Source organism: Aotus nancymaae, unplaced genomic scaffold (assembly GCF_030222135.1).
Source record: "Aotus nancymaae isolate 86718 unplaced genomic scaffold, 86718_ANA_hifiasm-v0.15.2.pri h1tg000173l, whole genome shotgun sequence".
Lineage (NCBI taxonomy): Eukaryota > Metazoa > Chordata > Mammalia > Primates > Aotidae > Aotus > Aotus nancymaae.
Window position 1 is genome coordinate 878,244 of NW_026988588.1, and position 60,948 is coordinate 939,191.

A 60,948-nucleotide genomic window follows, 5' to 3' on the forward strand; every position below is an offset into this window, starting at 1 on the left:
ACTGATGTCCCTGATGTGTTTAGTACAGGGTCTGCCACACAGCTGGAGCTTGGTGTCTGTTGAATTAAACGCTGATGTACTAAACACTCCAAGGTGTACTCCTAGAATTTCTTCTTGTTCTCCCAGCCACCGGCACACAAACCCTGCCTAGATTTTCACATAGAAAGCATTAGGCTTGAAGACATGGAAGAAATGCTGTTTTCTTATGTGCAATCAAGAAATGACTTCCGAAGGACCTCCACTGAGTGACAAATTGTCTGAATGCACACAGATCTCTTGGGGTGGATTTAACAGAATCGAGGGAGTATGAAGTAGGAAAAATAACAGGAATGCAAGCCACGTGGCCTGCGCCAAGCAGAAGGTAGGCCTGTCATTTAATCGTGGAACTTGCTTTCTTGTCTGCAAAAAGAGACACTTGAGGAACAGATCTTTGACGTGTGAGCGCAGGCTACTGCCCATGCACTTCACAGCGAGGAATCAGTCGCATGAGTTTGGTTCAGTGAGTCTACAGGAAGGTATTTAAATAATGCTGAATTTATTTTATTCATTCATTCATTTATCTATTTTTACAGAAAGGGTCTGGCTCTGTTGCCCAGGCTGGAATGCAGTGGTGTGATCATAGCTCACTGTAGCCTCCACTTTCTGGGTTCAAGTGATCCTCCTGCCTCAGCCTCCTGAGTACCTGGGACTGAGGGAACTTGTCACCATCCATAATTATTTTATTATTTTTTTGTAGAGATTGGATCTCACTGTTGCCCAGGCTAGTCTTGAGCTCCTGGGATCAAGAGATCCTCCCAGCTGGGCACTGTGGTGCACACCTGTAGTCCTAGCTACTCATGAGGCTGAGGCACAAGAATCACTTGAGCCTGGGAGGTTGAGGCTGCAGTGAGCCAAGTTTGTGTCACTGCACTCCAGCCTGGATCTGGGCTATAAAGCAAGACCCTATCTCGAAAAAAAAAAAAAAAATCCTCCCAGTTCAGCCTCCCAAGATGCTGAGATTATAGGCATGAGCCAATGTGTTGGCCTAGACTTCTTTTTCTTGTCATTATTCCCTAAACAATATAGTACAACAACTATTTATATAATGTTTACATTGTATTAGGTATTGTTAAGTCACCTAGAGATGACAAAATGCACAGGAGAACTGCATAGGTTCTATGCAAATACTACGACATTTTATACAAGGGACTTGAGCATCCATCGATTCTGGAGTCCACAGGGAGTCCTGGAACCAATGGTCCACCCATACCAAGGGATGACTACATACAAAGACCCTGCTGAAAGGCAAGGGTGGACTGAGGTCACCGAGTGTGGGAGTAGGTGAGGCAGCTCTACCCACACTGCCAAACTTTAAAAGTGAGCCATCCCCTGGGGTGTGCTGGATGAACTACCCTATCCCAGAGGCTATTTCTATAGGGTTACAAACAGATTATGGGGCTGAAGAATGAGGCCACACATTCCGAAGCCGCCTCTAGACTGGAAACAGTATTTTCACTCTTCATTTTTCTTGATTAGTCTTGCCCCAGGTTGACAATTTAGTCTTTTCATTATTAACTTTTGTTTTATGCAGCATTAATTTCTGCTCATTCCTTCATTTTATTTCTTTTACTTTATTTTGCTGTTCTTTTTAAATTTAAAATGGATGTTTACCTTGTCAATGTTCATGTAGTATTTTGTACTCATGTACAGAGAGATGAGTTTCTCTTTGTAAGTCAATTTTTGCATTCTATACTTCAAGGTTATGTTTTTGGTTTACATTAAAGTTGTCTGTATGAATAGTTATTGTAATTATTAACACATTTGGATTTATAGCTGCCATATTATTTGTGATTTTTCCATTTGTTGTTTTTTTTCTTTTCACTTTTTTCTTGCCTTCATTTCAATGAGCTTTTGTTAACCATTTTAGGTTTTTTTCTACTAAGTTGGAAGTTACACATTCTGCTTGTGTAATTATAATCATTAATATGGGAATTATAACAGGGATGCTTAATTTACCATGTCTGAAGTTCATCAGTACTTTTTTACCCTAGTTCTGAAAGTAGGACCTAGAACTCTTACTCTATTCCTTTCTTGATTTATAGGGTTTATTGTATGTTAAAATGCAATAAGATATTATTGTTTTTATGTACACTTTATTTGCTCCTCATTCTGATCACTTTGCTTCTACCTCAAGGATATTATTTAAACTTTCTTTTAGAAAGTGTTGGCTTACGGTAAGATTTCTCAGTGTCCCTTTGTCTGTAAATGTTTTTCTCCTAGTCCTTAAAGGATATTTTCTCTGGGCATTGAAGTCTAGTTTGGCAGCATTGTTCGCGTTTTTTCCTCCCTCATCATATTGAAGATATTCCACTGTCTCCTGTCTCCGAATGTTACTGTTGAGCAGTCAGCGTTGCTCTTCTGATGGCAATCTGGCTTTTACTTTCAGTTGCTTTTAACAAATTGTTCTTGCCTTTGGTATTCTGCAATCTGACTATGATTTTTAATTTATCTTCCTGGTACTTTATCTTTCCTGGAAAAATCTTAGTTGTTGTATCTTCAACTACTGCCTCCTTCCCTTGCTCCTTCTCCTGTCCTTCCGGAATACTTATTGGAAAAACATTGGCTCTCAATCCTACTGGTCTTCTCAATCTATTTCAATCTGCTTGACTTCAGTGTTGTGTGTTTTCCATTTGCTCCCCCCGCAGATTGGGTTTCCCTCTGCCCTGCTCTATGCCCCTGGAAGTTGACTTCTACAGACTAGACGTCCAGGCTCTCTTGCATTCTGGCTGTTGGTTAGTCAAAGGGAGGCCCTAGCAGAAATGAGGTGGTGAGACTGCTCTGGTTATTAACCTCTCTCACTCCCTTTCTGCCAGGCTGAAGCTTGGTGTCATTGTGTTCCTCTAAGGCTGTGACTCCCACCTGGGGGCCCTTCTACATGGCTTTAGCATTTGCTAGGTTCTGTCGCTGCCTTGCCCCTCAGTCCTATGAATTGTGATGGCTTCCCACAGTTGCCAGTTAACTGGGTCCTCTGTCATCCTTTGCTGGTTCTTTTAGCCCAGCTCACATTTCTGTTAACAGTCTCTTCTAAAAAATTATATTCCTTTAAATTCTTTGAGCATGCCATCTATTTCCTGTCTGAAACAGGAACTTAACATAATCTAAATTTATATTGCTCACCACTTTTTTGTGATCTGGACAACTTCTCATCTACATTTCAGTTCTCTACTTTTCTTTTCTTTTTTTTTTTTTTGAGATGGAGTTTTGCTCTCATTGCCCAGGCTGGAGTGCAATGGCACAGTCTCTGCTCACTGTAACCTCTGCCTCCTGGGTTCAAGCAATTGTCCTACCTCAGCCTCCCAAGTAGCTGGGATTACAGGTGTGTGCCACCATGCCTGGCTAATTTTGTGTTTTTTGTAGAGATGGGGTTTCCCCATGTTGGTCAGAGGTCTTGAACTCCCGACATCAGGTGATCTGCCTGCCTTGTCCTTTCAAAGTGCTGGGATTACAGGCATGAGCCACCACGCCCGGCCAGTTCTCTACTTTTCTTCAGTTATCTCTATTCTGCTGTTAAAACCGTCTATTAGGCTGGGCACAATAGCTCATGCCTGTAATCCCAGCACTTTGGGAGATTGAGGCAGATGGATCAAAAGGTTAAGTGTTCGAGACCATCCTGGTCAACATGGTGAAACACCATCTCTACTAAAAATACAAAAAATTAGGTGGGCGTGGTGGCATGTGCTTGTAGTCTCAGCTACTTGGGAGGCTGAGGCAGGAGAATCACTTGAACCCAGGAGGTGGAGGCTGCAGTGAGTTGAGATTGCACCACTGCACTCCAGCCTGGTGACACTGCTAGACTGTCTCAAAAAAAACCAAAATAAAACAAAAAAAAAAATCCTGTCTATTAAGTTTTCATTTTCAGTGATTAGTTGTTTTTTTTTTAATCAGGAAATTTCAGTTTTTTTCCAAGTCTTCTTGGTTGAGTTTTATAGCCTTTCTTTTTTTTCTGAATATATTCAAAGTTTATTACTTCTTTAAACATAAGAAACATTATTTTGTATTTTGTGTCCAATATCCAATATCTGAAGTCTTTGTGATTCCATTTATCTTATTTGTTGTTTATGCTGGTTCTTGTTCTTAATGCCTTGCTTTCGTTCAGATTTAATAATTTTTTACTATGAGTTGTTCATTTTCCATGGAAAATTATTTGTAGGTACTCTTTGGGACCTGGCATGAAAATAAGTTTCTTCAGAAAAGATTGTGTTTGCTTTGCCAAGTTCACTCTAAGACCATCATGAGGCCTAGGTTTTGGCTACAACTTCTCAGGGGCCTTCTTTACCCATTTTCTTAGTGCTGAGTGTGTATCCTTTTGGACCCAGCTTTAGAGTGAATACTCCATTCACTTTCAGTAGCCCTAGGCTTTATTTCCAGTGCCTCACCCCCACAAGGCTAAAAACACCAAAACTGGAGTTCACTCAGTTCAGCAAATGTTCTGAGAGTGAAAACCAATGGAGAGCTCCATCTGAGCATCTGCTTTCACTGACATTTTTTTCCAAGTGTATTAGGCCATTCTTGCATTGCTATAAAGAAATACTTAACACTAGGAAATTTAGAAAGAAAAGAGGCTTAATTGGCTCATGGTTCTTCAGGCTATACAGGAAGCATGGTGCTGACATCTGCTCAGCTTCTAGGGAGGCCTCAGGAAGACTACAATCACAGTGGAAGGTGAAAGAGGAGTAGGCATGTCACATGGTGAAAGCTGGAGCAAGAGGTGGGGGAGGTGCCACGCACTTTTAAATGGCCAGATCTCATGAGAATTCACTCATCGTTGCAAAGACATCACCGAGCTATGAGGGATCCACCCCCATGACCTAAATACCGCCCACCAGGCCCCACTTTCAGTACTGGGGATTACAATTCAACATGATATTTGAGCAGGGACAAATATGCAAACGCTATCACTCTACCCCTAGCCCCCATCCCCCAAATTTCATGTCCCTCTCACATTATAAAACATGATCATGCCTTCCCAATAGTCCCCGAAAGTCTTAACTTATTCCAGCATTAACTCAAAAGTCCAAAGTCTCATCTGAGACAGTAAAGTACCTTTACCAATAAGCCTGTAAAATAAAAGAAAGTTATTTACTTCCAAGACACAGTGGATATATAGGCAGCATTGGGTAAACATTCCCATTCTGAAAGGGATACGTTGGCCAAAAGAAAGATACTACAGACCCAATGCAAGCAAACCTAGCAGGGCAGTCATTAAACCTTAAGTCTCCAAAATAACCTCCTTTGACTCCACATCTCACATCCAGGGCGTGCTGCTGCAAGGGGTGGTCTCCCAAGGCCTTGGGCAGCTCTGCCCCTGTGGCTTTACAGGGTTCAGCCCCCAAGGCTACTCTCACCAGTTGGAGTTGGAATGCCTGTGACTTTTCCAGGTGTAGAGTGCAAGCTGGTGGTGGATCTACCATTCTGGCTTCTGGAGGATGATGGCCCCATTCTCACAGCTTCACTAGGCAGTGTCCCACTGGGGACTCTGTGTGGGGACTCCAACCTTGCATTTCCCTTGGCACTGCCTTGGGAGAGGTTCTCTGTGAGGGCTCTGCCCCTGCAGTAAGCTTTTGTCTGTGCACCTAGACTTTCTCATACATCCTCTGAAATCTAGGTGGAGACCACCAAGAGTTCTTCATTTTTGCATTCTGTGCACCTGCATGCTTAACACCATGTAGGAGCTGCCAAGGCTTCTGTTTTCCAAAGTGGCAGCCTAAGCTGTACCTGGGCCCCTTTAAGCCATGGCTGGAGCTGAGGCAGGTTCAGTGGGAAGCAGTGTCCCAAGGCTGTGCAGGACAATGGATACTCTGGGCCTGACCCGTGAAACCATTCTACCCTCCTAGGCCTCTGGGTCTATAATGGGAGGGGCTCCTGGGAAGGTCTCTGAAATGTCTTTTTCCTCATTGTCTTGGATAGCAGCACTTGGCTCCCTTTTAGTTATGCAAATATCTCTAGCAAGTGGTCATTCTGCAGCCTGCTTAAATTCCTCTCCTTAAAAAGCTTTTTCTTTCTGTGCCACATGGCCAGGCTGCAGATTTTCCAAACTTTTACACTCTGCTTCCTATTGAAATATAAGTTCCAACATTAGTTAATTTCTTTGCTCCCCCATCTGAGGTAGGCTGTTAGAATTCACCAGGCTATCTCTTGAACACTTTGCTGCTTAGAAATTTCTTCTGCCAGATGCCCTAAATCATCACTTTTTAGTTCAGACTTCCACAGATCCCTAGAGCATGACCAGAATGCAGCCAAGCTCTTTGCTAATTGTAACAAGGGTGACTTTTGCTCCACTTCCCAGTAAGTTCCTCATTTCTATCTGAGACCTCAGAATCCTGGGCTTCACTGTCCATATCACTATTAGCATTTTGGTCACAACCACTGCACTATCTCTAAGACATTCTAAGCTTTCCCTCATCATCCTATCTTCTGAGCCCTCCAACATCTTCCAACCTCTGCCTATTACTAAGTTCAGAGTTAATTTTACATTTTCAATATCTTTCTAGCAATGCTCCACTCCTTGGTACCAATTTTCTGTGATCCAAACAACTCGCATGAGGCCCCATCTCCAGCACTGGGGATTACAATTCAATATGAGATTTGGGTGGGGAAAAACATCCAAACTGTATCACTAAGTAATATTTAGACAACTTTAAAGAATTTTAAAAACATATTTTAGGCACTTTGTACTGTTTTCAAGATGAGACTGTCCTTTATCCCTAGCTAATCATGTAAAAGCAATGGTACATCTTTGTTTTAAAATTTGTTATTATGTGTGGAAATGGACTATAAGGAGAAAGAAAACAGGATAGGAGTTACTTGCTGGGGAGGAATTATTCATGAGAGTCCTTTCATGTTTTCTTAAGAGTTTAGAATTTCTACTTTGTCAGTCTTCAGGTATACTGATGCTTTCACAGAGTTTTTAAATGAATGAACATTTATAAAGAAAGACTGTACCTGTATTAGCCAATTTTAGCCTGGGATAGAGAAATGGAAGAGGGTTTATTACGTATCTCTTTATATAAGGGCCATAGGTTCAGATTTTCTAGTTAAATATAAGTATTTTGATATATGTTGTGCCATATTTGGATTATCAATTGAACATAGATTTAAAGACCATCTGCTTTAGATGCCAATGCAGTAGGCATCAGTACTGTTGACAAATAACTGTTATTCTCAACTCACTGTCCAGAAATAGACACATGGGAGCTGAGACTGACATTTCATTGTCAAATTCATTCCCCTTTCTTCAGCATAGCTATTGTCAACAACCTTTACTCCAGGGGTCTGATCCCTAAGTGACCATCCTGAGCAGAGCCCCCTGCTGACCTATGGTGGCTATCTTAACCAGCTTGGGCTGCCATGACAAAATACCACAGACTGAGTGGCTTAAACAACAGAAAATTTTCTTTTCACAGTTTTGGAGACTGGAAGGTCAAGATCAGGGCATCAGCATAGTTGGGTTCTGGTGCAGCCTCTTCCTGGCTTGACGAAAGCCGCCTTCTCTCTGTGCTTACATCATCTCTCCTTGGTGCATGTGTGGGGCCAGGGAAGCCAGGGAACAGCTCTCTGGGTCTTTTCTCACAAGTGTGCTAATTCCATCAGGAGGGCTCCAGCCTTATGACCTTTACAAAACCCAATTACCTCCCAAAGGCTCTATCTCCAAATACCGTAAGGCTGGGAGTAAGGCCTTTAACACATGAATTTGGTGGGGACTCAATTTAGTCCACAGCAGTGAGAATGGAACATCAGAGAGAAATAACTGATGCTGAGATATGGAGACTATTTGTTATCACAGGATAACTTAGGCTATCCAGACAGATACATTCTGATAGTGAATATTATTATTTTTATACCTCTATGCTTTTGTGAGGAAATAATATGTTTTTAATTAAAAATAATAGCAGGAGAAGCACTTGGCTTACTATTATCCTAAATGTTGGTGGCAGGGCTGGAATTGAAATTTTAGGCTTCATCTCCCTGGAAAACTGAAATTGCTAAAACGTCATGGTTTCCTTGTGCAGACCTTCAAAGTCAGTTATTAAACTTGTGACAATAACGTCACATTATCAAAGTAAATTTTCAAAGTAAATTTTTGTTGTTGTTGCTGTTTTTAGCCTGAGGATCAGACATCACAACCACCTGCTTAACCAGCTTCCATAAACACGAAGGATTCACATGTCTGCTGCAACATGAAACTTGTCTTTGCTTATCTTGAGGTTTTTTTTGGGTATAGCACAGAATGCTAATCTTAAGAAATTCCTCCTGCAGATGTTTAGAATCATTTGAAAATTAATCACACAAGAATAAGTACATGCATTCCAAATATGTGTACATTTATTATCACAAATCTTCCCTAGGAAAAGAGACTGCAACATTTCCATGAAACCTAAAAGTCCTTTAGGGAACTGCAGAATGCAAAGAGTGTTTTTAACAGTGTGTCAATGGAATGATTCATAATCAACCCATGAAAACACCCCTTATCAGCAGCTAGGACGTGAGCAAGGACAGAAGCTCATTGGCACAGGTAGCAGTGAAGCCACCTGCTTGTCACGATCCAAGCACAGGAACATGGAATTCTCACGGAAGAAACACGACCTGTCTGCGTATGCAAACAGTGCTTTAGTGAAACACCGATGCTGGGGGATTATTTACAGCCGATGATCCCAAGTGCAATCTATCATGTACCTCCATTTAAACACCAAACAATTCATGACCAGCCTGGACAACATGGCAAAACCTCACCTCTACTAAAAAATACAAAAATTAGCCTGGTGTTGTGGTGTGCACCTGTAGTCCCAGCTACATGGGAGGCTGAGGCACGAGATCTGCTTAAACCTGGGAGATGGAGGTTGCAGTAAGCCAAGATCACACCATTGCACTCCAGCCTGGGCAACAGAGTGAGACCTTGTCTCATAAATAAACAAATAAATACCAAACAAAGTAATAACTCTAACGAGGTCAAGAACAAAGCCACTCTTAGATGGCAGTGCAAAAGGAGAGTGGCTTTGGACTTCCATGGGCCCTGGACCCACCTCCAGTTGGGTCCCTCCAGCTGTGTGACCGTGAGCAAGCACTCCTCTCTGCGAAAGAGACAACCACGCCCCCCTCATTATGCTGTTCTGAGAAGGAAAACAAATTGCCTGGCACATGGTGGAGGCTCCCTACATTGCAGTTGTTAAGGTTCAACGAGAATTTAATGAATAGAACAAAAGTTTAGCAAATATTATGTAACTAAGCAGCTAATAACATAGATAATACATAATGATGCAAAACAGTACAGAATCTCTTTGCTCACTTACTATGTGCTAGGCATGTTAAACGTACTGTATTTCACTAACCCTATTCCACACGCATTATTATTACCTTCAATCTACAGGTGAAGAAACAGAGGCTTGGTGAAGTTGAGAAACTTTCCCAGGATCACATGGGGTGGAGCTACATCTTAGACATGAAGCTCACACTTTTAACTCATTGCGTAATTCTGCAGAGAATGTCAGCTGCACCTTTGCCCCAGAGGGTGGCTCCCATGCCATTGCTGCCTTCCACAAAGGAGGGTGTTTCCTTAGACTTCCCTGTTGACTTCATACCTCGATGAAGTTAAGATAACATCTGTCCCCTAGCCACATTAAGACTCCACAAGACTCACAGGATTGGGTTGACAGACACTGTGTAAATCCAGTGGTTAGAGAAAACCCACTTACTAAGTGCAGGTGAAATTCCCCTTCTCTTGAGTTTCCAGTGTCATATTAAAGGAAAACTTCAATAAGTAAACCTTTCACCTCTTCATCCTTCAATGAATTCTATTTATAACCAATCATTTCAACAACTGGAAGACACACGCAAGCAGACCCATGTCGTGTGAACTCCACGTACGCCCCCTTGCCCTGCAGTGGAAACACTCTCCGTTAGTGCCAGGAGGTGGTGGTTCAGGCAGAACTTGGCTACGGAGGTGTGCATGCCTGGTAGGTTCATGAGGTGTCATCCTGCTGCTCCAAGGGCTCCTCAGCTGCAGCTTTACTCCATCATGAAATATGCTAGACTGGCAGCTGGTTTGCTGGCTGCGGGCTCCTCTGAGGCGTCTGCCCTCACAGAATCCGCAGCCTCAGAATCTGAGGCCCTCAGCACCTCTCATCATTCCAGGGGATCAGAGTCCAAGTGCCTCAGGCTGGAGGAACCTGCCCTGGAGAAGGCCCTGGCTGTCATGAAGCTGGAGGTCTGGGACAGCTTTCCTCTTTATGGCACAGTGTGGAGTTCTGACCCATTTCAGGGTTGTATACAGGGGGTTCAACAGTAGTGTGATTCACTAGGACTACTTGAGTATTGCAGAAGCCAGATTCCAACCGCTACAGCCCCCGCTACATCAGGAACTTACTCAAGCTGACATTCAATCCAGAGTTCCACGGTCACTGCGAATGCTCTTGGCAGTGCTGCCCGAGGTGAGGGATGGCAAAAGAATAAGACATAGTTCCTGTCCACAGCGGCTGGCTACTTCTTCTGAAAACAAAATGTACACAAGGAAGCATCTAGGTACAAAGCAGCATGTGACTCGTTCCGAGTGAGTTCCTGTGGGGATCCAGGGAAGTGGCTGACGGGCCTGATGGAGCACTCCAAGCACCCCCTAAGACCGGATGGCTACGGATGGCCAATCCCCCTGCAAAGTCTCCTTTCAGGCAGGAAGTTCAGTTCTGCAAGATGTACCTTTCACCCATAAGAATTACAGCAACGAGAAGATAAAACAGAAAAGACCAAGCTCACAAAATAAAGAAGTCTGAAAAACAAAGTGTTTTACTAAGAAGTGCCTTGCAGTGAGAAGCTTTGCAGAGTACCCCTGAGAGTATCCTTTACTACAGCTTAGACATACCTTTCTCTGTCACAAAGTACACGGCTCTAAGGCGTCTGGTAGCTGGATACCTCCGTTAACACAGTCAACAACTGGCAATGTGCCTCGTGCTGCAGGCAGAGTTTCCAACTCTTCTCAGAAACGGGCTTTACAGTTTGGATTCCCTAGAGAAGCCCAGAAGTATTTTCATAGAGAAGCTTGCTCCTAGTAGTGTAGAACACACACTTGTCCCCAAGAAGCTACACTCGGCCAGAAAATCACAACAACAGGCAAGGATGCTGATTTTCATCAACACAGACACATATGGTATAGGATGCTTGGTACTTCACAATTGTTGTTACAGCTCTGGGCCCATGATGAGTCATTATGGTTGTGCATTCACAGATATACCTTTGTGGCTGAACAAGTTAAAAGCAGGTGGCTCATGCTTGTAATCCCAGTACTCTGGGAGGCCAAGGCGGGTGGATCACTTGAGGTCAGGGTTCAAGACCAGCCTGGCTAATATGGTGAAACCCCATCTCCACTAAAAATACAAAATATTAGCCAGGAGTGGTGGCCGGTGCCTGTTATCCCAGCTACTCGAGAGGCTGAGGCAGGAGAACTGCTTGAACTTGGGAGGTGGAGGCTGCAGTGAGCCGAGATCGTGCCACTGCACTCCAGCCTGGGCAACAGAGCGAGACTCCGTCTCAAAAAAAAAAAAAAAAAAAAAAAAAAGAATTAAAGAAAGGATGTTTGCCCATCTGAAGCCAAGTATTGACTGGACTTTTTTTTTTTTTTTTTTGAGACAGAGTTTCGCTCTTGTTACTCAGGCTGGAGTGCAATGGCGCGATCTCGGCTCACCGCAACCTCCGCTTCCTGGGTTCAGGCAATTCTCCTGCCTCAGCCTCCTGAGTGGAGCTCAGCACGCGCCACCATGCCCAGCTAATTTTTTGTATTTTTAGTAGAGACGGTGTTTCACCATGTTGACCAGGATGGTCTCGATCTCTTGACCTCATGATCCACCCGCCTCGGCCTCCCAAAGTGTTGGGATTACAGGCGTGAGCCACCGCGCCGGCTTGACTGAACAGTGCTTGACTGAGTCAGCCCTACCTTAGGTTTAACTTACGGGATGTGGCCCTGGGTTCCCTAAGGGAGTGGCCACACTATTCACAAACATGAACGCAGTAAGCACCCAAAGGCTCTATCCTCACCAACCTCCTCAGCTGGACCGCACAGAACTGTCTCCCAACTGCTCCCTGGCTCTCCTGAGGAGCTGTGCGGAACCAGCTGCACCTCTTTTGCCTTAGATCAGGCTTTACCTTCTCCGCCCGTTTTGGGATTTAACAAGCACGAGAAAGGGCTGCAGGGGAGCCGCAAGGGCCTCCTCGACACCACGGGCGCGAGGTCGGGGTAGGGGAGCGGGCGCGTCACCTGCTCCACACCCAGAGCCAGGGCACGCCCCGCACGCACGCTTCCCTCCTCCTCTGCGTGTCTCGCCAAGACCCTGGACCCCTAGACTACTGGATCCTCTAGAGCCTCTGAACCCCTAAACCCTCATGCATCCCCCAAATCCCAAGACCCCGGACTGCCCGACCCTGGCCCAGGGCGGTGGCTGGGGGCCTGAACTCGCGTCCAAAAACCCGCAGGGCAGTCTGTCGAGAGTGTCCGCTTTACACATTAGGAATTTAGTCTCCGCGCGCCCCCTAAAATCCGGGCGTCCTTTCCCCTCACTCACGGGGCCCCCACACGCCCTCCGTGGCTGACCTCCAGGCCGGATGGGTGCGCTGTGCAACGCGGAAAGCGCCATAGGGGACGCAGGACACGTTCGGCTTAGCTCCCGGAAGTGACGCACCGCCAGCGCCCGACGGCGGAAGTTCCGGGAGTGCCCAGTCCCCGCGTGCTTACGGCAGCCGGCATGGCGCACTACAACTTCAAGAAAATTACGGTGGTGCCGTCCGCCAAGGTAGGTGGCTGCGGGAGGGCCACTCCGACTTTCCCCTGCTCCTTAGCGGGGTCGCCGGCGAGTGTCCGGGCCAGTAACCGTGGGAGAGCGCTCCCGGGGCGACCTGCTGGCCGGGTACTCGTGATCATTTCCCCTCCCCCTACAGAATCTGGAGTCCACCAGAGATCGGACCCCCTAGGGACCCGGGTCCACCCAAAGACTGAGGGCCCCCAGAGATCGAGGTCCGCCTACAGAAGGGTTCTCTGGAGGGGCCCCAAAGGTGACGAGGTGGGCGAGTGAAGGGGGACCCCGACATGTAGGGGAGAAGCACTCGGTGGTTGGTGATGAGCCTTCGGGTTCTGGGTTTGGCGTAGCCCCCTCCCCTCTCTGAAAGCCTCGGTTCGTTGCTCTCGTGATTTAACATTTCTTAATTTTTAAATCATTCTCTTTCGCTGTTGGATTTGGGAATCCCTGTTCTTTTTCGGACTATAGCAGGCCCAGACTAAATTTGTACAGCGTTGGTTGGTGTGGCAAGAATGAGTCGAAAAGTGTTCAGCATTAGGACTTTTTATTTTATTTTTTATTTTTTTTATTTTTATTTTTTTAAAGACGGTGTTTCACCCTGTTGGTCAGGCTGGTCTTGAACTCCCGACCTCAGGTGATCCGCCCGCCTTGGCCTCCAAAGTGCTGGGATTACAGGCGTGAGCCACCACGCCTGGCCAGGACTTTTTTTTTTGAGACTAAGTTTTTCCGCTCTTGTTGCCCAGGGTGGAGTGCAATGACCAGATCTCGGCTCACTGCAGCCTCCGCCTCCCGGGTTCAAGTGACTCTCCTGCCTCAGCCTCCCGAGTAGCTGGGATTACAGGCGCACGCCACCAGGTCTGGCTAATTTTTTTGTTTTCAGTAGAGATGGGGTTTCACCATGTTGACCAGGCTGGTCTTGAACTCCTGATCTCAAGTGATCCACTTGCCTCAGCCTCCCAAAGTGCTGGGATTACAGGTGTGAACCACCACTCCCAGCCAGATTGTAGTATTTTCGAGTGCAGGGATCATATCTTATTTGTATTTTTGATCAACCATCTCTCAAGTTTGTCGAAGGAATTTGCTCTTTGGATTATATGAACTTTGGTGATGTAATCGACTTATGTGGAGAACTTTGGAATATATTAGTACACCATCCGTTTTCTGTTTTGTGGAGAGGTTTGTGTTTTTAGAGAACAGATGACTTTACCTATCTGAAAAGGGTGATGGTAATTGTTTGGTAATTGGAAGTTTAAAAAAAAATCACATCAGGAAAGTGTGGGATTCAGTTCGTTCTAGAAGCTGTTAAGTGAACGCATCAGGTACTGTGTTACAAAAATGCATAAAATACCTGCCTCTTTGGAAGTCGTTTTCAAGAGGGGTAAGCAGAATCACTTTTGACCATAATAGAAATAAAACCTGGTTATCCTGGAAGACACACATGGATTGAGAGAAGATAAGAGTTTAAGTAGCTGTGGTTAGTAGAAGGGTCAGGGGCAACCTCGTGAAGTAGGTGACATTTGAACTGGGCCTCCTTAAGGATGTGTGAACACGATTAGATGCAGAAGAATGTAGGGGAGATCTTGTGTAGGCCCAGAGGGGAGAATGTGCGTGCCCCTCATAGTACGATACTTGGCGGACTGTTGTGACCACCAGTTTACTTGTCTCACTTGTACACTCAGAGGGGAGAATGTGTGTGCCCCTCATAGTACTTGGCAGACTGTTGTGACCACCAGTTTACTTGTCTCACTTGTACGCTCAGCGGGGAGAATGTGCGTGCCCCTCATAGTACTTGGCAGACTGTTGTGACCACCAGTTTACTTGTCTCACTTGTACACTCAGAGGGGAGAATGTGCGTGCCCCTCATAGTACTTGGCAGACTGTTGTGACCACCAGTTTACTTGTCTCACTCGTACGCCCAGAGGGGAGAATGTGCGTGCCCCTCATAGTATGATACTTGGCAGACTGTTGTGGCCACCAGTTTACTTGTCTCACTTGTACGCCCAGAGGGGAGAATGTGCGTGCCCCTCATAGTACGATACTTGGCAGACGGTTGTGGCCACCAGTTTACTTCTGTCACTGGACCCTGAATTCCTTGAAGGGACAGTATCTTGTTCATTATGTTCAGCGCCTGAGTATCCCTAACAACCTTTGTATGAAATAATACTGAGTTAATCAAATTGTTGAATTAATCAAAGCGTTCAAGAAAAAAGATCAAGTAATTTTGTGTGCCTAGATAGTGGCTAGATACATCAGATTGAGGAATCCTCGGGATCGGATCCTTATTAAAGAGAAGTGCTGACTCTTTGCACTGGGAAACTCATGCAGAAATCCTTCATCTCCTCAAATAGCCCCCTTCCATGCTCTTAGGAAATTCTAAACAGTGGGTTTTAGTTTTACCTGTTTTTTTATGTGTTTTCAAAGTCAAAGATATGCATAAAGAAATGGGAGGATTGTTTTTTTTTCTCAACCGTTTTTTCTAATTTATGGTTGAGTTCTCTGACTACGTAAGCTTCAAAGGTTCTTAGGTATTTGGAAATTAAGATAGCATCAAGAAAGTATGGGGTAAAATTTATCTTAGCAGCCATGTGTTTCTTAAAGGCCAGAAACTATAAAGATGAACAAGGTTGTATATAAAACATTTAGTAGGGCCAGGCGCGGTGGCTCACGCCTGTAATCCCAACACTTTGGGAGGCCGAGGCGGGTGGATCACGAGGTCAAGAGATCGAGACCATCCTGGTCAACATAGTGAAACCCCGTCTCTACTAAAAATACAAAAACTTAGCTGGGCATGGTGGCGCATGCCTGTAATCCCAGCTACTCAGGAGGCTGAGGCAGGAAAATTGCTTGAACCCAGGCGGCGGAGGTTGCGGTGAGCCGAGATTGCACCATTGCACTCCAGCCTGGGTAACACGAGCGAAACTCTGTCTCAAAAAAAAAAAAAAAACATTTAGTTAGAGTAAAATTTTGTAATTTGAAATACGTAGTACTGTACGGTGTTAGTGTTTTAAGATGGTTTCAAATAAATGAATCAGAAGTAGATACATTTGACTTAATTATGTCTTATTTTCTTTAATTGCAGGACTTTATTGACCTGACGTTGTCGAAGACGCAACGAAAGACTCCAACTGTTATTCATAAACATTACCAAATTCATCGCATTAGACATTTTTACATGAGAAAAGTCAAATTTACTCAACAGAATTACCATGATAGACTTTCACAAATTCTAACAGATTTCCCTAAGTTGGATGTAAGTGACTTGGGGACTTCTCTGTTTATGTAAATATGAGCCTTCAGAGAACCAGTGTTTAACCAGTTTTGTGTACTCATTTGACAGAAAGGGAGACAAGATAATTGACTTAGACTGCTCAGTAAGTTAGTGGCAAAGAACCATCTTGTTGAATTAATAGAAGTGGGAACAGATTGTGGGTTTTTTGATTCTCTAATATTCTCTCTTTTCTCCAACCAAACCCTGTCTAAGGAGGCCCAAAGCTGCTTCGCAGGCTTTCTGTGTAATCCCTGGGCTTGCAGGGGCGAACCCAGGTGGTAATGGCAGCTGTGGGTTAGGAACGCAGAAGCTGGCAGCTCACTGGTGCATCTCCTCCACCCTCTTTTCAAGGATTTTTTCCCCTCTGGGCTCAGCTTGGGTCAGTGGCGTGAAGTCCACCAGTTTGCGAGCTTGTTGCTTCATTAGCGGATGACGGTCAGTTCAGTACTGACTTTTCTTCTCGGGCAAGAAGAGATCACTTGGGGAGCGGTGCCTTTTTCATTAAGCCAGAAACCTTGAGCTCCTTTCTCTGCCACACATTGCAGTTTGCCTGTTTCTTTTTTTTCTTTTGAGACTAAGCCTGTCTTTCTTGCCCAGGCTGGAGTGTAATGGCGTGGTGTCGGCTCGCTGCAGCCTCCACCTCCTGGGTTCCGGTGATTCGTGTGCCTCAGCCTCCTGCGTAGCTGGGATTACAGGTGCACACCACCATGCCTGGCTAATTTTGGGTAATTTTAGTAGAGACAGGGTTTCACCATGTTGGCCAGTCTGGTCTTAAACTCCTGACTTCAAGTGATCCTCCCGTATCTGCCTCTCAAAGTTCTGAGATTACAGGCGTGAGCCACCATACCCAGCCTGCCTGTTTAGCTATAGAAAAGCAAGAGCCGAAACTGCTTGGCAGGCACTGCTGACAAAGCCTTGACTCCGCGTATAGGGCAGTGTGGTTGCGAGGTTACTTGAGGTTGTGAAGGGTGTGAGGATCAGCAGGACAGTCTTAAAGCCTCACTCTGCCATTGCCCTGGAATAGTCCCTGAAGGGAGGTGTAGGCAGAGAGAAACACTTGGCTTCTGTGACAGTACTTTTTATTTAAACAAGTAATAATGGCTTACTAAAAGACACGTGCTTAAAATAAACGGTAAAAATTCCTGCTAGAGGACAGACACTTAGGTTGTATCTCTCCAGGGTTTGACACAGTTGTTCAGTAGATGCTGCTCGAATGGGTGGATGGTTTTTTGGGAAAGGTAGAGAGTCCTGGGGGGTAAAGAAAGTGATTAAGAAAGAGATGATTTAAACTGGTATTTAAATCTGGTATTAGGAAACACTTGATCTTAGCAAACAACATATTTTGATCTATTTAGTATCAGATGTTTGTGGTTCTTTTTAAGAAGTTTTGTCTTAACGCAGTGGCTCACGCCTATAATCCCAGCACTTTGGGAGGCGGAGGCGGGTGGATCACGAGGTCAAGAGATCAAGACCATCCTGGTCAACAAGGTGAAACCCCGTCTCTACTAAAAATACAAAAATTAGCTGGGCATGGTGGCTCACGCCTGTAATCCCAGCTACTCGGGAGGCTGAGGCAGGAGAATTGCTTGAACCCAGGAGGCGGAGGTTGCGGTGAGCCGAGATCGCGCCATTGCACTCCAGTCTGGGTAACAACAGCGAAACTCTGCCTCAAAAAAAAAAAAAAGTTTTTGCTTTTTCATCCTCAGTATTATATGCATCAGAGGTAGGAGAGTTCGGATGTATTAACATTCTGTTATCTCTTTTAAAGCCAGGACTAGTTGTCTGAGGACAGTTTCAGAGTGGAGAGTTAGATTAACTTGTCATTCATTGAATGCTTATTATCTGTCTGGTACATTCTGAGCACTGGGAATAAAAAAGTGGTAAAGGCTCCTGTTCTCATTCTGTGGCGGGGGAAGATAGTGAACGTGAAAATACATAGCATGTCGGATGGATGCAGGGAAGCCCTGGAAGGGGAGCGGGGAATATCTGCTTGGGGAGAGGGAATCAGGCCTGTAGTCAAAGCAGCAGCAGGTGCAGGGGCCTGAGGTCCCAGAGACCCTGGAGGCAGGGGGAGGTGGAGAACACGGGGGATGGGATTGGAGGAGGTGGTAGTCAGGGGTTGCGTTTATATGCACTGGTGAGATACGAGACACTGCTGGCCTTGTGATGTAAAATGCACTAGTCAAATACAGGTAACATTTAAATCTCTCTGAGATGACCTTGGAAGGGAATGTAGGAAGAAGGGTGCTGTGGGGAGCATGGATGTTTCGGGTGGAGCTGTGAGCAGGAGTCAGCACAGGACTTAGAGAGGGCAGACCGTCTCCCTGGAAGCTGTGAGGAAGATGCTGCAGGCAGGACGCGGGGCCAGCCCCCATCGCTTCAAGAGGGCTGTGAGATACAGTGTGAGAGCTGGTCATTGGGAGGTCCTTGTCAGCTTGTAGCCTGTTTAGACGGAGTGGTGGACACAGAATTCTGGTGAGATTGGCTTCAAGATAGGGAGGAGAGGAGAGACACAGTGCCTCTTGGGAACAAAGAGAAGGAATTGGAAGGATTTCGGGGTCACGGGAGTTTAAATTTTTTTTCCTATAGTTTGGGAAATAACGGCAGATTTTTAGGCTGATGGGAATAGTCAGGTGGAGGGAAGGATTTCTGGTGCAGAGTTCCTGAGCAGCAGGAAGGGTGCCTGCAGGGTGGGGGCTGGTCATGCTGGGTCCCACGGCTGCCCTGCCATACTGGGAGGAAGGTGGGTGGCAGCAGCCACCACTGGCGCCCGCATCCCTTCTGATGCTTGTTTTTCCAGAGGGCTAAATAGAGCCCCTGGCCAGGAGAGAGAACTGGGGAGGAGACGCTGCAGGCTTGAAGAGAGAGGGCAGGAAATTGTTCAGGTGTTACTTCTATGAGGGATGAGAAACTGCCGGCCCAAACTGACCGTGGTATGCTTTTGTTACAGGACATTCATCCGTTCTACGCTGATTTGATGAATATTCTGTACGACAAAGATCACTACAAGTTGGCTCTGGGGCAAATAAATATTGCCAAAAATTTAGTGGACAAGTAAGGTACTTTTTTTACTGTGATGTCTTTTAAGTTATTAGCAAAAGTGAAAAGAAACTTAACATTTTTTCCTTTTTTAAGTGTTGCTAAAGATTACGTGCGGTTGATGAAGTACGGCGACTCTCTGTACCGCTGCAAGCAGCTGAAGCGTGCGGCCCTGGGGCGGATGTGTACCGTGATCAAGAGGCAGAGGCAGAGTCTGGAGTATTTGGAGCAAGGTGCTTGTCACGCATGCGCAGGAACCGTGTTAGTGTCCTGCTGACAGGGAGCGTCCTTGTTGGGGACTTACTCTTGAGATGTCTGTTTTGTCATAGTTTGGAGATGACAGGGTCAGTTATTTTTCCTAGCTTTACCTTTGAGAAACAGTAATAGGCTGGTTTTTATTGAAAAAGTGCTAGCACTTATAATACGTACAAATTAATAGCACCCATAAGAAAGTTTATGTATTTCATATTTAATAGGTAAGGGATAGACAACAAATCATGAGAAAATGATGAAAAGTGTAAAAAATAAGATGGCTTAGAAACAATAAAACAAGCAAAAATAAGATGGCTTGTAGTTTATTGTTGACATTTTTATTTTAGAAGATACTTTTATTCAGTAGGACTTCTCTGAATTACTCTAGTAGGGTTCTATTGAAAGCACCACTTGCCTGCTTATTTGTGTGTCTTCTTACATGACAAATCATTTGGACTCATTTGGTTTTGTCCTCCCTCCTGCATCTTGCAAGTAATTTTTAACAAAATATGATATTTGGATGCTTTGCAGGTGCTTTCCTACAGATCTGTGTGGCCTTCATGATGGCCCAGGGATGCCACCTTGGAGCCGTGTTTGTTACAGATGAGGTGGCTGAATGGCAGTAACCCATGTTTCAGCCAGAACATCATGGCATGCAGGCTTCAAAGTACACTGTTTCCCTAATGTCATCTTGCTGATGAGAATTGTCTGGACACTTCCAGACATGCTGTTGGACACCTTTGACCTAATGAGTTAAAATATGGGCTTGGAAGGGCTGTGGACCAGGATTCTTAGTGCAGCCAAACTTGGGAAATAACTATTGAACATACTGTGTATGTATTATACTCTCTGCAACTATTTTCTCCATCACTGTTGCGTTATAAAAATTGGAGTAAGATTAATATCACCACAGGCCTCGACTGTCACTAAGTTGAAAAGAAAATTTAAAGCAAATCTTAAACTTTGAGTGTCTTAATTTTTCCATTTGAACTTTTCATAGTGCGTCAGCATTTATCCCGTTTGCCAACCATTGATCCGAATACCAGGACTCTGCTTTTGTGTGGGTACCCAAATGTTGGCAAGTCCAGCTTCATCAATAAGGTTGGTCTGCTTTTTATTGTAAAGCAAATCCTCTGGCCATTTTACATCATTGCTACTGTATTCTGACTGTGTGGGATTCAGAATGGCCTTGGTCATAGTTTTGGCCTCTGAGTTGGTCCTTTAGTAAATACTGCCCTGGTCTGCAGGAGACCCCAGTGCCTCAGTACATCTGAGTTCCCTTGGAGAGGATTGACTTTGTCTGTATCTAGATTTATGTTACTATTACAGAAACCATTACTTTTGGTTCTTGTGTGTCCTATAATTTCTAAGGAATTTGAGATGTGTAAGTGCATTTTTGTTGACAACTGGAGAGTTTTCGTGGGTGTTGTTGACCTGCCCTGGAATGGTGACGTCAGACGGGCTCCAGCGGCAGAGGACACTCCGAGCCGGGGTCTGCCCATCTGCAGCTGCCTCTGGGTGATCTTGACACACGTCGGTTGCTGTGTCAACTTTCCCATGAAGTAGTATGTGGTCCGGCAGAGGGGCAAGGTGCCTTGGCTCTTTTTCCTTGGGTGTACTCACTGACTAGGATTCAAGTGTCACATTTAAGGGACTCCGTCATTTAGTGCTTCAGGACAATTTGGCTGAGTTTGAGGGACCCAGGAAGAGGCAAAGCAACTTTAAAATGTGAATTTCCAACCAGCCACAGCTCTTGTGCCAAGAAAATTGTCAAATTTTATGGCTTACTCAGTGCCAAGATCACTATATATTTTTTTTTTTTTTTTTTGAGACGGAGTTCTGCTCTTGTTACCCAGGCTGGAGTGCAATGGCGTGATCTCGGCTCACCGCAACCTCCGCCTCCTGGGTTCAGGCAATTCTCCTGCCTCAGCCTCCCGAGTAGCTGGGATTACAGGCACGCGCCACCATGCCCAGCTAATTTTTGTATTTTTAGTAGAGATGGGGTTTCACCATGTTGACCAGGATGGTCTCGATCTCTTGACCTCGTGATCCACCCGCCTCGGCCTCCCAAAGTGCTGGGATTACAAGGATCACTATATTTTTAATTTAAAAAAATTTTTATCTTTCTTGTTTTTTTTCTTTTTTTTGGAGACGGAGTTTCGCTCATTACCCAGGCTGGAGTGCAATGGCGCGATCTCGGCTCGCTGCAACCTCTGCCTCCTGGGTTCAGGCAATTCTCCTGCCTCAGCCTCCTGAGTAGCTGGGATTACAGTCACGCGCCACCATGCCCAGCTAATTTTTTGTATTTTTAGTAGAGACGGAGTTTCACCATGTTGACCAGGATGGTCTCGATCTCTTGACCTCGTGATCCACCCGCCTCGGCCTCCCAACGTGCTGGGATTACAGGCTTGAGCCACCGCGCCCGGCCCATATCTTTCTTTTTGTTTAAATTTTTTCTTTTTTCCTTTCTTTTTGAGATGATGTCTCGCTCTCTTTCCCAGGCTGAAGTGCAGTGGTGCAGTCATGGCTCACTGCAGCCCCAACCTCCTGGGCCCAAACAGTCCTCCCACCCCAGCTACCCAACTAGCTGAGACCATAGGTGCATGCCACCACACTTGTCTAATTTTTTAATTTTTTTGCGGAGGCGGAGTCTCACTATATTCCCCGGGCTGATCTCAAACTCCTGAGCTCAAGCCATCCCTGCCTCAGCCTCCCGAAGTGCTGGGATTACAAGCATGGACCACCACACCCAGCCTCAGGGTCACTTTTACTTTGAAATAGATTTGTAAGTTTATTTTGTCCACAGGTTGCCATGACGTGGTGACCAGCAAAGCTCTCCTTTGATGCTCCTCTCCTGATGTTTCCAGTGCTTGTCAGCTCTGAACCTGCTACAATGAACCAGTGCTATGGGGCTGATGTGGTGGCCACTGGTCCAGGTGGCTTGTTACATTGTAGTTTAATTCAGCAAAATGAAAATTTCAGCTCCTCAGTCACATGAGCAACGTACTGAAAGTCCACGGGCAGCATGTGATGGGTGGGCCCTATTTGGCAGCACAGACAGAACATCTGTCATCACTGAGAACTCTGCGGGCATTGTAGGTGGTGGGGCAGGACATGGGAGTGTGAGGGAGGCAGCGGCCTGAGTGCTGTCCTCATGCCCCAGTCCTGGGCCTGGCAGTGTGAAGGGAGAGGTACCAGGCCATTTATCAAAGTGGGTAGCTCCTGCTTTGGTACAGTTGAATCACATGAGGTTTCTTCTGTGGTTTTTTCCTTTCTATTTTTTTATTTTAGGCCTCAGCCCAGATCAACTGAAACAGAATTTGAATTGTAACTGGTTCTCTAGGTGGTTCTTCTGTGATTTTTTCCTAACAGTTAGTCTTGTTAACACGCAGATGCCATGTTTACACAGAGAGGAAGTGAGGTGATCTGAAAGTCCTCACTGTTGTTTCAGGTGACGAGAGCAGATGTGGATGTCCAGCCCTATGCGTTCACAACCAAGTCTCTGTTCGTTGGGCACATGGATTATAAGTATCTACGTTGGCAGGTGAGAGTCTTTACTTTTTTTTTTTTTTTGAGACGAAGTCTCGCTCTTGTTGCCCAGGCTGAAGTGAAGTAGCACAATCTCGGCTCGCTGCAACCTCCACCTCCTGGGTTCAAGCGATTCTCCTGCCTCAGCCACCCAAGTGGCAAGGATTACAGGTGCCACCACTATGCCGGGCTAATTTTTGTATTTTTTTTAGTAGAGAAGGCATTTCACCATGTTGGCCAGACCCTTCTTGAACTTCTGATCTCAGGTGATCCACCCACCTCGGCCTCCCAAAGTGCCAGGATTACAGGTCTGAGCCACCGTGCCTGACGAGAGTCTTGTCTTTAAACAGAATAAATATCTTGGTTTATCTAGGGTTATCAAGAACTTGAAATTTCTCCGTCATGATAAAGAAAACTCATCTGAGCCCTGGGGATGCATAAGAACAGGTCACATGTCTCTGAAATAATTCAGGGGAAGCAGCCAGCCACCAGTGTGGATTTCTGCATTTTGTTAACGTAAAATGAAATTCTCTTTGTGTCATTTCTAACTCTGTTATCAAAAATGGCATGTATACAGTTTAAAAGCATGAAGCAGGCAGGGCGCAGTGGCTCACACCTGTAATCCCAGCACTTTGGGAGGCTGAGGCAGGTGGATCTCCTGAGGTCAGGAGTTTGAGACCAGCCTGGCCAACATATTGAAACCCCGTCTCTACTAAAAATACATTACCCAGGTGTGGTGGTGGGTGCCTGTAATTCCAGCTACTCGGGAGGCTGAGGCGGAGGAATTGCTTGAACCTGGGAGGCGGAGGTTGCAGTGAGCCAAGATTGCACCATTGAGCTCCAGCCCGGGCCATAGGAATGACACTCTGTCTCAAAAAAAAATAATAATAATCACGAAGCAATGTTTCCACACTGTAGTTTTATAAATCGTGAAGAAAGTAATACCTAAGACATGGGAGGGTTCTCAATTATCCCAGTTTTTATATTTTATGATGTCACTAGTAAAAAGAAGAGTCATTTCTCGTAAGGGTGTGGCTAGTATTTCACTGAGCTCTACAGGGTTCCTCCCCCCTTTTTTGATGTTTAAATAGTGTGTACTTTTCTCTCACTGCTTTGTTTATCTTATCATGCTCAGTTTGGGAGACGACTTCTTTTTTTAATGAATTCTCCCGTTAAGATTATTAGGTCTGGTTGGGTGTGTGAGTGACTTCTGGAATGTGCTGGACAAGAAGCTCGTGGGTGAGTGTGCTTTCAGTGACATGATCTGGCTGTGTTAGGTTGTAGACACTCCTGGAATCCTGGACCACCCTCTGGAGGATAGGAACACCATCGAGATGCAGGCCATCACCGCCCTGGCCCACCTCCGTGCTGCGGTCCTGTATGTGATGGATTTGTCTGAGCAGTGTGGGCACGGGCTGAGGGAGCAGCTAGAACTCTTCCAGAACATCAGACCTCTCTTTATCAACAAGGTGAGTGTGGGCACTCATGTTTTCCTTCATATTCTGCAGTATGAGAATAATGATTTCCTTATTTTTCTTCCTTGCCTAGCCTCTTATAGTCGTAGCCAACAAATGTGATGTGAAGAGAATAGCCGAACTTTCTGAAGATGATCAGGTAAATCATGTTAATATTTTGAATATTTCTTACTTAGCAATTTTGAATTCTTATCTGAGACAGCCAAAGTTTAGAAGAAGGAATTTTAGGAATATTTAGTCCACAATTGTATTTTATAGTTGAGACAGGATCCTCAGTGGTTTAGTGATGTGACATAGTAAAAACCTAGTTAGTGCAAACTAACGTAAAAACAGGTTTCTGGATTCCTACTTTGTTCTTGAGTGTGTGGAAATGTGTATTTGATGGTTGGACTTCTGGAAAATGTGATGACTTGTGAGAGAGCTGTTCGAGAAGGGTGCTCACAGGTGTTACTTCCTAAAACAGGTTCTGTGATTAAGTAAGTTTGGGAAACGAATGACTGAGTGAAGGACAAGTTTCTCGGAATTTGGGGCTTTCTGGATCTCTAAGTGATGAGTGTCTGCTAGCTTTCTCCAACAGGCCGGCTGTGATTGTTGGGCCTAATTTTTCAAACTAATTGAGTTCTACAAACCTTTTCAATAGGCATCCTTCATGATAAATGCTTTTAGAAGCGTGCACTGGTAGAGTGGCTTTCAAATTGTGGTCCTGGACCAGCAATGTCAGCATCACTTTTCCCTTGTTAATTTCTTCCTTAATTTCCTCACTGTCCCATTGGTCATTCTGGGACATGTGTATGATTCCCCCCACCTTTTTATTTTTACAGTTTTGAAAGTTTCTCTTGGTATTGATTTATAGTTTTATTCCATTGTAATCTGAAAAAATACTTGACATGATTTTAAGTTTTAAAAATTGATGGGATTTGTTTTGTGGCCTAACATATGGTCTATCCTGGAGAATGTTCCATGGACTAAGGAGAAGAATGTGTATTATGCAGCAGTTGGATGATATGTTCTGTAGATGTTTGGTCTACAGTCCACTTTGTTTGTTTGTTTGTTTATTTTTGAGACAGAGTCTCGCTCTGTCACCCAGGTTGGAGCACAGTGGCATGATCTCAGCTCACTGCAGCCTCTGCCTCCCGGGTTCAAGTGATTCTCCTGCCTCAGCCTATAGAGTAGGTGAGATTACAGGTGCATGCCACCACACTTGGCTAATTTTTTTGTATTTTTAGTAGAGATGCGGTTTCACCATGTTGGCCAGGCTGGTCTTGAACTTCTGATCTCAAGTCATCCACCTGCCTCGAACTCCCAGAGTGCTGGGATTACAGGCGTGAGCCACCATGCTTGGCCTACGGTGCACTTTAAATCCAGTATTTGTTGATTCTTTTTTGCCTAGGATCTGTCTAATGCTGAGAGTCGGGTGTTGATGTCCCCAAGTATTACTGACCCCCTTATTATTATATAATGACCTTCTTGTCTCTTTTTACCGTTTTTGACTTAAAATCTGCTTTATCTGATACAAGTAGACCTGCTCCTACTTGGCTTTGGTTTCCCGTGTAGAGTATCTTTTTGCGTCTCTTCTTCGTTTTCAGTCTGTGTATGTCTTTACTGGTTAAGTGAATTTCTCGTATGCTTTTTCATGTTTTCATGGTAGTGATTATTGTCTTCACTTCCAGATGTAGGACTTTGTGAAGCATTTCTTGTAAGGCTGGTCTAGTAGTGATGAATTCTCTCAGTTTTTGCTTTTCTGGGAAATAATTTATTTCTCCTTCATTTCTGAAGGATAGCTTTGCTGGATGTAGTATAGTTGGCTGGCAGGCTTCTTCTTTTTTTATTTTTTTCCAACACTTTGAATATGTATCATCCTCTTCTCTCTTGGCCTGTAAGGTTTCTGCAGAGAAATCTGCTGTTAGTCTAATGGGGATCTTATATGTGACTTTAAGCTTTTCTCTTGCTGTTTTTAGAATTTCCTTTGTATTTGACTTTTGACAGTTTGACTACAATGTGCCTTGGGGAAGACATTTCTAGGTTGACTCTATTTGCGAAACTTTGAACTTCCTGGTTTTAGATGTCCATACCTCTCCCCAGTCTTGGAAAGTTTTCACCTATTTCATTAAATAGGTTACTAAACCTTTTCCCTTCTCTTCTCCTTGAACTCCCATAATACTAACATGTATTCACTTATGTTATCCTGTAAATCTCTTAGGCTTCCTTCATCCTTTTTCATTCTTACTCCTTGTTTTCTTTCTGACTAGGTAGTTTCAAATGACAGAGATTTTTTTTCTTGTTTATCCAGTCCGCTGTTAAAACTGTCTATTGGGCCGGGCATGGTGGCCCATGTCTGTAATCCTAGCACTTTGGAAGGCCGAAGCAGGTGGATTGCCTGAGGTCAGGAGTTCGAGACCAGCCTGGTCAGCATGGTGAAACCCTGTCTCTACTAAAAATATAAAAATTAGGCGGGCATGGTGGCAGGCACCTGTAATCCCAGCTACTCGGGAAGCTGAGGCAGGAGAATCACTTGAACCCAGGAGGAGGAGGTTGCAGTGAGCTGAGAGCATGCCATTGTACTCCAGCCTGGGCCACAGGGCGAGACTCTGTCTCAAAAAAAAAAAAAAAAAAAAAGAAATTAAAAAACAAAATCAAAACTGTCTATTGTATTTCTATCTCATTCATTAAATTCTTCAGCTACAGGATTTCTGTTTGGCTCTTTTCTTTACAATTTCTGTCTCAATTTAATTTCTTGTTCATATCATGAAATCATTTTCCTGATTTTGTTGAATTGTCTGTCTATATTTTCTTGTTTCTCATTGAGTTTCCTTCAAAAAACTAATTGTTATTTTGAATTCTCTTTCTGGCAATTCATTGGTTTCCTTTTCATTAGGGTCTGTTCTGGAGCGTTGTATTCCTTTCATGATTCCTTATCTCCTTGCTTTTTCATGTTTCTCGTGTCCCTGCATTGATGTCCCTGCATTTAGTAGAACAATGGCCTATTTTATACTTTCTTCTGGAGTGGTTTTCATGGAGAAAGATTTTCACCTCACTGGGGTTTTAGTGCGCCATTTTGGAAGGGAACCGTGACTCATTCTGGATGGGAGCAGTGACATCATTTCTGTGCAGCTTCCTCACCTCCGACAGCAATAACTGTGGGTGGCTCAGTCGCCTCAGCTCTGGAAGTTTGTGCCAGTGGCGATGTACGTTTTTAATATCCTTGGTGTAAAGGGCTTTTGGGGTCCTGCTATTCTTGTTTTCCCCACAATGGCGGACTTAGCTGAGGGGATCTCTCTTGGTGTCACGTCTGACATGGTCTGCAATTAGCTGCCACAGTACTGGGTTCTAGCTGCAGGAACCCAGATTGCTGAGGGACTGGGGCTCTAGCCTTAGGGCCTTGTGTACCTGTCATGGTACCTGGCCTTGGGGTGCAGGTTTGTTCTCTGTGGCGGATCTGTGACTCTGAAGCACCCCTAGCAGCTTAGGCCCGGGGCCAGGTTGTAGCTGTGACTCTACGCAGAGGGTAAGGAGTCCTAGCCTGACTCCTGGGAAGAAGCACTCTGGAAGTTTGAGCCTGGGAAGCCAGGTACAGCTGCACTTCAGAAACCTGAGCCAGTAGGGAGGGCTTAGTGTCAACTCGAGGGCATAAGGCACTGTGTGGTAGTAACTCTGGACCCTGGGATGGTGGGGCGCAGCAGTATCCCAGACTCTGTGAGGTGGCAGCAAGGACCCCAGAATGGACCAGTCCAGCTGTCACTGGGCCCTGGAGGACAGGGAGGAGAATAGCAGTGACTCCACTTCCTGGAAAGAGTGGTGTCTCCGCAGCTCAGACTGTAGGGTTAGTCCAGCTCCAGGGTTAGAGCAGGTGCTGGAGCTGTTTGCATGGTGGGGCAGGTGCCTCTGCTCAGCCCCTGCTCTGTTTCCCTGGGATGTAGACTATGATGTCAGCTCCTCCCCATGGTGCATGGCTGGGCAGTGTCGGCCTGAGGGGTGTGACTTTTCTGGGCGGCCCAGGCACCGTTTCCCTGGGATACATGGTACCTCTTCAGCGTAGGTGCTGGGATACGTGACCACTCTGGGCATTTCCCAGAAGGCAGGGCACTGCTTCAGCTTAGGCAGCAGGGAGACAGGGATGCTGTGAGAGGCCAGGTGCTGTTTTCCAGGAGGCAGGGTACTGTTGGATCCTGGAGCAACGGGCGGCAGACTGGCTCCGCCTTCACCCGGCCCTGCTGGGAAGGGTGTAGCAGCTGCTTGCAGCTGGCTCAGGGGCGGTGGGCCACCAGGTTTGGGTGGCTTTGAGGCAGCTTAGCCTCTGAGATGAAGGGGATCTGTGGCTACTTTACCCTGAACAAGACACATTCCAACTGTAGTTCCAACCCCAGGATGGCAGAGCATCGTCGCCGCATGGGCCCAGCAGACAGGGCCCAGTGTCAGCTCCTCTGTGGAGGGAGTGCAGCTGTGAGGATGCCAGGGTACGCCAGTGGTGGGGGCTCTGGGTGTCCATAGTGGTGGTGGGGGCTGCTGGCATCCTCTTGCCTACCCCTCGCTGTTGGGAGACCTTCCTCCTGGGTCCCATCGCATCACAGCTGTGGGGTGGGTTGCTGGCGGCCCAGCGTTTTCTTTGGGCTGTATTTCACTGTCTTGTGTTTCTGTGCTCACCAGGGTCTGTGATGCTCTCTGGAGCTCTCTCTCAGTCATTCACATGTAGTTGTTCGTTATTCTGACTACCTTTGTTGTGCGGACAGATGTGAGGGGCTACTAGTTGGCCATCTTGTTGATGTCATTTGTATGTGCTTAATCATTGAAGAATATGAGGAAAATAACTTTTTAGGATATATCTGTTTTTTAAGAGTTTGAAACAGCCACAGATGTTGAACAGTTCACATTTGCAACCGCCATCTGCAGAACTATACAGTTTGTTCTGTAGGGAACTGGAAATCAATAATACATCTCTCATTTTTTCTTTGCATTCCCAGAAAATATTTACAGATTTGCAGGCTGAAGGATTCCCTGTAATAGAGACCAGCACCCTGACTGAGGAAGGTGTTATTAAAGTTAAAACAGAGGTCAGTGCTGCCTTAAGTCGGGTGTCAGTCTTTTTACTGTCTTTCTCTTGTTTGATTAAAGTCAGTCGTCGGGATAAAAGAGTTTTCTTTCTAGACGTTGTTAACACTTGGAGCCCTCACAGTGGTGAGATGAGGGGCATGAAGAGAGACCCCTCCAAGACCCACTTTCCCCAGTGGACAGTGTGGTTTGAGGGGATGCTTTGCTGTTCCTACCCTAGACAATTTTTGCCTAAAGCAGCTGCTGTAGGATGTGTTTGCTTTGTTTTTTACATGATTAGGCTTGCGATAGGCTTTTGGCTCATCGAGTGGAAACCAAAATGAAGGGAAATAAAGTGAATGAGGTGCTGAATAGACTGCACCTGGCTGTCCCATCCAGGAGGGACGATAAGGTAAGACGGCTTACCCTGGGACAGATGCCATCCATGGGCCTTTTCCAGAAGCTTCAGATCCAGTTTCACACGCACACTGGTGGATATTGTGGGTGGGCCTCAGTTTCACCTTCTTGTGTAGAGAATCAAGAAGGTGGAGAAAAGTGCAAAGCTCCATGTGGCACCTGTTTCTCACTGCATGACGCGGTCACTGTTAGTCTAGTTTATCCTTCTAGAAATGTTGCTGATATAGAAGCTTAATTTTTAAAAAGTCTTGAAACACAAGTGGAAATCTGTTTTATTCTTTTTTTTTATTTTTTTTGAGACGGAGTTTCGCTCTTGTTACACAGGCTGGAGTGCAATGGCGCGATCTCGGCTCACCGCAACCTCCGCCTCCTGGGTTCAGGCAATTCTCCTGCTTCAGCCTCCTGAGTAGCTGGGATTACAGGCGTGCGCCACCATGCCCCGCTAATTTTGTGTATTTTTAATAGAGACGGGGTTTCACCATGTTGACCAGGATGGTCTCGATCTCTTGACCTCGTGATCCACCCGCCTCGGCCTCCCAAAGTGCTGGGATTACAGGCATGAGCCACTGCGCCCGGCCGATTTGTTATTTTTATATTAAAAAGGTTGGATGCTTGTCAGATACATTATAAATATTTTTCTCTTTTTGTCACTTGCCTTTTTAACCTCAAATGTGTTGTACATTTTTGAACTATTAACATATATTAATATTTTATTTCTGGCTGTTGAGGTTTGCATCATGCATAGAAAGGCTTATCATTCATTGCAAAGTCATTCTGACCTGAGTATTGAATATTTGTCTTATCTTTCTGTTGAATTCTTATAGGCACTTGAGTTTATATCTAAATTTCTTTAATTTGTTGATCCACCGTTATTTATCACTTTCTTCGATAATTTTTCATGATAATCATGATTTCATTTTTTCCTGAATAAACTTTGGAATCAATTTATGGAGTCCTCCTGGTCTCTGTGCTCAAACTGACCTTGAAACTGACTCCTCTCCCCTAAAATAATCTGTTGGTATTAATTGGTCTGGGTGTGGTTTTCTGTTCCCCTTGCATATAGGAAATTTGCTTCTGCTTTTTTGGTTTTGTAAGTTTCTCATTCAGCAGGCATTCCACGTGAATACTTTACATGATGTCTTCTCAGGAGAGGCCCCCTTTCATCCCTGAAGGAGTGGTGGCACGCAGGAAGAGGATGGAAATGGAGGAGCCCAAGAAGAAGAGGGTATGCGCCGGAGCTCTCACCCAGAGTTCTCATGGGGGCGGGCAGGGCCTGGGGCATCGAAGTGGAGCCGCGGGTGTCCAGGTGTCAGGCTGTGGACACAGCAGTGAGCCCCCCGCAGAAGCCCCTCTGGTGGAGCTCTTTGGCTTGAGGGAAGAACAAAATGAATGAGTAGGACAGACAGCCCACAGATGGCCAGAAACAGCCTCCCTTCCAGACACGGAAGGTGAGCCTACTGATGGGTGGAGAGAGATGGTTTCTTATGACAAGAAGGGGGCAGAGCACTGAAAGGCATGAAGGTGAGCCTACTGATACTGAGAGGGTGGAGAGAGATGGTTTCATAAGACAAGAAGGGGGCAGAGCACTGAAAGGCAAAATGAAGCTGATGGTAATTTCTCTTTCCATTGCAGGAACGAGATCTTGAGCTGGAAATGGGAGATGATTATATTTTGGATCTTCAGAGTAAGGGCCAGAGTGTGATCATTATTTTTAAATGCCGATTACACGTGAAGTATTTCAGAAAAGTGGGAAAAGATTTTAATGAGTAAAAGTGTTTTAGCCTATTTATCAACTTTTAATTTCTTCAAGAGTGAAAGTCGTATCCTGAGGGCCAGGTGCAGTGGCTGATGCCTGTAATCACAGCGCTTTGGATCACCTGTGCCCAGGAGTTTGCGACCAACCTGGGCAACATGGCAAAACTCTGTCTCTAAAAAAATACAAAGATCAGCCGGGCATGGTGGCGTGCGCCTATAGTCCCAGCTACACGGGAGGCTGAGGTGGGAGGATCTCTTGAGCCTAGGGGGTTGAGGCTACAGTGAGCAGAAATCACACCACTGCCCTCTAGCCTGGGTGACAGAGCCGAGACTCTTGTCTCAAAAAAAAAAGTTGACAGTGCTGAGCGTGGTGGCTCACGCCTGTAATCCCAGCACTTTGGGAAGCCGAGGCGGGTGGATCACGAGGTCAAGAGATCGAGACCATCCTGGTCAACATGGTGAAACCCTGTCTCTACTAAAAATACAAAATATTAGCTGTACATGGTGGCGCGTGCCTGTAATCCCAGCTCCTCAGGAGGCTGAGGCAGGAGAATAGCCTGAACCTAGGAGGCGGAGGTTGTGGTGAGCCGAGATCGTGCCATTGCACTCCAGCCTGGGTAACGAGCAAAACTCCGTCTCAAAAAAAAAAAAAAAAAAGTTGACAGTACTCAATGAGAGTTCTGCCATTATTTTCTGTTTTGGGATGGTAGGGTGGTTTTTGTAGCTTTTGTGCTCGTGGGTGTTGAATGAGGGTAACGCTGTTCGTGGCACCGCACGTGGAATTGCATGCAGTGCTCTCGTGCGGTGGAGTCACATGACTTGCCATCAGTCGCAACTCATTTTACGCACATAGTGCTTGAAGACATTAAAAGCTCCTATAAATGTGACCACCTTTTTCTGACTTTAGAGTACTGGGATTTAATGAATTCATCTGAAAAACATGATAAGATACCAGAAATCTGGGAAGGCCATAATATAGCTGATTATATTGATCCAGCCATCATGAAGGTTTGTGTCACTTTTTAAATTGTGGGTTTTTTTTCCTTTTTATTATGTTACTGCTGGAAGATAGCAGCACAGCTTTGGCTCAGCCGGGCCTGTCCCCTTCATTCTCCTACACCTACTGCCTCCACCCTGACTCTGCCCCCGCACCACTCTCCCCACACCGAGACTCTGATGGAGACGCTGTGCCCGTCCCCTTCATTCTCCTGCACCCGCTGCCTCCACCCTGACTCTGCCTCCTGCACCTCTTCCCCAGCCCGAGACTCTGGTGGAGACACTTGGCCCTGGCTGGGCTCTGCCATGCTGGGCCCTCTTCCTCGGGAGCTCTGCTCTGTCACATCTGTTTCCTGCCTCACTCCCCTCCCTACTTGCTTTTTCTTAGCATATAAATGTTCACAAGTTTTACTCATCTTTTTAAACAAAAACATACTTAAACCATGTCCCCCGTTAGTTGCTATCCTGTCTTTTTCTCTCAGTTGTGCTTTCTGGAAAATGCTATGTACAGTACTTGGCGGCTGCGTGTCCTGTTTCCACTCCGTGGTTCCCACAGGCGCTCCATAATCTAGTTCATGTTTTCAGTCTCGTGTCTCTGTGCTCCTTGCACCTCCATAGCAGATTGTGGGGCAGTATCTCAATTCCATTGGTGCCAGAGGAGTGGCCTCAGGGCATCTGCTCTCGCCACTGCTGGGGCCTTCATCCAGCCTGCGCCCTCACTGACCACGCAGCAGCCACCTGCCTTCCCAGCCTCTTCCCTGTGCCTTCCACACTCCTGGGCGAGAGAAGCCTTGGGACTCTCCTCCTATCCAGCTGTGCCCATGCCATCCCCTTCCATGAGGCCTGGTCCCCCAGCCTCGCCCTGTGCGCTCCTGGCCAGAGTCTCCCAGGCACGTCTGCCTGTTGGGCTCCTGACCGGGTTGCTTCATTAGGGTGTGATGAACCTGCATGTATTTAGTTTTCATTTTTGTCGTGTGAAAAAGTAGCCAGTGAGGCAGTATTTGGGGTGACATTAGAATGGATACATGGGACGTGGCACAAATTCCGTTTCTCAGGACTAAGCTCCTTTTGTGTGTCTGCTGGGAGCATTGGAAGTGAGGGGGGTGGCCTCTGCACATTTTACTTTAAAACAATTCATTGTTTTAAAGAAGTAAAATGGTGCACAGCAGTTACTGACTTGCTGGTAGCTGGTGTTCATGTGGTCTCCATTTTCATCATGGAACCCGCCCTGTGAGATACACTGCGCATAGATAGGCAGGGTCAGGTGGGACCGGACCAGGGCATTCGCTCTGCTCTCTGAGGCAGGGAAACACAGCTCTCCTACACACGCTGCCACACTCACTCACTTAGGACTTTGTGCACTGTTAATTTTGCTTAATTACAACTCTATTTTAAAAGAAACTGGAAGAATTAGAAAAAGAAGAAGAGCTGCGAACAGCTGCTGGAGAGTATGACAGTGACTCTGAGAGTGAAGATGAGGACATGCTGGAAATCCGACAGCTGGCAAAGCAGATCAGAGAGAAGAAGAAGCTGAAAATTCTGGAGTCCAAGGAAAAGAATACACAGGGACCCAGGATGCCTCGAACTGCTAAGAAGGCAAGTTTGTGTCTTTCCAAAGAGGTGTGATCTATTTTTTGCAAGTTGGATTCCTGTGTAATCATTGCTAAATAAGATTTATTTAGCATATGGCCATTATTTGCCATTTATGGCCATAAGACTGCACATTCTTCTTTTGTTGGTGTATGTGGATTTGCAGTATTGCTCACGTCCTGATCTTTTATATTCTGGTTACTGTGTCCTCTCTTGGTGACTTTCAGCTTCGAGTTTAGCACTATTATGGATCCAGTCATTTTGCAGTTGTACAGATAAAAAGTGTAACTTACGGTTCATTGATGTTTAAAGCAATCAGTTAACATTTTCATTTTCCTGTTCTAATTTCTTTTGTTTTTTTTTTTTCAAGACAGAGCCTTTCTCTGTTGGCCAGGTTAGAGTGCAGTGGTGCAGTCTTGACACACTGCAACCTCCACCTCCCAGGTTAAAGTGATTCTTCTGTCTCAGCCTCCTGAGTAGCTGGACCTGCCACCATGCCCGGCTAATTTTTGTATTTTTAGTAGAGATGGGGTTTCACCATGTTGGCCAGGCTGGTTTCAAACTCCTGACTTCAAGTGATCTGCCCGCCTTGGCCTCCCAAAGTGCTGGGATTACAGGCGTGATCCACTGCGCCTGGCTGGTTTTCTTGCCCTTTAATTGCTGCATTAAATCTGGACTCTTCAGCAATTTACAGGAACCTGACCCAGTCTACAAAAGGCAGTTTGTTGGCTCTGTAGCAGGGTGGGATGGCGCAAAAGAAAGACCAGGTAGAGGGCAGCTAACATGTAACTGGAGGCAGTAACTTGACATTCAGTATACATTGTTTTCTTATGGTGGCAACTGACTGGTTATGGTGGACTTGGACATTTTTGTACTTTTCTGGGTGGGGCTCAGCCATCCCTGGGAGGAGAGAGGTTGGCACACTGCCTTTGTCTTAGGCCACCTCGCTAACCTCAGCTTTAGTGTGTCACCTGTGATGGAGATGGTCACTCTCCCATGTTGTGAAGAGTAGACAGACGTGGAGGATATGCCGTGTCTTACCACAGCAGTCGCTCCATAAATGTTAGTTTTCATGGGATTTAATTGAGCTATCCAAAAACATGAAAGCAAGGCCCAGTAAAAATTACAACTTCTAAAATAATTGTTGGAATATATATATATATATATATTTTTTTTTTCTGTGAAATTTTTTTCAATATTTAATCAAACTAATTTTGCTTAAAGCAAATATGTCATTCTTTTCTTCTCAGGTTCAGAGGACAGTTTTGGAGAATGAGATGCGTAGTCTTGGTGTTGACATGGACAATAAAGACAACGTGAGTGTAGGGGGCGGTTCCCGTGTTCATGTGGCTGGATACCTTTTTAATAAAACCAGCTGGGCGCCATGGTTCACGCCTGTAATCCCAATACTTTGGGAGGCTGAGGCATATGGATCATCAGGTCGGGAGTTTGAGACTAGCCTGGCCAGTATGGTGAAACCCCATCTCCACTAAAAAAATACAAAAAATTAGCAGGACATGGTGGCGTGCACCTGTAATCCCAGCTACTCAGGAGGCTGAGGCAGGAGAATTGCTTGAACCCGGGCGGTGGAGGTTGCAGTGAGCTGAGATTGTGCCACTGTACTCCAGCCTGCGTGACAGAGCAAGACTCTATCTCAAAAGAAAAAAGAAGAAAAGCAATGTCCTGGAAAACCGTGGGAAATTACAGCAAAAAGCAATGAGAGCTTCCAGTCTCTCTCTTGAGATTTTTGCTGTCTCTGGGTGTGGGTTGAAGTGATGCTTGAGGATTTCCTGACCCTAAGTCTGGGTCGAAGTGGGTGGTGGGTTGAGAATTCACTGGCCCTGGAGTTGGTTTGAAGTGGTGGGTTGAGGATTCCCTGACCCTGGGTCTAGGTTGAAGTGGTGGGTTGAGGCTGCACTCCAGCCTGGGTGACGGAGCAAGACTCTGTCTCAAAAAAAAAAAAAATTCCACAGGCAGCGTGAGGCAGTGCCGTGATGCGCCTGGGTGTGGCTGCAGACCCTGTCCTCTGGATGTGTAGTCTGCAGTTTCTGTCTGATGAGTATCCCTTTGTGTTCATATCAGTAACCCCAAAAATGGGGTGATGAGGGAGAGAGCTTTATTTATGTCTGAAATATAAATTGTGATGTGATACTCATAATCATTTTTAAATGAGAGTTCTGAGTTTCTTTAAGTGGAGTTAAAATCAGCTTTCTTACATAAAGCAGCTTCTGTTAAGTGAATAAGAATATTTGACCAATAACTAATGTGAAATTGTTACTAATGTGAAATTGACATGGAAAATGTGACTAATGTGAAAAAACTGTGTATATTTTCAAGATCTTTAGCCCATATGGTAATGGTTCAAACACTCCTCTCCTCCCCTCTTGCTGGAGTGACCTCGTGTCTGTCGCTGAGCCTGGAGGTGGGGCTGGGGTCCTAAGCACTGAGCGTTGCTTTCCCTGCTTTGCAGGCCCACTACGCAGTCCAGACAAGAAGATCCCGGAGTGTCACTAGGAAAAGAAAGCGGGAAGACTCTGCACCCCCCTCCTCTGTGGCCCAGAGTCGGAGTCGGAGTCACTCTCGAACTCCACGTGATGTTTCTGGTCTTCGGGATGTCAAGGTCAGTTTCTGTGTCATGGAATGGAATAAAATAACAGTCTCTGCTGTTTACTGAACAGGGTTCAGGGCAAACATCAGCAGTTGTCATTTGCAGGGGCTACGGCAGGGGTTGTGTGCCCTGTGTGCCCTCATTTTGTGGCATCCTTTAGAGGAGAGCTTGAGCCAGGGTGCAGGCGGACGCCCCTGGACAGCTGCCCTGGATGGACCAGTCCCTGGTGCTTTCCTTCCTCGGAGTAGGAGCAGAGCATGGTTGACAGGACCTGCAGTCTGGGATCAGGCCCTGCTGTCTGAAGAGGGCCAGCAAGTGGCCACTGCTAAGCACCAGGACGCCTCCAGTCCCAGCAAGCCCATGGGAGGAATAGCTGAAGGGAGCTGCTGGGTCAACGGGTGGATCATGCTCATCCTTAGGTTGCAGGGTTGTTTCCCCCCACATGAAGAGCTTGAGTCACATTTAGCTCATTTGTAGTGTCTTTTGGAAAAGACACTTTAGATGTACAGTCTCTCTTGCTGAAATGTCCTTTTATTAAACACAAAAACTTGTAGTTTCAGCATCGTGGACCTGTAGGTGCCAGAGAAAGTCTCTGTGTAAACTGCCAAGGTCTTCATGGAAGCCTGAGTTTCACTCCCCTGTGCCATTTCCATCGTGAAACCTGGCTTGAGTAACAGGGAGTTAGACAGATGTGTTCTAAACTTCTAGGTCTAAACTGTATCTAGTCCTGGCTCTAAAACCTGTCCTAGGTATGATTTTCATCCAGTCTTTATACAAAAATATTAACTGAGTTCCTGGACATATTGTGCTGGGCCTAAGAGAAAAAAGATGTAACAGGGTTTCTTCACGGAGCAGGCCTGAGTCATTGAAACATTGTCACCAATAGTTAAAATACAGAATGGAACATTGGTTTTAAGTAATGAACATAATTTTTTCTCGTCTTTAGATGGTAAAGAAAGCCAAGACTATGATGAAGAATGCTCAGAAGAAGATGAATCGGTTGGGGAAGAAAGGGGAGGCAGACAGACATGTGTTTGATATGAAGCCCAAGCACTTACTCTCTGGAAAGAGGAAAGCTGGCAAAAAGGACAGGAGATAGGGTCCCTGCCGTTGGCATGGCTTGGCGAGGCTGCGGCTGTTTATTTGCTGGTTTGGTACAGTATGGGTTTATGAAATTGGAGTTATCTATAAACTGAAAAAGACAATCAGTAAAGCACTTGTTGCTTTGCTGAAAACTATGGTTAACCCTGTATAGATGTGGGAAATGTTTGTCACTGCGTAATATTACAAATATTTTGAGTAGACAGTGTTTCTGCGTTTAATGGAGTATCTATCAGTTGTTTCAGATTTTCAGAACTGGGAAGATTTACTGGTGTAACTGGGTTATTTTTGATGGAGAAAAACCTTATTCTCTATAGTAAGAGCTTGGGAGCAAGCACGTTAATGAGTGTATCAGAATCCCATGCTTAAAATACCCCCTTAAATTATTTTCTAGTCTTTTTGTACAATGTCTCACTGTAATCTATCAACTATTTTATCCAAAATAAACCTCCAGAAGAAAGTAGTTTTGATTTATTTAGCTCATTTTTTGGTTTATAGTCACTGTTGATTTGGCCAAATGAAAAAGCAAAAAACATAAGACATTTCTACGTTGTTTTAAAGCAAAAATACTTCTTGGGGAGGCATTAGGCAATTAAATGTGATATTCTCCTAGTTCCGTGGCCCGACCCCGAAATTGTACATTCAGTAAAACATAGAAACACTTCACATACCACCTCAAAAGCACCTCCATGATCTAAGAGATGTCCAAATGAAACAATTTCTAAATAAAAGTATGCTTGAGGGAAGAACTGCCCCTCCCTCAAGGTGGATTAAGTAAAGCTAAGGCATCCCAGCCTCCTTACTCAGAACAGTAGGCTTTCCTGGAATTGATGTTAGGTAGGCCAAACAGTGCAGGAAGAGGGAGTGCGTATTGTTGAAAACCAGTCAGGTAAGGCCAAGGTCAATTACATAGTTAAGTTTTATTGGACGGGGACAGAGTCTGACTCTGTCACCCAGGCTGGAGTACAGTGGTGCAATCTTGGCTCACTGCAACCTCTGCCTCCTGGGTTCAAGTGATTCTCCTGCCTCAGCATCCCGAGAAGCTGGGATTACAGGCACCCACCACCAGGTCCAGCTTAATTCTTTTTTGTATTTTTAGTAGAGACAGGGTTTCACCATGTTGGCCAGGCTGGTGTGAACTCCAAACCTCAAGTAATCTGCTCACCTCAGCCTCCCAAATTGCTGGTCTTACAGATGTGAGCCACCAAGCCTGGCCTAATTACATATTTAAATTAAAACTGAGGCCAGGCATGGTGGCTCACACCTGTAATCCAAGCACTTTTGAGGCCAAGGCGGGTGGATCACCTGAGGTTGGGAGTTCAAGACCAGCCTGACCAACATGGTGAAACCCCGTCTTTAAAAAAAAACAAAAACTGAAACTAGCCCTTGTACACCAACATCTTTCATGACAACAACCAAACAGATACAAGTCAAATCCATCTCAAGGGTAGATTTAATCAAATGGTGACATCTTTACACAACAGTCTCCCTCATTTTTTTTTTTCTTTTTGAGACGGAGTTTCACTCTTCTTACCCAGGCTGGAGTGCAATGGCGCGATCTCTGCTCACCGCAGCCTCCGCCTCCTGGGTTCAGGCAATTCTCCTGCCTCAGTCTCCCGAGTAGCTGGGATCACAGGCACGCGCCACCATGCCCAGCTAATTTTTTGTATTTTTTTTAGTAGAGACGGGGTTTCACACCATGTTGACCAGGATGGTCTTGATCTCGTGATCCACCTGCCTCGGCCTCCCAAAGTGCTGGGATTACAGGCGTGAGCCACCGTGCCCGGCCCCAGTCTCCCTCATTTTTGAGTTGTACATTGATGCTTACCTGAATTTCTATTATAAGGACATGGTTTTAATTATAAAATTAGAACTCTTAAGGATATTAAATATTCCTCTGTAATTTATCAAGATAAAACATTTCATTTTACAATTTTTCTTTGATCAAGGCTTTGCTGACATACAGAAGGATTATTTTAAGGTATTTACATCTACCATTTTTTTGTGTATCTAGAGTTCCAACTTGGTGTGCTGACTATAAAGATTTTTCTTTACAGAATATCATGGAATTATTCATATATGTTTCTAGTACTTGTATGCTTTCATTTTTAAAAATTAAATCTTAAATTCATATGGATGTCTATAATATGACATTAAAGAAAAGGATATAACTTTATTTCTTTCTAACAAAAGATGAGGCCCTTGATCTTACTAGGAAAGTATGGAAGGGATCATTAATTTGGGAGGGCTTCTAGAACAAGTACTCGGTGAGAAGTGTTCAGTAATAGGTAAAATGACACATACGTGATTGATATCTTAAGGCTGATGACAGCAGCCCTCCTAAATGAATCTGTAATTTGCTGCTGAATCCATACAACTCACCTCCAATATTTGGCCAAGCCACGCAATCTTTTAAACTCCCATGTCTGTCCATGATTGTAGGTTTATAATTTGGAACTTCGGTACTCAGCATCTTTACTGCACTTTCCCACAAACACAAAGAGTTGTAAGTAAATGAAAAAAATAAATAAATGCAAGCATGTAAATCATCTCCCATTATTAACCATTTACTTAGCTCATGTTTATTTACACCTGAATGAAAAGTTCAATTTGCATCAAAAATACAATAGTATATTCCTAAGGCAGTAGCCGGTGCAGTGGCTCATGCCTGTAATCCTAGAACTTTGGGAGACTAGGATTACATGTCACCCAGTCTGGTTTCAAACTCCTGACCTCAAGTGATCCGCCCGCCTTGGCCTCCCAAAATGCTGGGATCACAGGTGTAAGGCAGCATGCCCGGCTAATTTTTATATATATTTTTTGTAGAGATGGGTTTCATCATGTCACCCAGGCTGGTCACAGATTCCTCAAGTGATGTGCTAGTCTCGGCCTCCCAAAGTGCTGGGATCAGTATAAGCTTTTAAATTTTTTATTCCAAAGCTATCTAATGCAGTATTTGCCATATTTGAGATACCCATTTTCTTCTGCATATGCTATTGCGAGATAAAGATTTTGGAAAGAAAATATGTAAACAAAAAAAAAAAAGGAAGATGTTAAAAACATACTAAGATTATATGTAGGGAAATGTTACACCACTAAATTTGGTAATTTGCATTAAATCGACAAATTCTTGAAAAGCACAGCTTGATAAATCTAACAAAAGAATAGAAAATGTGGGCCGGGCGCGGTGGCTCAAGCCTGTAATCCCAGCACTTTGGGAGGCCGAGGCGGGTGGATCACGAGGTCGAGAGATCGAGACCATCCTGGTCAACATTGTGAAACCCCGTCTCTATTAATACAAAAAAATTAGCTGGGCACGGTGGCGCATGCCTGTAATCCCAGCTACTCAGGAGGCTGAGGCAGGAGAATTGCCTGAACCCAGGAGGCGGAGGTTGCGATGAGCCGAGATCGCGCCATTGCACTCCAGCCTGGGTAACAAGAGCGAGACTCCGTCTCAAAAAAAAAAAAAAAAAAAAAAAAAAAGAATAGAAAATGTGAAGAGTTGAATATATGTGAAATAAATGTAAGTTCTTTCTTAAAAAGGGCCCCACATCCATGTGAATAGCGGCCTATCTCAGACTTAGCTTTAATTTTCAGCCATGAGAAGACTATTGCTCTTCCTCTAACACTCACTTCTCTATTTTCTCTATCATTTGATCCTCTATTCTGTACAACCGGGTTGTATTTAACCACCTTTATTTAGGCTCAAGCATAACCCAAGCTCTGAAACTGTAATAGAAAATTAATTAAATGAATGGCAAAAAATAAAAGACTCAAAAATAAGGTTTAAGATGTTATTCCTCTTGGAGGCTGAGTAACAATATATATAAATGTTTCTGTTGTATATGTGTATATACATATATCTTTATGAATAGAGTTGTTCCTATGATGCTGTATTTTGCAATAATTATTGACAAAAGTCATAAATGGCTAGATGTTAACTGGCCAAACTTCAGTGACCAGAAGGCCCTTACAATCAATGGGCCCAACCTGTTATGACTCGAGCCCATGGCTCACGGATGGCCAAGGTCAAGGCCCAGTGGTTGTGACGAGATGCCAGGAAACCTTCGTCACGGGATGCCTGTGTTGTGCCATGATGCTGTAAGTAGCATTTTTGGTTATACTGCCATTATGGGCTAATATTTTCAAGCCAACATACTATCCCTGTGTCACTGTTTAATATTCTTCTGCAGCAATTTGGTTTTACTCTTGCCCCAAGTTCAATACTTCGGCTCTTCTCTTCTTGACTTATTCTTAGGCTTTCCCTGTCTTGGTTCCCTGAGAACAATTCCCTTTTCTCTGAATTCGGATCCTATTTCTACCCCCTGCATATATACTCCTCTTAATTTTGCCGGGTAAATTTCTATGCCCATTAACTCTAGACATAAATTTGTAAATTATTGAGACCCTAAATTGAGAATGATGTTTGCCATTACTTTTAAAAGTGTAATCTGCTTTTTGCCTCCTGAAATCACTTATATGTAAATATGCTGCTTGTGAAGTGGGCCACCATGTCACATCTTGGGCTTCCTAGGACAAGAATCAACCACTCCGTGCCTAGCCAGCAGGTTATGTCTCTCAAATCAATCTGCAAATGGTGGTCACAGAGCCAGATTAGAGAGTCTTATGGCTTTCATTGTAGCTTCTCAATGGGATATTTCCAATGACGTGACCTTAGGATGTTCACATGTCATGGTTAAGTTGTAAATTTCAAAAATTCTAAGAATTCATATTGTTAGCCAGAAGTATAAAAATGGCAGATTTTAAATAAAAGCATCTTTCAATCTTACTTCAATAGGTCTACAAAGTCTCCTTCTCTTCCTTCTGAAAGTAACATAAGGACTGTGAAGAACACTGTCCATGATGAAACTGAGAAGGGCTGTTCTCCCTGGGAACAGAAAGGTCACTGTCTTTGCTCAACAAACAGGCTAAAGCCAGGAACACAGGGCTCCCTAGGCCTCTTGGCCGCCTCTCAAGCCTCTTCAATAAAAAATTCATATGCAAGACGTTCTGTTCTATCTTCTCTTCCTACTTTCCTCCCTTTAGCAAAGAATTATTGAGTGCCAACCATGTCCTGGACACAGTTCTAAAATTCCTGTGATAAGATACAGAGACCCCAGCAGTGATTCTCTGCCAGGGCCCGTGGCTCTAAGGGGCATCCTTCAAATGCAGGCCCATTTGGTTCTTTAAATATAAATTTCCATTTCCTCTCAAAATTGTCATGACTTTATCTCCTTGATGTTAAGCTTTGTGTCAGAGGTTTGTGGCTGCTGACAACGTTCTCTGGGCCCTGAAGTCACTGCCGCTGGCTCGTGTGCTGGCCGCTTGGTTGCGCTGGCCTGTGTCTCACTGGCTAGACACCCAGCAGGCTCTGGATGCTGTGTATGACAAAGCCATGGGGGTTTTTCGGAGTCTGCAATGTGCTACTGTTTTCCAGATAATGGTTTCCAGCAAGGAACTAGAGAAATAATTATCTCAGACTTTCCTGATAAAAACAGGTTTTGAGCCAGTTCCAGGCTGGCCCTAAATTCCTCTTCCCAGCACATGAAGCCTGGGGAGCTCTAGTGGGCCTTGCCCTTGGCAGCCCTCACACCTGGTCTCTGTTCCCCAATTCCTGTCCAGTAGAGGCACTATTGGAAGTGCCTGTTTCTCAGCCTCTCCGCTCCTTTACTGGAACTGGGCAAAGTCCCTTGGGAAAAGCAGCATTCTCCTAGGTTTTGTTGTTCTGGTGCTCTTGGGAGGCGGGTTGTGCCACTGCCTCGCCCACCTGGCCTGCCATTATCTGAAGGGAAGCATGAACGGCCTTTGATGTGGGAGTTACGGCTGCTGAGGGCACTGTCTGCACAAGTGAGGTAGCCTTATGGGATCCTTGAGTATATGCTTGTTTTCATTCATATTTTACTCAAAGTCACTGAGCTCCCACTTCATGCTTGTGATTCAGATTTGAGTCCTGGGAGGATTATCTGAGATGACATTTAAGGCAAGGGTTTAAGAACAAGTCACATTCAGCCAGGTGCAGACTAAGGGAATGCAGGTTCCAGGCGAAGGAAAAGCATGTGGACGTGCTGAGATGCAAGCAAGGCCTCACAGCCAGAGCTGGTCTGTCACCTGGCCTGGGAACACCTTTCCTGCTCAGACTCTGTGTGTTCCTCTTAATCTGTGTAAGGGCATGTGATCAAGCAGCACACGACTAACCCAGCTGCCACTTCTGTCCCCCGTGAGGTGGGGACAGAGTTCTTTTCCTATGGCACAGGAGTGTGTTATGTCAATCAATGCCACGTCAGCTGCCAGGAGGGGCCCACAGGCACAGGGACCAATGCACACTGGGAGCTGAGCTTGCTGTCTTCTCTGAGTGGAGCCCCAAGCCATGCAGGGTGCGTCTTCATGGATTTTCCTTGCCACTCTGACACCAAGATGCAGTGGCCAGAAGTGCCTCCATTTCCATTCCTGTCAAGGTGAGCTGCGACTTGGCCTCCACTGATTCTCAGTGCTCAGCTATATTCTATAGAGCTCACTGATTCTATATTGTGTTAAGCTGTCACTTAAAAGTGCACAAATTGTTTCCATCAATCCTAACACATTCACCCATGTAATTAACACCCTATCAACACAGGGAATACTTCTACAATCTCACAAAGCTCCCTGTGCCCCCTCTGGAAGTAGCCTCTATTCTGCTCTACATCTTTTTTTTTTTTTTTTTTTTTTTTTGAGACGGAGTCTCGCTCTTGTTACCCAGGCTGGAGTGCAATGGCGCGATCTCGGCTCATCGCAACCTCCGCCTCCTGGGTTCAGGCAATTCTCCTGCCTCAGCCTCCTGAGTAGCTGGGATTACAGGCACGCGCCACCGTGCCCAGCTAATTTTTTTTGTATTAATAGAGACGGGGTTTCACAATGTTGACCAGGATGGTCTCGATCTCTCGACCTCGTGATCCACCCGCCTCGGCCTCCCAAAGTGCTGGGATTACAGGCTTGAGCCACCGCGCCCGGCCTCTGCTCTACATCTTAATTGGTTTTGTCTGTTTTTATTTTATTTTATTTTTTTTAACTAAAAAAGTTAAAAAAGATGGGGTTTCACAATGTTGGTCAGGCTGGTCTTGAACTCCCAACCTCAGCTGATCCACCCGCCTTGGCCTTGAAAGTGCTTGGATTACAGGCGTGAGCCTTCACGCCCGGCTTTTTTTTTTTTTTAAGGTTTTGTCTGTTTTTGACTTTTATTTCACTGGAATCACATGTGCCTTTTGAATCAAGACTGGCTCTGTGGATTCATTCACACTGCTGTCTACAGCAGGATTGCTCCCGCAGCATGACAGCATCCGACTGTGAGAACACCAAGGCTGTCATACTCATTGTGGTTGCTCTGCAGAGGTGTCCCCAGGCTAGAGACTGGACATGTAGCAAGCATCAATCTGAACCCACACCACATCACCTTACAGGGCAGCACATGAAAATCTAGGAAACACCTAGTTTCTCCATGCAGCAATGAGTATGTCAGTGATTTCCCAGCTCAAGAATAATGCTGAATTACTTCTCTGCTAAGTTAGTAAAACAGAAACCACAGAAGGCAGAACCATCCACATTTGTCTCCCACCAGGTCCGACTCGTTTGACTTTAGCAGACAGTGCAGCTCCACAGTAGCATACATGCTGCTTAGCAGTTACTTTATATCCTGTCAACACCTGGTGATGTCGGTCCTTTACATTTGGGTTCCAATTCGCATTTACCCAGAGATTAATGAGGTTAAGCTCCTTTTCGTGTTTAACACCCAAATTTTAATATATTTTATTCTTTAAACCAGTTTAGGTTCACAGCAAAACTGAGTGGTACCGTTTCCATAGACCCACTGCCCAGGTTCCCCCACTATCAACATTCCCATCAGAGTGGTCCATTTCTTACAGTCAATAGACGTGCATTGACACATCATTATCACCCGGTGCCCAGTTTACCTCAGGCTCGCTCTTGGTGTTGGACGTTCTACAGGTTTGACGAATGCATAATGACCTATATCCACCATTAGAGTATCACGCAGAAGAGTTTCACTGCGCTAAAAATCCCGTGCCCTACCCAACCATTTCTCCCTCCCCTCTGGCCCCTGGCTTTTTACTGTTTCCAGTTTTTCCTTTACCGCAACGTTGGAGAACTGGAATCCTTCAGGATGTGTAGCCTTTTCACGCTTCTTTCAGCAACATGCATCTAACTTTCCTCCCTGTCTTTTCGTGGCTTGAGAGCTCATTTCTTTTTAGTGCTGAATAACATTCTACTTTCTGGATATATCAGTTATGCATTCACCTATATGCATATAAAGCAGAGAGAATGCTGTGTTGGAGATTTACATTTGGGAGTCTTAAGCATGTATGTGATAAATAAGTATAAAGCATCTGTCAAAATTATAAAGTAGAAAGTTGTCAGGATATCTGAATGCACACAAATACACACTTCAGTTCATGCTATAAAATGTTGTAAAATGTGTAAGTACATACTTAGGGCTGAAAAAGCACCCAGAGAGGAAGGGTGAAGGAGAGGTGTATCTGAAGTAATAAAAAGAAAATCCCATTGGTCAAGCGGGGATCTAGAGTTCCTCATCCCACGAGGAATTCCCAGCTCTAGTGAGGGCCCAACAGACAGATCCAAGTGGGATGATGAAAGCACTGCACAACACCTGCCAGGGAGCAGGCGCAGGGCAGCTTCCACACCACAAAGACCCACTGGAGGAACGACCTGGACTTGCCCCAGGTGCCAGGGCCAAATAAGAAGAAAATGTGTCTTCCTTCCGACTATACCATTTTCTGTTTTGGTCTTGTTTGCTTGCTAATAGAGGCAGGGAAACAGAATTAGCAATTTTATAGAAAGTCATCTCTACTTTGTCCTTAAAGGAGTTGGCAATGGTTTGACCAGAATCAAACAAGTATATATTTTGAAGACTAAGAATTTAAAACATTAAGAAAAAAAAAATTCTAGGTATCATTTAGCTTTCAAGTTCAAAACCAACACATTTGCCTTTGGGGTCAGAAGCAGCTTTGTCTAAGAGAGGGATACTCCTCTTTATAAAAGATGAGAGAATTCTAAGGAGTTTGTCAGGTCAAAAAACATTCCTACTTTGATTTTCTGGATGGCATCCTAGTAATGTAGCAACAGTAATATCTAACTCTACTTACAAGGTGCCAGTAAGAGTCTAAGGCTCCGATGGCCAATTCAGTAGCCACTGGCAACTCATAGTTATTATGTAACTAATTATATGTGGCTTTTGGCCTAAAACTTCCTAGAAAATAAAACTAAAAAAAATCGAAACAGTATTATAAATGCAACAGAAACTATATAGGCAATATCCTATTAGTGTATTAAAATTTTAACAAACTAGAAACAGTATTAAAATGCAATTTTTTTACTTTTTAATAAAATAGGTGCTACAGTCTTGTTTGAAATTATAGATTAATTGTCCAGTTAACCATAAATGAATCAGTCAATTAAATTTAACAAACATTTAATTTTGTAAGAAATAAATTTTCATTTTTTCTTTATTATACAGCATTTAAGAATATGAGATTTCAAATTTGATATCTATGGCAAGTTTATAAAAGTACATTGATCAAGGTACAATTTTTAACATTAATATATACATTCCATAATCTAAATCTATTCAACATGAACACTGACTTTAGTCATTGTTGTTTCTCTCTACAATATCGCCTGACTCTGTAGGACAGTGGTTCTCAGTTGGGCATTGACTCTGGCCCCCAGGAGAATCTGGCAACATCTGGTATAATTCTGGGTGTCATGAGAGAGGGATGTTAACAGCATCTGCTGTGCTGTCCAGGGATGCTACTCACTGTCCTATAATGCACAGGACGGACCCCTACCACAAGTATTTTATCCAGCCCAAATGTCAACAGGTCAAGGTTAAACAACTTTTGTTGAGTGGGACTCAATTCCCATTTTATGAACACCTCTGTGCCCACTGTAATTCTGAGAACACAGACTTTGCTAACTGGCAAATACTATTTAAAAGAAGATTTAACCTAATCAATATCACTTATCAAAAGCCATGGCTGACTTTAAGTATCAACATATTTCCAGAATGAATAAACCACACAATCAGCTCAGAATGATACAAATTAGGGTCCACATCATTTAATTTCCCTTGAACCTGCCCTGCTAGTTTGACCTGTTAATATGAAAGCTAATTAGGACCGTTTTGAAGGAGCTAGGCAACAGTTTCCTTGCACATTTTTCTGAACTATGATAAAAATTTAGCGACACAAAGTATCTGGCAAATAGCAAGTGCCCCAGAAATGTTTCTCACACTTACTAAAACACAGTGCTTCACTTGTTTGTTCAAATTTGCCGTCAGCATGTGTCTGCACAGGTTAAATTTTTATTTCATCTCTCTCATTTTACAATAATCTCTCACAAATGTCATTTAGAAACAGAACACATATCCAGGATGTGTGAAACAAAATTGTTAGTTTTTTCTACACAAGTTATAAAGTGTCAGTGTATATATTACACTGATGATAGTGAACTAAATTTAAACTGAAAAAGTCCTTCTAAGTTTGTTAAACAGAGAAATTTTTCAGTAATCATTTACCTACATATTCACATTCTGTGTATTTTCTCATGGTCAACAAACTGATTCAAATGATTTAAGTTATCCCACCATTTAAAGAGAAAAGTCTCTGCAATAATTTGAAACCATGGTGTTATCTTAATTTCACCATTGGCCGCTTTTTTCAGAAGTTCTTTTAGTTCTTCCTTTGACACATAACAATAGGTTTTAATCTCATTGGGATCAGGATTCAAAGTTACATTCTTTCTCACAAACAAAATGTAATCAATTTCATGTTCACCCCAGATACCATCCGACTGAGCTTTGTAGTAAATTCGTGTTAAATAATTAATTTCTTCTGGAGGAACCTAAGACATTAAAAAATAATAATAATAAAAACATCAGCCACAATAACAAAAAAAACCTAAAATTAGCTCACCATATTACAGTGTATCTTGAACAGGATTATAACTTTAGAATTACAACTTTTAAAGTGTTACTCTCCTATCAACAATATATGGAAATCTTAATATTATATGTGAAAAAAGATTACATTACTAGTTTCAAGTGTCTATGTTTTCCTTGTAGGACCAAACAGGTTAGTTGTTTTTTATTTTTTTTATTTTATTTTTATTTATTTAATTAATTTTTTTTGAGACGGAGTTTTGCTCGTTACCCAGGCTGGAGTGCAATGGCGCGATCTCGGCTCACCGCAACCTCCGCCTCCTAGGTTCAGGCAATTCTCCTGCCTCAGCCTCCTGAGGAGCTGGGATTACAGGCACGCGCCACCATGCCCAGCTAATTTTTTGTATTTTTAGTAGAGACGGTGTTTCACCATGTTGACCAGGATGGTCTCGATCTCCTGACCTCGTGATCCACCCTCCTCGGCCTCCCAAAGTGCTGGGATTACAGGCGTGAGCCACCGCGCCCAGCCCTACTTTTTTAAATATTAAAAAAAGGGGCTGTCACTCAAACTAAAAATGTGACTTTCTTCTTTTTCATACTTTAAGACTGCTTTTTGGAGATTATAGATAAGAAATACTTTCTGTATCCAAGTCTTATTTAAAGGGGACAATTCCAAGAAAAAAAATTATTTCAATTAAACCAGTTAGATTTATCGTTCACATTCCTAAGAATTTCCAAATGAAAATATTCACCTTTTTTTGATGGGGGGAGAAGGATTCAGGTGAAAACTGGAAAACCCACTAGTCAAATTCTACCAGAGCTGTAACACTCACTTGAAAATATTCATCTTTGATTTGATCAATTATAGAAATATTCAACCTTATACAGTGGTTAACAGATCAATCCATCCCAGTTCTGAGCTAAGTTTTGACAAGTAATATTAAGAAATTAAAATTTAAATAATCTTTACTCCAGATGGCTTGGGGGAGTAACTCATAATTCAGGAGGTTACCAAGCAGAGAACTACGTTTGAATTTAAAAATTTTATTAAAAAACGTTTTAGAGTATGTTTAGGTTTCAGTTTGTATGGTTGGGTAGTACAGCCGGTTACCTGTTCCAAGGGAATTCCTAGCTCAGCTTTCAGCCTCCTCTGCGCTGCTCGCTTCACTCCAAGGGCGTCATTTTCCTCAAGCTCGCCTGGATTACTTAATGGATGACTACAACAAGTATTAGTAAAACAACCTGGAAAATGTTAATAGAGATAGATCAACTTTTCTTCAAAGTAGGTCTGAAAGATCAGGAAAGTTTATAAGTAGTAGAAAAATAAAATAATTTTTTTTTTGAGATGGAGTCTAGCTCTGTTGCCCAGGCTGGAGTGCAGTGGTGTGACCTCCGGCTCCGGGTTCAAGTGATTCCCCTGGCTGAGCCTCTGGAGTAGCTGGGACTACAGGTTTGCACCACCACATCTGGCTAATTTTTTCTATTTTAGTAGAGATGCGGTTTCACCATGTTGGCCAGGCTGGTCTCGAACTCCTTACCTTGTGATGATCTGCCTGCCTTGGCCTCCCAAAGTACTGGGATTACAGACGTAAGCCACCTTGCCCAGCCAAATAAAATGATTTTTAACAATTTTAAAATCAGGCCAGGTGTGGTGGCTCATGGCTGTAATGCCTGCACTTTGGGAGGCTGAGGCAGGCAGATCACAAGGTAAGAAGTTCGAGACCAGCCTGACCAACATGGTGAAACCCTGTCTCTACTAAAAATACAAAAATTAGCTGGGCATGGTGGCATGCGCCTGTAATCCCAGCTACTTGGGAGGCTGAGGCAGGAGAATTGCTTGAACCCAGGAGGCAGAGGTTGCAGTGAGCCGAGATGGCGCCATTGCACTCTATCCTGGTAACAGAGCAAGACTGCATCTCAAAAAAAAAAAAAGGATTCTAAAATCAGTTATAATGGGCTATCAGTAATTGTTCTGTGAGACAGACTTCATTTGTAGGTAAGTTCCTTATTAATGCTTCTTTAACCAACCAAAAAAGATCACATTGTGTAGAAAATACAGATTAAAGATAAAATATATAAATATATACACATTGCTCAATTGCTCACTAGCTCTTATTCTTTATTGCTGTTGTATTAGGTTGCACTCATTGTATAAACTTACTTTATGTAGAATATAAAATATGCCATTCACAGGATTTCCCTTTTTGACCTTGGCTCCAGGAATTCAGAATGATAAAAAGTCAAATTAATGTACAAACAAAATATTGTACACTAAATGTACGAACCTGGAAAGGTAATCTTAGCATCTGATCTTTGCTGTAGCAGAAGCTTATTTTCAGTGTTGAATAAGAAGACACTAAAAGCTCGATGCAATAATCCTGAAAGCAGAAGAAATAATTAATTTAGCCTTAAGTATCAGTTATTTGCCCAAGTCTCTCCTTGCAGTTGAGAATAACATTAGTAACTTGCTGCTGCTTTTGCTTTTTCACAGTTTATCCGGATGCATAGTCCCTGCATGGCTACGGTGAGGAAGAGCACTGCACTGGGCCAGGAAGTTGGCCATCAAGTGAAGGAAAGGGGGATGCTGGTGGCCCCTTTCCTGCAGTCAAGTTCCCTATCAAGGACATTCAATTCTCGGAAAGTGGCGAAGGCACATGCTTCCCTGCACGGTGCCTGCCCCTCTCAATTCTTTAGAAAGATTAGAGGCTAGGCTGCTGCTGCATGTCAGGGTTAGTCTGCTTCTTCTTTTAGGAATCCAGAATAACTCTGAAGAAGCCGAGTAAAAGGCATAATGTGAAGAGAAATCGCTGTAACAGGAAAAGCAAAGAAGATGCTATGACTGCACTATTTAACAAACTGGAACCAAAGAGAAGATACAGTATTATTAAAAACCGCACTGCCTTGAACAGAGTGCTCTTCTCAGCAAATCGGGTATGCCTACACAAATTGCTTTATAACAAAGAATATTTCAAAGCAGTACCTTTGTCAATGTTCTCATTCAGGTGACAATTCTTCTTGGTCTCAGCCCCAATTTTATTGTCATTTTCATCAATAAGGATACACATCTCTGCCAGGAGTTGAACCTGTTGCTCGTCGAGGTGGTCAGTGTTTATTTCAGGCATCATTACAAAATGTCTGATCTGTCCTAGAACACTAATATTCAAAGAAAAGAGAAAGGCCATCATATATTTTTCTGAATGTCAGAAAAATAATTACACAGCTTCCCCATTTGCAGTTGTACCACTCTGCATCCTCATAGGGACCCCAAGAACATTGCCAGCCAGCTGCACAGCGCTATCTCAGTCATCATTGCTCGTATAGGCTTCACTCCTGGCCTTTTACCATAGCTGTGCTCCTAAAAGCCAAGCTCAACATTCTACTCTACATTCGAGATCCTCAGCAGCACTTGATACTCAATCCTTTCTCCAGTGTACTTTTCTTCCCTGGTTTGGCCCCAACCTAACTTTCCATCCTGTTTTTCCACACCAGCTTCTGTCATCTCTATAATGTGCTCTAATCGCTATCCTGAATGTTTTTCCCACTGCTTGTCTCTGCATAGTTGCTCAAGAATGCCACAGGCCAATCTTGGTCGAAATCCATTTTTTCAAGGCACAATTCATGTGTCACACATTCAGTAACCCTCCTACCAATGTCACAGTAAGATTTAATTCAGTTTTTCTCAACCCAAGCTCCTGAACAGAAAAATGATTTGCATGAGTTTTGTAAATTTCCCCCAGGGCAGTACTTAGCTAATACAATTCTAGTTAAAAAAGAAAAAACTTAATTCATTATATTCAACAGATGCTTTAAGGCAGTGCATGGCAAATTTTCTTCTATAAAGGGCCAGGTAGTATCAACTCTGAGTTGGTAACAATAAAATAGTCACAGGCAATGGGCATACTGGGCAATATGTAAACTGAGTGTGGGGTCATGCCAATAATTATGGACATTGAAATCTGAATTACATTTAATTTTCATGTGTCACAAAATATTTCAGTTTTTCTCCAGCCATTTAAAAACGAGAAAATCCCTCAGTTCATAGGATATAACAACAGGCAGCAGGCCAGATTTGGCCTGTGGGCCATTGTAGGCCCACCTCTACTTTAGTGCATCAAGCATTAATTTTCTGAGCCCCAATTAATCCCTCCCATGTGATTTAAACATAAAGCACTTACTGGAGTATTTCTGTATTGTGACTCACACATTTACACATCTATATCCAGCAGCTTCTAAGCTCTCTTTGTATCCTTCAGAGCACCTTTACATAGCACAACTTTGAAGTTTTTTATTTTCTCTATTTTCCTCACCTTTATTTCTGAATGAATTATAATTTTCTTGATTTTTCTACACAATATATTTTGAAGATCCCACATGCTCTACTTTCGATGTGACTCTATTTCAAATACATAGATTTTACTGAAATACTTTTTTGTTTGAGATGGAGTCTTGTTCTGTTGCCAAGGCTGGAGTGCAATGGTGCAATCTCGGCTCACTACAACAACCACCTCCTGGGTTCAACTGATTCTCCTGCCTCGACCTCCTGAGTAGCTAGGACTACAGGCTTGCGCCACCATGCCTGGCTAATCTGTGTATTTTTAGTAGAGATGAGGTTTCACCATGCTGGCCAGGCTGATCTCCAATTCCTAACCTCAGTTGATCCGCCTGTCTTGGCCTCCCAAAGTGTGGGCGTATAGGCGTGAGCCATCACGTCCGGCCTACTGAAATACTTTCAACAGAGTTCAAGCATACTGCAAAATGTACACAAAGTGTTTAAACAGCTACTTAATACAAAGTTCTAAACTCACATAGGATCTGGGGTGTGTGTGTATGTATGCATGTGTCAGAAGTCAGTGATGATGGAGATATTGATACCTAATACAAAAAAATCTGAAATAAGGTTAATGATGACAACAAATCAAGAGAGAAAGTAGGGAGGCCGAGGCGGGTGGATCACGAGGTCAAGAGATCGAGACCATCCTGGTCAAAAGGGTGAAACCCCGTCTCTACTAAAAATACAAAAAAATTAGCTGGGCATGGTGGTGCACGCCTGTAATCCCAGCTACTCAGGAGGCTGAGGCAGGAGAATTGCTTGAACCCAGGAGGTGGAGGTTGCTGTGAGCCAAGATCACACTATTGCACTCCAGCCTGGGTAACAAGAGTGAACTCCGTCTCAAAAAAAAAAAAAAAAAGAGAAAGTAATGTGAAAAGGAAGTTCACTTCAGAGTTAGCCTCAATAAAAAAAAAAATTTCCAAAAAAATTGTTTTTGAGACGTAGTTTCGCTCTTGTTGCCCAAGCTAGAGTGCAATGGTGCAATTCAGCTTACTGCAACCTCCGACTCCCAGGTTCAAGTGATTCTCCTGCCTCAGCCTCCCGAGTAGCTGGGATTACAGATGCCTGCCACCATGCCCAGCTAATTGTTTGTATTTTTAGTAGAGATGGGGTTTCACCATGTTGGGCAGGCTGGTCTTGAACTCCTGACCTCAAGTGATCTGCCCACCTTGACCTCCCAAAGTGCTGGGATTACAGGTGTGAGCCACCACGCCTGGCCTATTTCCAACTTCTATAGGCTAGTTTCATATACAGTCATCCGTTGGTATCTATGGGGGTTGGTTGCAGGACCTCCCACAGCTACCAAAATTTGAGGATGCTGAAGTTCCAGATATAAAACGGAATAGTATTTGCAAATCACCTGTGTATATCCTTTTGTATACAAACGCATCATATGATGGTGTTTCTGTAAAGTACAGGACTGCATATACTACAGTGATTCCATAAAATTATAACAGAACTGACAAATTCCTATTGCCTAATGATGCTGTAACCATTGAAACATCCTAGCACGTCATCTTTTCTGTTTAGATACACAAATGCTTGCTGCTGTGTTACAACTGCCCAGATTATTCTGCACAGTAACACGCTGTCCAGGTTTAGGCCTGAAGCAACAGGAGCAATAGCCTACGAGCAACTGGATACACCAGAAAGCCCAGCTGCACCACCGTCTAGTTCTGTGTCACTGCACTCCGTTTCCACAATGGTGAAATTATCTATCAATGAATTTCTCCAAAGTATCTCTGTTAAGTGATGCGGGCTGAACGTTAAATTATCATCTGTAGATAATATCTAAAACATGTCAGTGCTACCTAAGTAGTTGTGCTGTATCGTTTACAGAATAAGTCTGTATATATTCAGTACAGATAAATTTTTTTCCAAATATTTTAGAATGTGCACTTGGGTTATATCCATGGATATGGACACTGTATATTAGGTGACCACTAAGACAGACTTCGTTGCTATTAATTACTAGACTTTTTTGACGCGACTGTTTTTTTGCGGGGGGAATAGGGCCGGGTCTTGCTATGTCTGTCGCCCAGGCTGGAGTGCAGTGGCGTGATCTAGGCTCACTGCAGCCTAAGCCTCCGCCTCCCGGGGTCAAGCGATCCTCCAGTCCCCGCATCCCAAAGTGCTGGGATTACAGGTGTGCACCACCGCCCCGCTGCAATGACAACTGCTTTCAGGATTTTCAGAATTCAGATTTTTAAGACTAAACTTCTTAATCACAAGATAAAACGAATACGTCTTCTTATGCGTTTAAAGATAATGCCGTGTAGTAGACGCGGGAACACATCACTCAACCCAAGAAAAAGATCTGGTTCCATCTATGCGTGTTCCCCATCTCTTCTCCTGTTCCTTTCCCAAGAGCATCGCCTTGCGTGTGTTCCCGTCACCCCCTCGCACAGACCCAAGTGTACTCGGCACAGGGAGACCGGCGCCGTCACGCTCGTGTTTCTGACGATGCTGTCTACGCTTGTTTCTGAATTCTCTATGAGGAAACTCGCAATTCGTCGTCTCCTCAGACTCGGTTTCCAATTCCACGCGTTCCTAAACCTCAGCTGACTGCGTAGACGATGATCTTTTCCACTGACAAAGAACGGCAACGTCCCCGCCTTCCCCAGGGCGCGGGCGCCCACCACAGCCCGGGACGGCTCGGCCTCGCTCCAGCTCCAGTGACCCACGCCGCCACCCCCAGCCGCCCATGCCGCCGCGCCGAGACCTCACGGGAGGCCCAGACCTCGGGCTTCCTCCTCGCCCCGCCCCGGTCTCCCGAATCCTGCTGCCGGTCCCCGGTACCTGAGCGTCCTCCGGACACGGACAACCACCTACCCCCTTGCGCCGACTTTGAGCCGACTTTGAGTGCTGTCCGCGGCGCGCACCGCCCACTGGCCCCACCCCCGGGCCACGAAGCCAATTGCCCTCGCCAGCGCCAGTCCGCGCCACATCGCCCGGCCAATCGGCGCCCGTACGCGCCTGACGTTACAATCTCGCCAGGCCGTCGCGCGGTGGCACCACCTTCCTGGCTTGTGGCATCCGCAGACGAGTGAGGCACCGGGAAGGTGAGCCCCGCCTCGCTCCACAGAGGCAGCGTCCGCGACTAGACGGTGCCCGAGGCCACCTCAGTCGCCAGCCAATCAAGCTTTCAATCCAGTCCGGCGAGCCGGAGGCGCTGTGAAGGGTGCGTGCCGGCGTCAGGCGTCCCGACGCTCACGCTCCTTGGAGCTGGGCCCTCCCAGTCGGAAATCGCCGGCGCGCCGAGCCCAGTACACAGAAGCTCGGCGTCCCATGGGCGGGGCCCCTGCGTGGCTGGACCAATGGGAACGGAGGAAAGGCGGGACATCACTGCTGACGGGCTGGTTGTGCGCCCCCATCCCGAGTTTCGCCGCTGGGACTGCCGCGTTTTTCTGCTGGGCTAGGCCGTGTACGTCCAGATGGTGGTCGTACTGAAGCGTCTGCGACCAAGACGAAGGCGGAGCAGAGCCGCGGGAGGGGTGGGCATTCCACGTTGTGTTGGGTGTGTTTGCCTTCGGGGTACCCGACAAGGCATTCTAAATTTTTTTTTTTGAGAGTTTCGCTCTTGTTGCCCAGGCTGGAGTGCAATAGTGCAGTCTCAGCTCACTGTAACCTTTGCCTCCCGGGTTCAAGCGATTCTCCTGTTTCAGCGTCCCAAGTACCTGGGACTTCTGGCATTCGCCACCACGCCGGGCTAATTTTGTAGAATTTTTATTTTTTTTGAGACGGAGTCTCGCTCTGTCGCCCAGGCTGGAGAGCAGTAGCACGATCTCGGCTGACTGCAGCCTCCGCCAAGAAAAAAAAAAATCACTAAGCTTCTAAAGACCAAACTATTCTATTAAACATTGTAATGTGAGCTATACATGCATTTAAGAAAGATTACTAAAAAACAAGATAATTATTTACTAAAAAACAAGTAAGATAATTATTTACTTAATTGTTCCAGTTCTGGGTCGTGTGTGTCTGAAGCCTATTCCAGCAGCTCAGGGCAGAAAGAGGGAACCAGCCCTGGACAGGACGCCATTCCATTACAGGGCCACTCACAAACGCACACTCAGATCGGGACAGTGAAGACGCACCAGTTCACCTCACGTGCACACCTTTTGCATGTGGCAAGAACTGCAGTACCCAGAGAAAACCCATGCAGGTGTGGGGAGAACACGTAAACAGCACACAGACAGCACCCCTCCAAGGGAGTCTTTTCTCACCAGTGTTACAAAGAAACGAACCTGCTGTATACAGTTTGAAAATTGAGAAGTATTTTTTAATAGCCTTTTCAAATGATCTTGGTTATTCTTTTTTGATACTACTACACCAAAACACAAGTGGTGGATTTTCTAGTTACTATTTGGAATGTGAAACCACTTCAATGGACATTTTACATTATGTACTCTTGTTACATTAAAATTCATTTTTTATTTTTTATTTTTTTTTGACACAGAGTCTTGCTCTGTCACCTAGGCTGCAGTGCAATGGCACGATCTCGGCTCACCGCAACCTCTGCCTCCTGGGTTCAGGCAATTCTCTCCTGCCTCAGCCTCTTGAGGAGCTGGGATTACAGGCACGCGCCACCATGCCTGGCTAATTTTTTGTATTTTTAGTAGAGATGGTGTTTCACCATGTTGACCAGGATGGTCTCGATCTCTTGACCTCGTGATCCACCCTCCTCGGCATCCCAGAGTGCTGGGATTACAGGCGTGAGCCACCGCGCCTGGCCAATTCATTGATTTTTGACTGTGCTTCGAATGCTTATTTTCTTATGTATGATGTTGCAATGTCATGCATTAGTCATTTGGAAAATAGTGATTTACTGAATTAAACAGATCTTCCAAATGCTAACACATTTCATTATTCAATATCAAACAATCACATTTGTTAATATCACTAGTAATCTCATCAGAAAAGTTTTTAAGTATTCGGAAGCTGTCCTGGCGCGGTGGCTCACGCCTATAATACCAGCACTTTGGGAGGCCGAGGCGGGTGGATCACGAGGTCAAGAGATCGAGACCATCCTGGTCAACATGGTGAAACCCCGTCTCTACTAAACATATAAAAAATTAGCTGAGCATGGTGGTGCGTGCCTGTAGTCCCAGCTACTGCAGAGGCTGAGGCAGAAGAATTGCTTGAACCCAGGAGGTGGAGGTTGCGGTGAGCCGAGATCGCGCCATTGCACTCCAGCCTGGGTAACAAGAGCGAAACTCCGTCTCCAAAAAAAAAAAAATAAAAATAAAAATAAAATAAATAAAATAAAAAATTAAAAAATAAGTATTCGGAAGCTGCCAAGTTCTTAAAATTTGAATTTTTGCATGAAAATTCAAACATTGTCAACAAGTACTGAGAATTATGTTCCTTGAAGTGGCATGAACATATTTTCACAAAAATGTCTGCCAAAAACCTAGGTTTGAATACCTGTTTATCTGTCAGTTATTTCCATTAAAAGTGGTATTGCACGAAAAAAGCAGCTAGCTAGTTAAGCTTACAATTCAAACGTTCCCACAAGTTTTTTTACTGGAGACAATCATAATTCAGTATGTAGCAGAAGTGCTTTGTGTGTATTTCCCATTTTGCCATAGAGAATATTAAAAAGATGAGTTCTGAATGGTCAAGATTCTTAAAATTAATATTTTTTTTTCATTGCTAACAATCAGCTGAGCCTTCAGTGAGTCATAATCTTTTTGCTGGCAGAGGGTTTTGCGTTGACGTTGATGGCTGTTGACCAAGTTGATGCTTGAAAGTTGGGGTGGCTGTGGCAGCTTCTTAAAATAAGACAATAATGAAATTTGTCACATTGATTGACTCTTCTTTTTATGAAAGATTTCATTTTACCCAAAGGAAAACTTTCAAAATTGGAGTCAATCTTCTCATACCCTGCTGCTGCTTCATACACTAAGTCTATGGAGTATTCTAAATCCTCTGTTGTCATTTCAACAGTGTTCACATCTTCACCAGGATTAGGTTCCATCTCAAGAAACTACTTTCGTTGCTCACCCACAAGAAGCAACTGCTTATCCATTCAAGTTTTATTATGCTATTGCACTGATTCAATTACATCTTCAGGCAGCAATAGCCTTACAAAATGTATTTCTTAAATAATGAGACTTGAACCTCAAAAGGATGTTGTGTTAGCAGGCATGAAATCAACATGAATCTCCTTGTACATCTCCATCAGAGCTCTTGGGTAAACAGGAGCGCTGTAAATCAGCAGTAATATATTAAAAGAATTTTTTTTTTTTTTTTTTTTTCCTGAGCAGTAGGTCTCAACAGGGGGCTGAAAATATCAGCATAACTCTTAAGGCCCTACGATTTTCAGAATGGTAAATGAGCATTGGCTTCAACATAAAGTCACCAGCTGCACTAGCTCCCTAGCAAGGGTCAGCCCGTCCGTTGGAGCTCTGAAGCCTGCCTTTGACTTCTCTTTAGCTATGAGTGTCCTAGGTGGCATCTTTTCCCAAAATAAGGTTGAACTCCAAAGAAAACCTGTTGTTTAGCATAGCCACTTTCTTTTTTTTTTTTTAAAGACGAGGTTTCACCATGTTAGTCAGGCTGGTCTTGAACTCCTGACCTCAGGTGATCCACCCGCCTTGGCCTCCAAAGTGCTTGGATTACAGGCGTGAGCCACCACACCCGGCCTAGCATAGCCACTTTCATCAGTGATCTTAGGTAGATCTCCCAGATGATCCGAGATGACTTGCTGCTTTAACTTACACTTGCACTTTTTTTTTTTTTTTTTTTTTGAGTAGGAGTCTCACTTGGTTGCCCAGGCTGGAGTGCAATGGTGTGATCTCAGCTTACTGCAACCTCCACCTCCTGGGTTCAAGTGATTTTCCTGCCTTAGCCTCCTGAGTAGCTGGGACTACAGGCGTGCACCACCACACCCAGCTAATTTTTGTATTTTTAGTGGAGACAGGGTTTCACCACGTCGACCAGGCATGTCTTGAATTCCTGACCTCAAACGATCCACCTGCATCGGCCTCCCAAAATGCTGGGATTATAGGCATAAGCCACCGTGCCTGGCCTATCTTGCACTTTTTTTTTTTTTTTTTTTGAGACAGAGTCTCACTCTGTTGCCAGGCGCCAGGCTGGAGTGCAGTGGCAGAATCTCGGCTCACTGCAACTTCCGCCTCTTGGGTTCAAGCAATTCTCCTGCCTCAGCCTCCCGAGTAGCTGGGACTACAGGCGCATGCCCCACGCCCAGCTAGCAGTTTTGTCTTATAGAGACAGCTTCTTTCCTTCAATCTCATGAACCAACTTCTGATAGCTTCAGATTTTTCTTGTGTAGCTTCCTTATCTCTCTCAGCCTTCACAGAACTGAAGAGAGTTAGGGCCTTGCTCTGGATTAGGTTTTGATTTAAGGGAACAGTGTGGTCGCTTTAATGTTTACACACCACTCAAACTTTCTGCATATCAGCAATAAAACGGTTTCATTTTTTTAATTTGTGTGTTCACTGGAGGAGCACTTCAAATTTCCTTAAAGAACTTTTCGTTTGCATTCACAATTTGGCTGTTTCAACATGCCTTCCTCACTATATTTAATCATTTCTAGCTTTTGATTTAAAGTAAGAGATATGCAACTCATTCTTTTACAAAACAATTATTGGCCATTTTAGGGCTATTAATTGCCCTAATTTTTTTGAGTTGGGGTCTTGCTTTACTGCCCATGCTGGAGTGCAGTGGTGTGATCACGGGTCACTGCAACCTCGAACTCCTGGGCTCAAGCAATCCTCCTGCTTTAGTCTCCCAGGTAGCTGGGACTACAGGCATGAACCCCCAGCAGGCCAGGCCCCTAATTTCA

General features: G+C 44.5%; 2 protein-coding genes and 1 pseudogene across 3 annotated transcripts; 2 read left to right on the forward strand and 1 right to left on the reverse strand.

Moving 5' to 3' along the window:
- Positions 1–12,728: 12,728 nt before the first annotated feature.
- Positions 12,729–38,329, forward strand: GTPBP4 (GTP binding protein 4). 2 transcript variants are annotated; one of them, XM_064371803.1, is made up of 17 exons: positions 12,729–12,809; positions 15,892–16,062; positions 19,031–19,134; positions 19,216–19,352; positions 20,372–20,472; positions 22,823–22,915; positions 24,177–24,368; positions 24,448–24,513; positions 29,333–29,422; positions 29,701–29,811; positions 30,964–31,041; positions 31,449–31,500; positions 32,479–32,579; positions 33,966–34,163; positions 35,408–35,473; positions 36,628–36,777; positions 37,712–38,329. In XM_064371803.1, exons 1-17 carry the CDS (start codon positions 12,762–12,764, stop codon positions 37,862–37,864), a joined length of 1,911 nt encoding a protein of 636 aa, XP_064227873.1. In that variant the 5' UTR covers positions 12,729–12,761; the 3' UTR covers positions 37,865–38,329. The 2 variants fall into 2 exon arrangements, with proteins under 2 accessions (XP_064227873.1, XP_064227874.1); XM_064371804.1 differs by lacking the exons at positions 12,729–12,809; positions 15,892–16,062 and having other exon boundaries at positions 19,055–19,139.
- A 5,921-nt stretch (positions 38,330–44,250) lies between these two features.
- On the forward strand, positions 44,251–51,817 carry LOC110568252 (uncharacterized protein IDI2-AS1-like; annotated as a pseudogene).
- Positions 47,230–56,104, reverse strand: IDI1 (isopentenyl-diphosphate delta isomerase 1). Its single transcript, XM_012466969.2, is given in 5 exon segments — positions 47,230–48,774; positions 49,923–50,053; positions 51,097–51,189; positions 51,792–51,964; positions 55,941–56,104. Coding segments are annotated over 5 exon segments (864 nt in total). The 5' UTR covers positions 56,090–56,104; the 3' UTR covers positions 47,230–48,456.
- Between the last annotated feature and the right edge of the window lie 4,844 nt (positions 56,105–60,948).

Coding starts and splice junctions, on each gene's coding strand:
- GTPBP4 (XM_064371803.1), top strand. CDS start 12,762: ATGGCGCACTACAACTTCAAGAAAATTACGGTGGTGCCGTCCGCCAAG. Junction 16,063..19,030: donor CAGATTTCCCTAAGTTGGAT/GTAAGTGACTTG, acceptor CTTTTGTTACAG/GACATTCATCCGTTCTACGC. Junction 34,164..35,407: donor TGCCTCGAACTGCTAAGAAG/GCAAGTTTGTGT, acceptor TTTTCTTCTCAG/GTTCAGAGGACAGTTTTGGA.